Source organism: Tamandua tetradactyla, chromosome X, assembly GCF_023851605.1.
Source record: "Tamandua tetradactyla isolate mTamTet1 chromosome X, mTamTet1.pri, whole genome shotgun sequence".
In the NCBI taxonomy this organism is placed as follows: Eukaryota; Metazoa; Chordata; class Mammalia; order Pilosa; family Myrmecophagidae; genus Tamandua; species Tamandua tetradactyla.
The window spans coordinates 850176-918598 of NC_135353.1; the positions used below are offsets into that span (position 1 = coordinate 850176).

Genomic DNA, 68423 nt, shown 5'->3' on the forward strand with positions numbered 1-68423 from the left:
AGGATAGGAATAGAAGGAAACTTCCTCAACATGATAAAGGGAATATATGAAACACACAGCTACACCATCCTCAATGGGGAAAGACTGAAACCTTCCCCCTAAGATCAGGAACAAGACAAGGATGTTCACACTCACCAGTGTTATTCAACTTGTGTTGGAAGTTCTAGCCAGAGCAATTAGAGAAGAAAAAGAAATTAGAGGTGCAAATTGGAAAGGAAGAAGTAAAACTTTCACTGTTTGCAGATGATATGATACTATATGTCAAAGAACCTAAAAAAAATCCACAGTAAAGCTACTAGAGGTAATAAATGAGTACAGCAAAGTATCAGGTTACAAGACCAACACTCAAAAATCTGTACTGTTTCTATACACTAGTAATGAGCAGGCTGAGGGGGGAATCAAGAAGAAAATTCCATTTACAATTGCAACAAAAAGGATAAAATATTTAAGAATAAATTTAATTAAGGATACAAAAGACCTATACAAAGAAAACTACAAGAAACTGCTAAAAGACATCACAGAAGACCCAAATAAATGGAAGGGCATACCATGTTCATGGATTGGAAGACTAAATATAGCTAAAATGTCTATTCTACCCAAATTGATTTATAGATTCAATGCAATACCAATTAAAATCCCAAAAACTTACTTGCAGAAATAGAAAAACCAATAACCAAATTTATCTGGAAGGGCAGGTGTCCTGAATAGCTAAAAATATCTTGAGAAAGAAAAATGAAGTCAGAGGTCTCACACTATCTGACTTTAAGGTATATTACGAAGCTACAGTGGTCAAAACAGCATGGTACTGGCATAAAAATAGAGATACTGACCAAAGGAATTGAATAGAGTGTTCAGATATAGACCTCTCATCTATGGACAATGGATCTTTCATAAGACAGTAAAGCCAACTCACCTGGGACAGAACAATCTCTTCAATAAATGGTACACTGGATACCAACATGGAAAATAATAAAGAGGATCAGTATCTCACACTCTATACAAAAATTAACTTAAAATGGATCAAAAACCTAAACATTAGAGGTAAGACCATAAAACTTTTAGAAGAAAATATAGGGAAATATCTTATTAAACTTGTAATAGGAGGCAGTTTCCTAGATCTAACACCCGAAGCACAAGCATTGTAGAAATGGATAAATGGGAACTTCTCAAAATTAATCACTTTGCATATCAAAGAAATTTGTCAAGAAAGTAAAAAGGCAGCCTACACAATGTGAGACAATATTTGGAAATGACATATCAGATAAGCATCTAGTACCCAGAATATACAAAAAGATTCTTCAACTCAACAACAAAAAGGCAAAACCCAATCTAAAAATGGGCAAAAGACATGAACAGACACTTCTCAGAAGAGGAAATAGAAATGGCTAAAAGGCTCATGAAAATATTCTCGACTTCCTTGGCTATTAGGGAAATGCAAATCAAAACCCAATGAGATATCATCTCACATTCACCAGAATGTCTATTATCAATAAAACAGAAAATGATAAGTGCTGGAGAGGATGTGGAGAAAGAGTCACACTTATACACTTTTGGTGGGAAGGTAAAATGGTACAACCACTATGTAAGGCAGTTCAGTAGCTCCTCAGGAAGCTGAATATAGAATTGCCATATGATCAAGCAATACCATTGCTAGGTATCGATTCAGAGGACATGAGGGCAAGGACAGAAATGGATGTTTGTACATTAGTGTTTACAGTACCATTACTTGCAGTTGATAAGAGATGGAAACAGCCCAAATGTCCATTAAGAGATGAGTGGCTAAAAAAGCCATAGTGTATACAAACAATATGCAGCTGTAAGACAGAATAAAGCCATGAAGCATGTAAAAATATTTACGGACCTTGCAGACATCTGGGTGAGTGAGATCAGCAGAAACAAAAGGACAAATACTGTATGATCTCACTGATACAAACTAACATTAATGAATGAACTCGGAGAATTTCATTTAAGAACAAAGGTCAGGACTTCCGGGAAGATGGCCCACTAGAGCAGCTTGAGATTAGCCATGCTCCACGGAAAAGTTAAAGGACAGGAAGGTGACTGAGGCAGCAATTCAGGAGTGCAGCTGAACTGGGACAGCATTCTGCATCACATGTGGCAGCCCTGGTTGCAGAAGCCGAGAAACTGAAAGGCAGAAACTGGAGCCAGGTGTGAAGGCATAGAGGCATGGAGCGGCATAGCCCGTGGGAGTGTGCGGACAGTTACATGGGACTGGGAAGTAAGCCAGGAGACATTCCTTGGGCGCACTACCCTCACCGGTGTAGCCCCATGACTGGTGACACACCCCACACCCCAAGCACCAGGTTTGTCTCTTTTATTGGTGTAACTAGTAAAATCCATAAGAACCATCTCACGGAGGGAAGGTTCCAAGATGGTGGCTTACGGAGCTGTGGGATTTAGTTCGTCCTCCAGAGCAGCTAGTAAATAGCCAGGAACAGTACAGAACAACTGCTGGAGACACATCAGGGACTGGACACACAGCGTAAACCAGTCTGAACAAGCTGGACAGGCTGAGACCCCAAACAGAACTTTAAGTGTCTGAAGTTGCAGAGGCCAGATCCCTCCCACATTGGCAAGGCAGGCTAGTTCCCCAAGGGGAGACTTTACTAGCAGCAGGGACTTAGCTCAACCAAGCTCCACTTGCAGAATTAACAAATTCTGACTATTGAAAATAGGGCCCCAGATCAGATAAACCTTGAATAAGTTAAAGGTACTAGGAGTTTTTCCCCCAGCAGAGATGGGGCAGGGCTGATGGGGGTTGTGGGGATAGACAGGCTTTTTTGATCCGACAGCACAAAATACATGAAAAGGGCTGGACCCTAAAAAAAGGGGAGGCAAATAGAGCCTGGAGATACATAGAGTAACGTCCCAACTTAAGCTCTTGATTAACAAACCCGAGGACCTGGGGTCCTGCTCTGGAAAGGATTTTTTTTTTTTGCTTTATTTCTACTACTTAACAGCTCAGTTGACACAACTGCAAGTCTTCTCTGACTCCAACTGCCTCAGGCAAAAGCAGAATTAAGCTTGTATGAAGGAGAAAGGGGCTGGTCAGGTGGAAGGTGTTAATTCCCGGGGGCTGTGCCTTCCCCAGGAGAGGGGTGGAGACTAGCTCAGGTGGAATACCTCCCTCAAGGAATTCAGGCCCCAGGGACAGGAAAACTGAAGTAATTAAAGCCAGCCTACCACCTCTCCTCTGTCTCACCCATGCCACCAGCAGGGAGAGTCTGCTGAAGTTAAAGGTACCACGTCACCTTATACTGGTGGGACCCACAGGCAGACAAGCACCCATACTGGGCAGGATAGGAAAAGCACAGCATCTAGAGGTTCATAGGAAAGCCCTTCAACCTGCTGGGTCTCACACTCAGGGAAAACTGATGCAGGTGATGCTTTCCTCCTGAGAGGAGGACAGTCCAGTCTGGTAAAATATGACTGGGGTCTATAATAGCTAAGTAGACCCTCCTTAAAAAAAAAAGAAAAGAAAAGAAAGCCCCATATAGGCAGGGCAAGAAACAAGAACTGAAAAATTCTGATCTGTTAAATAAAAGCTATGTTACAGGTCTAGAATAAGCTGAACTGAATGTCAAACAACAGATAGAGAACAAAGCCATCCAGCAAGAAAATCCTAGGTAAAAGAGTGAAAACAATCCCCAGAACAAACTAACTCAGGAAGCCAAATGCCTAGAGGCTAAGCAAAAAATAAAGAGTCATACTAGGAAAATCTAAGATATGGCTCAATCAAAGGAACAAAGCAGCAATTCAAATGAGATACAGGAGTTGAAACAACTAATTTGGGATGTTCGAACAGACGTGGAAAATCTCATCAAAAATCAAATCAACGAGTTGAGGGAGGATATAAAGAAGGCAATGGGTGAACAAAAAGAAGAAATTGAAAGTTTGAAAAAAAATAAATCACAGAACTTATGGTAATGAAAGGCACAGTAGAAGAGATAAAAACAAAACAAAACAATAGAAACCTACAATGATAGGTTTGAAAAGGCAGGAGAAAGGATTAGTGAACTGGAGGGCTGGACATCTGAAATCCAACATGCAAAACAAAATATAGGGAAAAGAATGGAAAATTACAAGCAGGTGATTCATGTTGAATGACAACATGAAACGCATGAATATATGTGTTGTGGGTGTCCCAGAAGGAGAAGACAAGATAAAAGGAGGAGGAAAACTAATGGAGGAAATTATCACTGAAAATTTCCCATCTATTATTAAAAATATAAAATTACAGATCAAAGAAATGCAGCATAATCGAAACAGAATAAATCCAAATAGACATACTTTAAGACACTAATCAGACTGTCAGATGTCAATGAGAAAGAGTGAATTTTGAAAGCAGCAAGAGAAAAGCAATCCATCACATACAAGGGATGCCCAATAAGACTATGTGTGGATTTCTCAGCAGAAATCATGGAAGCGAGAGGGCAGTGGTATGATATATTTAAGATTCTAAAAGAGAAAAACTGCCAACCAAGAATTCTATATACAGCAAAACTGTCCTACAAAAATGAGGGGGAAATTAAAACATTTTCAGACAAAAAAATCACAGAGAGAATTTGTGACCAAGAGACCAGCTCTGCAAGAAATACTAAAGGGAGCACCAGAGGCAGATAGGAAAAGGCAGGAGAGAGAGAGGTGTGGGAAAGGGTGTAGAAATGAAGACTATCAGTAAAGCTAAAAAGAGAAAAAAAATAGTTGTGACATATAAATTCCAAAAGGTAAAATGATAGAAGAAATTACTGCTTTTACAGTAATAACAGTAAATATTAATGGGTTAAACTCCCAAATCAAAAGACATAGACTGGCAGAATGGATTAAAAAACAGGACCCATCTATATGCTGTCTACAGGAGACACATTTTAGACCCAATGACAAACACACTGAAAGTGAAAGGTTGGGTAAAGATATTTCATGAGAACAACAATCAGAAAAGAGCAAGAGTAGCTATACTAATATCCAAAAAATGAGACTTCAAATGTAAAACAATTTAAAGAGACAAAGAAGGACATTATGTATTAATAAAAGGAACAATTCAACAAGACGATGTAACAATCATAAATATTTATGCACTGAGCCAGAGTGCTCTAAAATACATGAGGCAAACACTGAAAAGAGAAATAGACACATCTACCACAGTAGTTGGAAACTTCAATTCCCTGCTCTCATCAATAGACAGAACATCTAGACAGAGGATCAATAAAGAAACAGAGAATTTGAATAATACAATAAATGAACTAGACTTAACAGACATTTATAGAACAATTACACCCCAGAACAGCAGGATACACCTTTTTCTCAAGTTTCCATGGATCATTCTCAAGGATAGACGATATGCTGGGTCACAAAGCAAGTCCCAATAAATTTAAAAAGATGGAAATCATGCAAAACACTTTCTCACATCATAAAGGAATGAAGTTGGAAATCAATAACAGGCAGAGGACCAGAAAATTCACAAGTATATGGAGGCAAAACGACACATGCTTAAAGAGAGAAATTTATTGCCTTAAACGCCTATATCAAAAACAAAGAGTAAAAAGTGAAGAATTAACTGTCCACTAGGAAGAAATAGAGAAAGAACAGCAAACTAACCACAAAGTAAGCAAAAGGAAAGAATAAGGAAGATTAGGGTAGAAATAAATGAAATTGAGAACATGAAAACAATTGAGAAAATCAAGAAAACCAGAAGTTGGTTCTTTCATAAAATCAATAAAATTGATGGACCCTTAACAAGGTTGACAAAAAAGAGAGGATGCAAATAAATAAAATCAGAAATGGAAGAGGAAACAAAATCCCTGACCTGTAGATATCCTTTATATATGACAGGATACTATGATCAACCTGATGCCAATAAACAAGACAATATAGATGAAATGGACCTAGAAATGGACCTAGATGAGAGGACCTAGAAAGGCATGAACAACCAACATTGACTTGAGAAGAAACAGATGACCTTAATAAACCAATCACAAGTAAAGACATTCAATCAGTCATCAAGTAGCTCCCAGAAAAGAAAAGTCCAGGACCAGATGGCTTCACATGTGAATTCTACCAAGCATTCAACAAAGAATTAGTACCAATCCTACTTGAAATCTTCAAAAAAATTGAAGAGGCGGGAAGGCTACCTAACTCATTCTACGAAGCCAACATCACCCTCACACCAAAGCCAGACAAAGATATACAAGAAGAGAAAATTACAGACCAATCTCTCTAATTAATATGGTTGCAAAAATCTTCAACAAAATTCTTGCAAATCAAATCCAGCAGCACAATTAAAAGAATTATACACCAGGCGGGTCACGGTGGATCAGCAGGCAGAGTTCTCGACTGCCACGCCAGAGTCCCAGGTCTGATTCTCAGTGCCTGCCCATGGTAAAAAAAAAAAAAAAAAAAAAGGCATCTTATAAAAGAACTATACACCAAGAACACGAGGGATTTATTCCGGGTATGCAAGGATGGTTCACCGTAAGAAAATCAATTAATGTAATACATCATATCAACAAATCAAAGCAGAAAAACCATATGATCATCTCAATTGATGCAAAAAAGGCATTTGACAAGATTCAACATCCTTTCTTGATGAAAACACTTCAAAGGATAGGAATAGAAGGGAATTTCCACAACATGATAAAGGGAATATATGAAAAACACATAGCTAATATCATCTTCAGTGGGAAAAGACTAAAGCTTTCCCCTAAGATCAGGAACAAGAAAAGGATGTCCACTGTCACCATTGTTATTCATGGTGTTGTTCATTGTTATTCATTGTTATTCTAACATTGTGTTGGAAGTTCTAGCCAGAGCAATTAGACAAGAAAGAGAAATAAAAGGCATGAAAATCGGAAAGGAAAAAGTAAAACTCTCACTGTTTGCAGATGATATGATACTTTATGTTGAAAACCCCAAAAAATCCACAGCAAAGCTACTAGAGGTTATAAATGAGTACAGCAAAGTGGCATGGTACAAGATCAACACTCAAAATTAGTATGTTTCTATACATAGTGGTGAGCAATCTATGGAGGAAATCAAGAAAAAATTTCCATTTACAATTGCAAACAATAGAACAAAATATTTAGGAATAAATTTAACTAAGGATACAAAAGACCTATATACAGAAAACTATAAGAAATTGCTAAAAGAAATCACAGAAGACTTAAATAAATTGAAGGGCATACCATGTTCATGCACTGGAAGACTAAATATAGTTAAGATGTCAATTCTACATAAATTGATTTATAGATTCAATGTAATAACAATTAAAATCCCAAAAACTTACTTTGCAGAAATAGAAAAACCAATAACAAATTTATCTGGAAGGGCAGTGTACCCCAAATAGCTAAAAATAACCTGAGAAAGATAAATGAAGTCAGAGGACTCACATTACCTGACTTTAAGGAATATTATGAAGCTACAGTGGTCAAAATAGCATGGTACTGGCAAAAAGTATACTGACCAATGGAATAGAATAGAATAGAATAGAGTGTTCAGATATAGACCCTCTCATCTATGGACAACTGACTTTTCATAAGGCAGTCAAGTCAACTCACCAGGGACAGAGGAATCTCTTCAATAAATGTTGCTTAGAGAATTGGATATCCATATACAAAAGAATGGAAGAGGATCCATATCTCACACCTTACATAAAAAAATAACTCAAAATGGTTCATAGACCTAAATGTTAGGGCTCATAAAACTTTTAGAAGAAAATGTGGGAAAATATTTTTTAAAACTTGTAATAGGAGGCAGTTTCCTAGATCTAACACCCAAAGCATGAGCATTGAAGAAACAGATAAATTGGAGCTCCTCAAAATTAAACACTTTTGTGCATCAAAGAACTATCTCAATGAAGTAAAAAGGCAGCCTATGCAATGGGAGACAATATTTGGAAACCACATATCAGATAAGCGTTTAGTATCCAAAATATATAGAGATTCTTCAACTCAACAACAAAAAGACAAACAACCCAATTTAAAAATGGGCAAAAGATATGAACAGACACTTCTCAAGAAGAGGAAATACAAATGGCTAAAAGGCACATGAAAAGATGTTCAACTTCACTGGCTATTAGGGAAATGCAAGTCAAAACCACAATGAGATATCTCACAGCCACCAGAATGGCCATTATCAAAAAAAAACAGAAAATGATGTACTGGAGAGGATGTGGAGAAAGAGGCACACTTATCCACTGTTGGTGGGAATGTAAAATGGTACAACCGCTATGGAAAGCAGTTTGGTGGTTCCTCAGGAAGCTAAGTATAGAATTGCCATATGATCCAGTAATCTCATTGCTAGGTATATATTCAGAGGACATGAAGGCAAGAACACAAATGGACATTTGCACACGAATGTTTATATGGCAGCATTATTTACATTTGCCAAGAGATGGAAACAGCCCCAAATGCCCATCAATAGAATAGGGGCAAAACAAGCTGTGGTATATAAATACAATGGAATATGATGTAGCTGTAAGACAGAATAAAGTCATGAAGCATGTAACAACATGGATGGATCTTGAAGACATTATACTGAGTGAAATTGCCAGAAACAAAAGGACAAATACTATATGGTCTCACTGATATGAACTAACATTAATGAGAGAATTTGGAGAATTTTGGTTAATACAGGTTATAAAGGTTAAAATATATTCGGTAGATGGAAATACTAGCTGTCAATGAGAGGGAGGAGTAAGGGGTATGGTATGTATGAGTTCTTTCTTTTGATTTCTTTTTCTGGAGTGATTCAAATGTTCTAAGAAATGATCATGGTGATGAATATACAACTATGTGATGATATCGCGAGTCACTGATTATATACCAAGAATAGAATGTTCATATGTTAAGAATGTTTGTGTTTGTATGTTGTTACATTTTTTCAATAAAAATACAGAAAACAACAAAGAACACAGGTTATCCGGGATAGAAACAGTGTAGAGATTGGGTAATTGGTGCTGAAGGGATAGTTTGTGCAACAGGATTGTAAAAATTCAGAAATGGATAGCACACAATACTACCTGATTGTAGCACAATGTAAGTACACTGAGTGGAGCTGAATGTGAGAATGATAGAGGGAAAAGGTCTGGTGGGCACGTATGAAACCAGAAGAAAAGGTAGATGATAAAGACTGAGATGGTATAATTTAAGAATGCTTAACATGTACAATGATAGTAATTAAATGTAAAACTTAAAAAATGTTTTTGCATGAGGTAGAACAAAGGAATGTCAGTAGTGTAGTGTGTTGAAAATAGATGGCCATTCATATTTTAAAACTTCAACTTCTGTGTGAGACTAAAGGGATAAATGTTTATTTGGTGCAAAATTTATATTCTGATTAGTACATTTCCTAATTTAACCTGTATGGTCAGTTTACTTGAACACTGTTAAGTACATGGACCCTTGAATAGGGCATGAAATTTTGTTGGTTCATCCAGATTAATGTGATGCCCCGATAAATCCCAGAGTGTTGTGAACAATGAATAAAGAAGTATTTGCAAAGTCCCCTTAGGGGAATGGTGAGAAATGGGGAAATATTCAACTTCCCCATTTGGAGAATTTCTGATATTCTTGCAAGCAGTGGGGACAACCAAGTATGCCCCTATGAAACATCCCTGCAAAAGATTGGCTTAGCCTACTTAAAATAAGGTCTTAGAGTCACCCCCAGAGAACCTCTTTTGTTGCTCAGATGTAGCCTCTCTCTCTCTAAGCCAACTCAGCAAGTGAAATCACTGGCCTCCCCCTCTACCTTGGACATGACTCCCAGGAGGGTAAACCTCCCTGGCAACTGGGATAGAAATCCTGACATGAGCTGGGTTTTGGCATCAAGGGATTGAGAAAAACCTTCTTGACCATAAGGGGGAAGAGAGAAATAAGACAAAATAAAGTATTAGTGGCTGAGAGATTTCAAACAGATTTAGAGGTTATCTTGGAGGTTATTCTTACATGTTATATAGATAGCCCCTTTTTAGTTTATGGTGTTTTAAAGTGGCTGGAGGGAAGTACCTGAAACTGCAGAGCTGTGTTCGAGTAGCCATGTTTCTTGAAGATGATTGTATGATACAGCTTTTGCAATGTGACTGTGAAAACCTTGTGTCTGATGCCCCTTTCATCTACCATATAGACAGATGAGTAAAAAGCATGGATAAAAAATAAATAACAGGGGAACAAAGGTTAAAATAAATTGAGTAGATCGAAATACAAGTGGTCAGTGAGAGGGAGGGGTAAGGGGTATGGTATGCATGAGTTTTTTCTTTATTTCTTTTGCTGGAGAGATGCAAATGTTAAAAAAAAAAGGATCATGGTGATGAATACACAACCATGCGATGATATTGTAAGCCAATGATTGTACACCATGTATAGAATGTACATCAAGAATGATTCTGTTTGTTGTTTACAATAAAAATACTTAAAAGAAATGAACCGGCTCATGGATTTATTTAGGTATTTAATTGTCTCATTTTTATCATTAATTTTTTCCTCCTGATTTCTTCAGTTATTTTTTCTAACTTTTCAGTTGAACATTTGATTTACTTTTATTCTTTTCTGTTTAGTATCAGTTTGGATTCTCATGTGAATCGTCTATTCTAAACTTATTAGTGTTCTCATTGTATTAATTCTGTTATTCCAGTTTTGATTATCTAAATTATTTAATATATGTGCTTAGTTTTCAAATTTTTATTTTTTTCATTTAAATTGCTATTAAAATCTAATTTATCTGGGTCAGAAAATGTGGCCCAACTGATCTGCGTTTGCAAGTATTTTCTTCATCAGTGTAATAGTGTTCACTTTTTGTAAATGTTGAGAACTGGGTTTGTAGGAGCCAAGGTTTGATACTAAATTAGCATTATTAGCAGGTTTTGCATAACCAGTGACTGAGAATAGTATATGAAAACTCCCCCTAAAAATTAATTTTAAAAAGCGGGTTTGCATTTCTGTCCATTTTTCCTTGCATTTCTGATACTTTATATATTTTTACACATTATCCAGCAGATAAATGTTCACAAAGGTTTTATCTGTCATAAATGGTAGCCTTTATCAACACAACATGACCTTCTTTTAAACCTTTGAAAATAGAAAGGAAAATTAAGAAAATGACAACCTGAACTCCTATAGCAAACTCCCTGATTAACTGGTACTTTTTAATTCATGACACTGACCCAAAATACTTTCTTGGTTGGGGAGGAGGGGCACGGAGGGAGGCAGGTTGTTAACCAAAAGTCATATTAAAGTCTACACATGGACGTGACTAATAAATATTGTAACGAGTTTTCAGTATTTTATTATACCATGCAACTGTTAAGTGCTGAAATATCAGTATGATTTATTTCTAATAATTTATTGCTGGAACCATTCTTACCCAAACATTTTGTTTTTAAGATGCTAATATTTTAATGTCCTTGAGTAATTAGCAATTGGGTAATTTATTCACTTCCACATAGGTTTGTAATAAAAGGTTTACAGACTACATAGGCTACATTCCAAGCATTCTGTATCTTTCCCTAAAAATCATATTTTGAGTCTTAGCATTGGTGCCAAGGCCTGCAAGGAGGAGACCATAGGCTGGAGCCATCATAACTAATCAGCCTCATTTTTAACTCTGCAGAGTTAAAAGCAGTCTGAGCAGAAAAACAAGCACAGGGGATCCGAGATATGTTGAAACAAATTACTAAACCACAAATCCCCCAGGAGAATATCCTCTTCTTGAGTGTCTTCAACTCTTACTTCCCCCCCCACTACTTCCATCTCCTAAGTTCTCTAAAACTTGCTCAAGTACCCCCACGCTTACAATAAAACATTTATTGGCCCTTATTCAGGCTTTAATCCCTTATCTATTCATCCCTTTTAGAGGTAGTTTTCCAAAGATTATGAACAGCAGGGTGCTCCTTTTTTACTTCCTACTCCCTCCCCAACCCATTAAAGTCTGGTTTTAGTAAAGGGTATGGTAAGTATAATCTTTTTTTTTTCTTTTTCTTTCCTGTGTTCGTTTTCTTTTTCTATTGTCTTTTTATTTCTTTTTCTGAATTAATGCAAATGTTCGAAGAAATGATGAATATGCAACTAAGTGATGATATTGTGAATTACTGGTAATGTATGTTGATGTTTTATTTTGTTTCTTAATTTTTTAATTAATAAAAAAAAAAAGTCTGGTTTTAGCCTCTCCCAATGTAAGGCATCAGTTCCCAGGAAGCTCTCCAGAGGTCTGTTAGTCACCAGTCCTCAGTCCTTGTCCTCCTTAACCTCCCATTTGCACAATTATTCTAGTCTGTCACTAAAATAGAACATTCCCCACTTGTCTTCCAGATTTCTGTCTTCTCCTGTTCTTATTCTCCAGTCCACAAATGGAAGTTTCTCCAAAATTCTGATTCCACTTCTTCCTCTTCCTTTATCATTTTATCCATTTCTACGACTTCAACTACAATCTATGTTGATGACTTCGATATTGGTCTCTGGTTTTAACTTCTCCATGGGCTTGCTGGGTATTTTCACATGAATGTCCTTCTGACACCTCCACCTCAATGGGTCTAAAAGTTTTTCAACTTGCCCTTCAAAATCGTTCTTCCACCCTAGCTCAAAACTTGAGTTAACCTCAATTCCTTCCTTTCCCTCAATTTCTATGCTCAATGTTATGCTTGCTTCCTGATTTTTTTCTCAATCCATAAATTTGGAACTTGAGCCACAACTTGTGCTACCTCTCAGGAAGTACTGGGGAGGATGCTTCTACCATTTTATTAAAGTCCCTTATTCACTCCTCTCCTTGGGAGGGGGAATGAATTGTGACAGAGGACATTGGAGAGGGCCTGCTAGGCACTAATGAGCAGAGCTAACATTAGTCTCAACTTATGGTCCTGTCTCTTGCTCACTCATGCTGTGTCTCATGGATTGGATTCAGGTTCTTCTTAGCCTCCTGTCCCCATGTAGGAAGTAACAGGTAGGGTCCCTTCTACCCCCAATGTGAAGAGGCCTGCAGTTCTTCAGCTGTGACTGGGTGGGTACATGGAATTTGGCCCTGAATCTAAGCCACATTCTTCAATCTGGCTTTACCCTCAATAAAGTTGACATTTTAGCTTGACCTCCCATATGATGCTTTACTTTCATTTAACACAAATAAAAATGCTTCCATCTGGTGCTTACTGTAATATCTGTTTTTGCAGAGGTAGTTATTAGTTAAGGGCCCTAATAAAAGAAACTGAAAAAGATAAAACCAAGCCAATGTCAAAAACAGGGCCATGACTGTGAAAGATCAGATAAGCTAAGAATAAAAGAGGTTTAAAATCCTTTCTAGGATTTTCCCCCCACTACTTGGATTTATTTCTAGCTGTATTCTCCTGGAAACCTGATGAAGGTAGACCATTACTGTGTGACCAGGTAAGCCAGCTAGCTTGCAGTCAAATGCCCAGGGTGGAATAGTGTGTCTGGACCTGGAGGGCTGAGAATGAATGTGAATGCCTGATGGAAAGCCACAGCTTGGGGTTTTCTGAGTGCTGGGTTTTCTTGTACCTGGGCCATGTGCCTGGACAGGACCAGAGGATCCTATGTAACAGAGGAATGTCAGAAGAGGGAGTGTTCCTTATTTAGGATAGAGGGCTTTTAAGCCTGGGTAGCTCCTGCATCCATCTGTGTAGTCTGTGGGGACTCCTGTGAAAACTCCCACAGAGGGCCACGGTGGCTCAGCAGGCAAGAATGCTTGCCTGCCATGCCAGAGGACCCGGGTTCGTTTCCCAGTGCCTGCCCATGTTAAAAAAAAAAAAAAAAAACTCCCACAGAACAATTATACTTAATGTCACTCTCCTGGCAAGCCATGTTGCCTTTCCTGTGTCATTCAGAGTAAAGTGGTATCAGACATCTGAGTCTAAATACAGAGATGAACCCAAGACCAGTTTCAAAGGGTGTTTGTTTCACATGCACACAATAGTGTCTTCAGAGGCAACACAACCCCACACCAGCCACTTAACAAGCATAGGTATAGATCTCAAAAAGACACAGGATTAGAACCAACCATACTTTAAAATTCTAAAAAACAGTTTAAGACCCTTAAAGGTACGACTGAGGCTTAGCACAGAGATAATACGCACAGAGAAAGGAGAGTATTCATTCATTAAGGTATTGAACTTAATATTTTTACTGCACTTAGTTATTAAATACTTCTAAATAAAGGAGGGAGATATCATGGTAAAATGGAAAGATTTGCCTGGGATCCAGGAGATATGGGTTCTAGTTTTGGCTATGCCATGCAAATAAGATGCTTCTCCCTACAGGTATCAATTCATTTATATGGAAAAGGAGGGGGAAGGGCAGCATGGAATGATGGAAAGAATAGGCTGAAGCTGTGCACTCTTGGGTAAGTGTCTTAAACCCTCTGAACCTGTTCCCTCCTTTGTAAAATGGGATTGATAACACTTGTTTCTCAGGGTTCCTGTAATGGCAAAATGAGATAATACAAAACCCCTCCACAATGACTAGGACACCCTAAGTCCTCAATAGTTAGGAACTATTATTAAATTATCTCTAAGATCTCTTCTCATTCTACCTTGCTCTGGTTATATGTAATAAAGTTGTGAGTTTTATATATATGCAATTATTATTTTTCAATATACCTGAATACTCACCAGCCTCTGTGTCAAATGGGTTATATGTTATATGTACAAGTAAATAAACTTTACAAATATGTGAAAAGATCTATGTTAACTTTAAGAAGAGTAACAAAAAAAAAGGTGTCATACCACAGTTTTAACTTCATTGTTTTAATATCATGAAATACAAGTACAAAACATTGTACAAGTATATTTTTTACTACCTGGAGATGAAATACTATGTTTCTGTTTTTACCAGAATCTTATCACCCAGTCCTAGCCACTACCAATGGCTTATCACAGGGATTTCTTACCAGTCTTATGAGGTTTTATCATGAATAAAAAAACTCACAACTTTGACCACTGCAGATTTATATTTATCGTATTATTCCTATCAAGCTGCTTTGAAGAACTGTTAAGAAATAGAAAATCGCCTTAGCCACGAGTTTTGAGTGAGTTCATACTGGCCGAGAATTGGCATTGCAAAAACACTGCATTTATTTGGGATAAAAAAAAGTATAGCTTCAATAGCCCTCTTCCTGTTTTGGCAAACTACCACTTCCTGAAAAGTCCAGAATATTACAATAGACAGTTATTGGTTAACCAGTAAATCATGAAATCCCATTTCTGTAAGACAAATTCAATGCAACACAGGACCATAAAACCCCACTTGTACTAAAGAAAATGCAACTATTCAAATGGTCTGTCTTTCCTACCTCTAAACTGACTTAACCACATTGAATGAGAGCAACATCAGCCAATAAAGAAAATGTAAAATGTACTAAAGTGTCCAGCATTCAGCTTTCATACTATACCTCAGTTTTCGGCCATTTCTCAGCTAAGAGTTTTCTTATGAGAGAAAAAAAAAATGACAAAAGCAGCATTAATTTGCTGGGAAATGTGAAAAAAAATTAAATCTGCTTATTTTATAAAATATTTTAAACTAATTTTGTTTTTATAAATAAATAAAATGCTATTCTTGCTGTTAAAAAATCAGTTATGTCAATCTTTAAGGATAAATTTTGGGGTATTTAAAACAACATGTTTGGAAAACTGAACCACATTTTTAATTGCCAACATTATGCTTTGTTCTTGGTAGAATCATCTTTGTTTCTTCTTTTTACATCCCAATTATAAACCCTGGCCATATCTGAAGAAATTGTCAAAGAAAATGCAAGTGTAATTCTAAAGATAACATACACAATGGCTAAGTATTCACTAACACACTGAATCAAAAACACAGAAATTACACCCAACAAAACTCTGGTAACAACTAGTATTATAAACCATCTTGCAATATTACCAATTGCTAAGAAAAATACCGGAACTAAATTCCACCAAAACCAAATCAAGACTCCAAATCAACAATTGTTTAGCCTATCTAGTCAATTATGTATATTTAATAAATGTGCTAGACACTGTCAAGAAGTTTAAAAAAACAGCTTTATCAAAGAAATTTGAAAGATCACTCAACCCATATCCTGCCATGTAATATTTAAATTAATAAAATTATCAATAATTTTATATCTTATCCCTTCTTCAGTTTCACAGGACAATCAATTTATTAAGGGACCACTGTGCTTCAGACTAGGCATTGCACAAAGCACTGAATAAAAGTTGAAGTCCTTTCCCTCCTGGAGCTTAAACTCCAGTACAATCATTTTTAACAGTCAGTATATCAACGACTGAATGCACTATCTCCCTGAGTTATGTACATATTCCTAACTTCTCCAGCACCATCAATAATGGCATTTCTCCAAGTTTGCAGGACTGATCTTAGATGATTTCCCTTTCTTTCCTTCCTATAGCTATGTAGTCAATGGTCCTTTTTTTATTTTTCTCACCTTTAAAACCTTTTCCATTCCACAAGCACCAGCCCTGCCTAGGCCCTAATAATCTCTCACAAATGGATGAAGGCATCTTGGCCCTTCTCTATGCCCATCTCTTCCCATTACCTGTCAGACATATTCCTTCACTATGCCTCAAATAGGCCTGCCCGCCCCCGCCCACAGGTACTAAACACCCACCATGTGTTACATACTGTGGAGAAGACAGAGAAATAAAAATGAGATTCTGGACTTGAGGAGTTCACAATTTAGCGTAGAGAACAAATAAAGGAATATGTGCAAAGTGTTAAGTAAGCACAGAGGAACAATGAAATACCCCGAAGAAGATCAGAAAAATTTCAGAAATGTTCTAATATTTGAGCTGAGATATTAAGGATAAAAAGGAGTACACCAGAAAGTTAGAGGGGAAATCACTCTAGGAAAAAGGTTTAACAAAGCGTAGAAATGCAAAGGACATGGCACATTTAGGGAGTGAGGGGAATGAATAATTGGGGTTATATGGAACAAAGGGTACACTGGGGAAGGGCCAAGGCAGGAAAAGGTAAGTTGTGTGAGATGAGACTGTGCTATGGTAGGAGACTGGATGCTATCACACGCATAAAAAGAACCACTGAAATATTTTGACCAGAGAAAGAGAAATAAGATTTGGGATTGAGTAATTCATGCTAGGGATAGTGTGAAGGACAGATGGGAGGAGGAGAGACTGAAAAACTACCGAGTCCAGGTAACAGAGGGCTGGAATTAGGGTAATGACAATGGGCACAGAGGGCTTGGAAATGAAAGACATTTAGTAGGGAAATTTGACAAAACTCTCCTAACTGACTTGGTGATGAGGAAGACAAATGACTCCTCGGTTTCTGTCTTGGGTTACGGTATAGTACAAATGACTATGCTATGAAACCAGGAAGGAGGTTAGAGAGGAAAGGTAAGAGCTCAGTTTCAACATGGCTGCCCTTTCCCTTGACTAGAATACCCTCCCACCATCTTGAGTCTCTTCTCTCTGCTAATCTAAACCCTATACTGCCTTTAAAAGCAGCTTAAGTGTTATCTACCAAAGACTTCTTTGAACTCTAGCTCACATCCATCTATCTCTAACTTTAAATCACCTTTGTGTTGCACACACTAACTTCTATTTTGCTATGAAAAAACAGTATTTAGCTGTTTAACATGTGCAGTTCTAAGAGAGTAAGAAGTTGCCACTAGTTTTTGTGTACTGATTCCACCACCCACATGCACGATATAGCTTAGAACACCCAAACACAGGACCCTAACAACTGCATGTGGAATTAAACTACTTAACTAGCTAAGAAGGTCTCTTGGAAAATATTTGATAAAAAATGCTCAATCACCAATTTGAATTTGCTGCTTCCACACCCTCACATTTCAAATTCATTATTAATCTCCTTGCAAACTTATTTATGTAGTAGTTCCAAATATGTTATTTACTACCCTTGTAAAATCTGCAACCTCACATTAGTATTAGAAAAAGAATATTCTTCTCATTAACACAGCAAAAGTAATAATGTCTTTCAAAAAAATATTTTTCCTACCCCCTCCCCCACCTTTTTTAAAGAAAGGATATTGACTTCAGTGGTAGTAAATTGATCTCGAAGAAAGTCAAGATCTTCCTCAAGAGACTCAAGATTCTTTGTGGCAGTTGATAAATTCTTTTCCAACAATGCCTGTGCCTCATCAATATCATATTCAAGCATTACATTAGCCTGAAGAGAGAAAGTAATGACAATTACTAAATATTTGTTACTAAATAGAAGTTAGATCAGGCGTAGACAAGCTAAGGTCCTTGGGCCAATCTGTCCTGCTACATATTTTTGTAAATAATGTTTTATTGGCAATGGTGCTAAATACTTACTGTACAAATAACCTAGTGCATAATTAGAAGATTGTACAAAAAATTCAGAAAAGACAAAAAATATTCAATGAAAAGTACATGTCTTTCCCATCTCCGACACCCAATTACTCTTGTGTTTATATTTTCCAGAACTTTCCTATGCTTTTTACAAGTAAAAAATAGAATACATTAAAAAACACTCCATTCATGTCAAAAAAACATTCACTTGGCAAATATCCTGTACAAGAATTTCACCTTAGCTGATTTACTCCTCAAATACTTCTTTGTCAATTTTTTTCAATTAGAGAAGTTGTAGGTTTACAAAAAAGTTTTAAAAACATAGATTCCCATATACCCCATCCCTATTAACATTCTGCATTAGTGTCTTTTCAACCTCTCCATCTGACAGTCTAATAGGCATCTCAAGATTGACATGTCCAAACACAACTCCAAATCACTCCCCCAAACTTGACTCCTCCTCCATTCTTTCCCAGCTCAGTAAACAGTAGCCATCCACTTGGTGACTCAAAACCTAGGAACCACCATCCTTGGTGTGTCTTTCCCTCAACCTCAAATTCCATCAGCACATGGGGACAAGATGATAAATGAGACTATACAATGGGAGTGCTCTGGTAAGTAAGACACCTCACACCTCACACAAGGACAAATTCGAAATGGGTCATATACTTACATGGAAATAAGGATACAATAAAAATTGAGCCAAATCAAAGATAAATTATTGTGTCACCCTAAAATAAGGATGGCTTTTCCAAGACACAAAGTCAAAAGACAAACAATGAACAGAGGAAAATATGTGTAACTCATATCACAGGCAAAAGACTACATTTCCCTAATATACAGAGCTCCACAAATCTTTAAGCAAAAGACCAATAACTCAATTAAAAAAACGGACAAAGAATATGGAAAGAGTTCACAAAAAAGGAAATACAAATAGTTCACGAACATTATGAAGAACCCAACTTCATCCTATGAAACAAGCAATACAAAGTGAACATTTATGAAACATTTCTGAATGTTTGAAAGACAATGTAAAACATTTTTCACCTTCAGTTGAAAGAGAGTAAAAAGTTTAAAACACACCATGGTGCCACAAGTGTGAAATTACAGGCTTTAAAATGTTGTATATAGGATGGAAAAATTGATACAGTACCTAGGGAGGGCAATTCGGCGATAGAAAACTTAGCCCTTTGGCCTGGCAATTCCACTTATTCTGCAGATACGCTCATAAAATCGCACATGTACTAGTTTTAATGTTACACTGTCTATAGCAGCAAAACACAGAACCTAATTATCTATTAATAGGGAACTGGTTAAGTGCATACTGGCATATCCACACAATGTGTTATTACAGAGGTATGATAAACAAAAATCATGAGATGTTCACTGACAGGCAAGTTTATATAGGAAGCTTTTCTGGACATTTGGGGCTCAGTTCACTGTCACCTTCTCCAAGGAGCTTTTCCTTAGCACTCAATCCAAAGTAACAACAGTCATCACTCCCAGTGATCAAACATCATTTTTTCTTCATGATTTCAGACAATATAAGTGATTTTTATTTACTACTTTGTTAAAGATCCTATAAGAACAGGGATGCTGCTTATCTGGTTTACAGCTCAAGCCCCAGGGCAAGGCACAAAAGAGGAATCTATAAATGTTTTGAATATCAGGTGATGTGATATGTTGAATTATATACTGTCTCAAAGGACAGGTTCTTAATCTGAATTCACATTTCTATGGATGTGAACCCATTGTAAATAGTGCCTTTTGAAGATGTTATTTTTAGTTACGGTGTGCCCCAACTGACTCAGGGTAGGTTTTAATCCATATTATTAGAGGTCTTATAAAAAGAAGAAAACCAGAAGCCAGAAGTCATAGAAGGTCACAGGGAGAAGCTGGAAGTCAGCAGAAACCAGAAGCATACACAAGGAGAGAGATATTGCCATGTAGAGGGAAGCAGACATACCAAGCAAAAGAACCCTAAGGACTGTGGCAAACTAGCACCAGAATGCAATCAACTCCAAGAGAAAGCATAGCCTTGCCTACACCTTGATTTTGGACTTCCAGCTTCTGAAATCATGAGACAATAAATGTTTGTGGTTTAAATCGGTCCACTGTATGGTTCCTGTCATTCAGTCTGGCAAACTAAGGCAGATGTTTTTAAGGTAAAACATTTTCACATTTTAATATCTTGGAAAGTCAGGATTCATTTCATGATTGATGCTCTCTTAGCACTTTGGCATCGTTTAACTCAGGGGTTGGCAAACTACAGTCCATGGGCCAAGTTTGGTCCATCACCTGTTTTTGTAAATACAGTTTTATTGGAACACAGCCACATTCATTCATTTACTTCTTTTCTATGGCTGTTTCCATTCTAAACATATTTGAGTATTACAACAGAAACTGTACCATTTGCAAAGCCTAAGATATTTAGCATTTGGCCCTTTACAGAAAACTGTATTTCTTAGATTTGATAAAATACAGTATAAAGTTTTAGGATGGTATGATGGTGGCTCAGTGGCAGAATTTCTGCACCATGCAGGGGACCCGGGTTCGATTCCTGGTGCCTGCCCACCCATGAAAAAAAAAATTGTAGAGAAAATTACAGTATAAAATTTTAGCCATTAAAACATTGTGATATTATTCAGAATTAGATAGAAAAAAGGGAACAGAAAAGAACCCCAAAATAGATACTAGCAGACAGGGAAACTTAACCTGCAGGGGAGGATAGGCAATTCACTAAATGGTGCTGGCACCATTACCATCCATTTTTGGGGAAATGAAAGTAAAAATTCCTCCTTCATATTATTCATTTAAAATATGTCCAGTTTAATCAGGCTCTAAAATAAAATAAAATAAAACAAAACTAGGGGTTGTAGGAAGATGGTGTAACAGTGGCAGTTGTTGAATCTCTTCAAATCTCTCTAAAAAGAGCATACAAAAACAAGTATTACAGGAACTTTCAGGAAAGATGGCAGACAGAGGCTCCAGGACTCACTCCTCCTCCAAAACAGTGAGTAGACAGACAGGAACTGTTTGGAACAACTGTTCAGGGGCTCTGGAAGCCAGAATACTGTACAGTATCCTAAGAAGAGCGAGAGAAAGAGGCTCAAAACCTGTGGTAAAGAACTGTAAGTAGGCTCACTCTGTGCAGCAGCTGCCAGGGCTGATGCCCAACTATTGTGGCAGGTTGCCCTGAGATCCAGTCCTTGGCTAGTGGCTACTGTCAGAAAGAGACATAAAAATCCTCTACCCCAAGAACAGGGGTGGAGAGTAGGGTGGGATCAGCTGAGCACTTTCTTTTTTTTTTTTTACATTTTTTATCGTGAAATATAACATATATACCAAAAAGCAACAACCTCAAAGTATACTGTAACAAGCAGTTACAGAACAGGTTTCAGAGTTGGGTATGGGTTATAGATCCACAATTTTAAGTTTTTCCTTCTAGCTGCTCCAGGACACTGGAGACCAAAGGAAACATCAATATAATGATTCAGCAGTCATGCTCATTTGTTAAATCCTACCTTCTCTGTTATAACTCCTCCCACTCCTTTGATCCTTCTCCCACTCTTTAAGGGTATTTGGGCTATGACTATTCTAATTTTTCATGTTGGAAAGAGCTATCAATAATATGGTGTAAAGAGATGGAACTAGCTGATGTTCTGGAGAGGCTGGACCCTCTAGGTTTCAGGACTTGTCTGGCCTAGGAACCCAACTGGAGGTTGTAGGTCTGATCACAGCTTTTGATTAGTAAAATCTAATCAGTGGACCCCAGCTCTGAGCAACTGTTTCAACCCCACCTGGACAGATGACCATAGCCATAGTTTCAAGCATATCCCCAACAGGGGCACAGATAGTGAAGGTTTAAAGACACAGGGCATTCTCAGGGCAGTGGGGAACAGTTTGTGAAGGTTATCATCTGCTAGGGAAGACCAGGAATGCATAGCAACAGGGAGCCACCAAAAAGGCTTTTGATGTCTTTCCTGACTGTGCTGGTTTGAAAGGATTATGCATCCAGAAAAGCCATACTTTAATCTGATCCAACTGTGTGGGAACAGCAGTTTCTTTTAAGTTCTATCCAGCACTATAGGTTGAAAACTTGATTAGATTATTTCTAGGGAGCTATGGCATGGCCAATTGTGGCTGTGACCTTTGATTAGATGGAGATGTGACTCCACCCATTCCAGATGGATCTTGATTAGTGTACTGGAATCCTTTAAAAGAGGAAACATACTGGAGACAGCCAAAAACAACAAACCAGAAACTTCAGAGCAGAGCTGACAGGCAGAGAACAGATATTTGCAGATGCTTGGAGCCCAGCAGACATCACCATGAGATGTTAAGAAGGCCAGAACCTGGAGTGAGCCAAGGGAAGCCAAGAGATGAAAGCCAGCCCAAAGAAACAACTTTAGGAGCCCACACACAGAGTCTGAAAGCAACAGAGCCCAGAAGCAAGGGACCAGCAGATGCCTGCCACATGACTTACCATCAGTCAGAGGTGTTCCAGACCCATTGGCCTTTCTTGAGTGAAGGTAACCTACTATTGATGCCTTAATTTGGACACGTTCACTTCCTTAGAACTGTAAACTTATAGCTTATTAAATCCCCTTTATAGAGAAAAAAAATGGAACTATTAAACTTTACCATCAGGAAATCCCCTGAACCTGTGTCAAACTTTAGGGACACCTAAATCAATAGGCCAAGCCCTTGATCTTGAGGCTTGCTCTTTATTCTACAAAGGTTCCATGCACTAGAGTAACTTTCCAGAAACCTACAACCTCTAGATGGGTCCCCGGACCAGTTAAGTCCTAAAACCTAGAGGGTCCAGCCTTTCTCTCCAGAACATCAGCTAGTTCCATCTTCCTATCCCATATTATTGAAAGCCCCTTCCAACATGAAAAAGTTAGAATGGCCATAGCCCAAATACTCCTAAAGAGTGGAAGAAAGATCAAAGGCGCTGGTGGAGTTAGAGAAGGTAGGCTTTAACAAACAAATATGTCTGTTGAATTGCTATATTGATATTTCTTTAGCCTCTAGTATCTTAGAGGAGCTAAAAGTAAAAATTTAAAATTACGGAAGTGTAACCCATACCAAACTCTGAAATCTGTTCTAATTAATTGTTGTGCTGCACTGTGAAATTTGTTTTGTATATACACTATTTTTCACAAAAAAGAAAAAAAAAGTCGATTTTGATAATAAAAAAAAATTTACTCCTTCTAGCCTTCAATGCTCTGGAGCAGCTAGAAGGAAAAATTTGAGATGGTGGAATGGTAGCCCATGACAAACTCTGGGACCTGTCCTGTAACTACTTGTTGAAGAGTGCTCTGAAAACTACTACTTTCTTCTTTCTTTACTTTGTATATATGCTTTATTACACAATAAAGTTTTTTAAAAATTCCCCTTTATAAAAGCTGTTACATTTCTGGTATACTGCATTCTAGTAGTTTGCAACTAGGACACTGACCCTCTCTCCCCATAGCATTTTGGAGCCAATCTATACTCCCTTGGCCCTGTTTTGGTTGGGAAATAATGTCTTGGAAAAGTCCTCTACATAGTGACCCTAATCCCAGAAATTGCCACCAAGGCAAAAGGAGTGAGAGACAATGAAAGGAATGTAAGAACATATAGAGGCAAAACAAAAACAATTGGAGGAGATCAAGATTTCTGGAGAAGGAATAGAAGAAAGGAAGAATTTTTCTGAGGGGTGGGGTTTTGAAACAATTGGAGAAAAGTGTAATGTTAAAAATTGTACCACATATCCAGGGCAAGAATCAGATAATGAAGTGCTGAAAAAACCTGACCAGTTCAATGTGGGCTATTCTAAAGGCCTAGAATAAGTTGAACCAAGTGTCAAAGGAGAGCCTTAACACAAAACCAAACAACAAAAAAACCTAGGCAAGAAAGAGAAACTGATCTTCAGAGTAAACTCATCAAGATAATCACATGCTTAGACAGGAAAGTACGGTCCATTCAAAGAATAAATTAAAACTTCAGAGGTGATAGGAAATTTGGAAAACTAATTAAAGATGTTCTAGAAATCTCCTAAATCAATTCAAGGATAAGAAGAAAAATATATCTAAAGAGAGAATTGGGTGAGCACAAAGAAGTATTTGAAAGCATAAAAATAAACTTAAAGTTATGGGAATGAAAGGCACAATTGATGAAATTAAAAATACACTAGAGGCAGACAACAAAAGATTTGAATTGACAGAAGAAAGATTCAGTAAACTAAAACACAATACAATCATAATTGTACAGACAGAAGAACAGAGAGAAAAGAATGAAAAAAATTGAGCATTGTCTAAGGGATTCTGAATGACAGTATGAAGCACACAAACATACACATCATGGGTATCCCAGAGAGAGAAGAGGAGGGAAAAGGGACAGAGAGAACAGTTGAAGAAATACTGGCCCAAAATTTCCCAAAACTTGTAAAAGACTTAAACATACATGTCCAAGGAGCACAACGTACTCCAAACAAATAAATCCTAATAGACCTATTCTGAAATACATAGTAATCAGAATGTCAAATGCCAAAGATAAAGGGAGAATCCTGAAAGCAGCAAGAGAAAAGCGATTCATCACATACAAGGGAACAGTGATAAAACTAAGTTCAGATTTCTCATCAGAAACCATCGAGGCGAGAAGACAGTGGTAAGATATATTTAAGGTGCTAAAAGAGAAAACTGCCAATCAAAGATTCTTCATCCGGCAAAACTGTCCTTCAGAAATGATGGAGAGAAAAAAGTGCTAGAGGAAATGTGGAGAAAGAGATGTACCTATTCACTGTTGGTAGGGAAATGAGAGGTGCAGACCCCCCTGCCCTCGGAGGGCAGTGCAGTGGTTCCATAGGAGGCTAGGGGTGGGGTTGCTATAGGATCCTGCTAGGTATATACCTGGAGGAACTGAGAGTGGGGACATGAATGGACATTTGCACACTGGTGTTTATGGCAGCAGTGTTCTTGATCCACTATGAATGGAGGTGGCCTAAGGGTACAACCACTAAGAAATGGAAAGGGGAACTATGGTGTATACATACAACAGACTACTGAGCACCCCAGCCTCAAGGAGGAATGAAGCTGTAAGGCATGCAACTAGGCGAATGAACCTTAAGGACTGTATGTTGAATGAAATGACAGAAACAAAAAGACAAATATTATCATGCCTCAATCATATGAACTAACTATAACATAAAAACTTGGTGAACTAAAGTCAAAAGCATGGGTTATCAGGTTGGGGCCTATTGTAAAGGGTCCTAGATTGTAAACTCTTACAGCAGTCACATATACTTGGGAGTTGTAACTGATATTTCTAAATTCTGAGATACTGAGCTATTTGTATATAATCTGGTCGTTTCCTGAAACTTCAGGAACTTTGTGACACCTTAGACTCAGAGTTAGAGCTTTGAAGCTATAAAAGCCAGCATTACCCCATTCAGCAACTGTTAAAAAAGCTGAAAAAGTGGTCAGATTTTGTCTAGAGATATGAATGAAGTTGATCTGGATAGGACTGAGGTAAATCAGAAAACTGGGTAAAGGATAATATGGTCCATATTTTCAAACTTCAAACTTTGTGCAAGACCAAAGGGTGAAATGTTTATTTGGTGCAAAATTTTTTTTTTGGTAGCACATTATCCAATTTAACTTGTATGGTCAGTTTATTTGAACATCATAATTACACGGAATCTTAAAAAGGGCATGACATTTCATTGGTTTGTACAAGTTAGTGTGATGCCCTGATACATCCCAGAGTAATCTGGGCAGAGAATAAAAAAGTATTTGCAAAGTCTCCTTGGAGGACTGGGGAGAAAGGAGGAAATATTCAACTTCCCCTTCTGGGGAATTCTTGATATTCTTGCAAGCAGTGGGGACAACCAATCCAATAGATTCAGCCCTAATTTGGGGACTCGACCCTATGAAACCTATTCCTGCAAAGGAGAAGCTAAGTCTACTCATAATTATGCCTAAGTGTCACCCCAAACAACCTCTTTTGTTGCTCAGATGTGGCCTCTCTCTCTAAACCAATTTGGCAGGTGAACTCACTGTCCGCCCCTCTAAGAGAAAGGTTAACTCCCTGGGGTGTAAATCTCCCTGGCAACATGGGACAGAACTCCCAGAACGAGCAGGGACCCGGCATCATGGGATTGAGAAAGCCTTCTTGACCAAAAGGGGGAAGAGAGAAAGGAGACAAAATAAAGTCTCAGTGGATAAGAGATATCAGAGTTGAGAGTTATCCTGGAAGTTATCTTACGCATTATACAGATATTCCTTTTTAGTTTGTTTAATCAGAATGGCTAGAGAGAAGTACCAGAACCTGTTGAGCTGTGTTCCAGTAGCCTTGATTCTTGAAAAAGACTGTATAACTATATAGCTTTTACAATGTGACTGTATGACTGTAAAAACCTTGTTTGTGATGCTCCTTTTATCCTGGGTATGGATAGATGAGTAAAAATAATAATAGGGGTAGATAAAGGGTAAAAATTGGGTAGACTGAAAATACAGTGGGTCAATGAGAGGGAGGGGTAAGGGATATGGGAAGTATGAGTTTTTTTTTCTTTTCTGATGCAAATGTTCTAAAATGATCATGGTGTAGAATATACAACTATGTGATGATATGGTGAGCCACTGATTGTATAATATGGTTGGACTGATACAGATATTTCTTTATAAAGATATTTTTTAAAAATAAGGGAGAGTTTAAAATATTCACAGATAAACAGAAACTAAGAGTTCATCAACAAGAGACTTGCCCTACAAGAATTACTAAATAAAGTTCTCAGGCTAAAAGGAAGAGACAGGACATAAAGGCTTGGAGTAGGGTATAGAAATAAAGCTTATCAGCAAGCCTAACAAAAAAAGGATAAAAACAGGGACAAACAGCAAGTGTAAGAAAAAGGATAAAAAGAGGGACAAAAATGGATATGACATACAAAAACCAAAGGATAAAATAGTTGAAGTAAGTACAGCTGTTACCCATTACAGCAGTAACACTGAATGCTAAAGGATTTTTCCCTAATCAAAAGATATGGATTGGCAGTATGGTTAAAAAAGCATAATACAACTATATGCTGTCTGTAAGAAACTCACACTACACCCAAGGACACAAATATTTTGAAAGCAAAAGGTGGGGAAAAGATATTCCACACAAACAGTAACCATACACTAATACCGGACAAAATAGACGTTAAAAGCAAAAGTGTTATAAGAGACAAAGAAGGAATATACATATTAATGTAAGGGGCAATCCACTGAGAAGAATCAACAATCATAAGTACTTATGCACCTAACCATGGTGCCCCAAAATATATGAGGCCAAAACTGGCCAAAGTGAAGGGAAAAATAGACATCCCTACCAGAAAGCTGCAGCCTTCAATACACCACTCTCATCAATAGATAGAACATTTACACAGAGAATCAAAATGCAAACAGAGAACATGAATAATACAACAATTGAACTAGACCTAAGAGACATGTACAGAACACTGTACTCCAAAATAGCAGGATATACATTCTTCTCAAGTGCTCATGGGTTGTTCTCCAGAATGGACCACAACATGTTAGGTCACAAAACCAGTTTCGATAAATCTAAAAAGATAGAAATTATCTAAGGCACTTTCTCTAACGACAATGGAACAAAGCTGGAAATCATTAAGAGGCAGGAAGTGAAAATTCACAAATACAAGGAAGTTAGATAATACACTCAAACAAATTAGTGGGTGAAAAAAGAAATTGCAAGAAAAATAAGTAAATATCTCAAAACGAATGAAAACAAGAATACAACTTACCAAAACTTATGGGACACAATGAAGGCAGTGCCGAGAGGGAAATTTATAGTCCTAAATGACTACATTGAAAAAGAAGAAAGAATTCAAATCAAAGACCTAACTCCATACTGGGAAGAACTAGAGAAAGAAGAGTGAACTAATCCAAAAGCAAGTAGAAGAAAAGAAATAAAGATCAGAGTAGAAATACATGTAATTTAGAATAAAAAAAACAATAGAGAATATTAACAAGACCAAAAGTTGGTTCTCTGAGAAGATCAATAAAATTGACAAACACTTAGCTAGAGTGACAAAGAGAAAATGCAAAGGAATAAAATCAGAAATGAGGAGGAGGATATTACTACTAACCCTAAGGAATAGGATCATAAGAGGATACTATAAACTGTATGCTAAAAAATTTGAAAACGTAGATGAAATGGACAAACCTCAAAATACATGCACAACCTATACTCACTAGAAAAGAAATTGAAACTTCAACAGACTAAGTCCAAATAAAGGGATTGAGTCAGTCATCAAAAATCTCCCAAAAAAGTAAAGCCCAGGACAAGAGACAGCTTCACAGGGGAATTCTGCCAATCATTTCAAGAAGAATTAATACCAACGCTGCTGGGATTCTGTGAAAAAAGTGAAGAGGAGGAAACACTACCTAACACATTCTATGAGGCCAGTGTCACCATAATACAAAAGCCAGATAAAAACAAAACATGGAAATAAAATTACAGACCAATTTCTCTAATGAATATAGATGCAAAAATCCTCAACATAATACTTGCAAAATCGAATCCCAGAGCATATTAAAAGAATTAAACACCATGATCAAGTGGGGTTTATCCCATGTGTGCAAGGGTGGTTCAACACAAGAAAATCAGTTAATGAAATACACCATATTAACAAATCAAAGGATAAAAACCACACAATCATCTTGACTGACACAGAAAAGTCAATTGACAAATACAGCATATTTTCTTGATAAACACACTTTGAAAGATAGGAATACAAGGAAACTTTCTGAACATGATAAAGGCCATATATGAAAAACACACAGGTAACAACCTGCTGAATGGTGAAAGACTGATATCAGGAACAAAACAATGATGCCCATTATCACTCCTATTATTCAACAGTATGCTAGAAGTTCTACCTAGAGTAATTAGGTAAGAAAAAGAATAAAAGGTATCCAAACTGAAAAGAAGTAAAACTTTCACTGTTTGCAGATATGATCCTATACCTAGAAAGACCCAAAAAGTCTAAACAAAGCTACTAGAACAAACAAGTTAAAGCGAAGTGGTGGGACACAAGATCGACATGCAAAAATCAGTAGTGTTTCTATATACTAGTAATGAGCAATCTGAGGAAGAAAAGAGGGAAGATATTTGATTTACCAAAGCAACTAAAAGAATCAAGCACCTTGGAATAAACCTAACAAAGGATGTAAAGGCAACTACAAAATATTGCCAAAAGAAATCAAAGATAACCTAAATAGGTGAAACAACATTCTGTATTCATGGATAGGAATGCTAAAATTCTTATAAATGCCTTTAAAATATCAATTCTATTCAAACTAATCTAAAGATTCAACACAATGCCAATCAAAATTCCACCAATCTACTTCGCAGAACTGAAAAAGTTAGTTATCAAATTTATTTGAAAGGGAAAGGGGCCTCAGCCAAAAAATATCTTGAAAAAAAAGAAATTTGGAGGACTCACATTTCCTGACTTTAAAGCTTATTATAAATCCACAGTGGTCAAAACAGCATGGTACTGGCATAAATACAGACATACTGATCAATGGAATCTAATTGAGAGTTTAGAAATAGACCCTCAGCTCTACAGCCAATTGATTTTTCAGAAGGTCCCCAAATTCACTCAACAAAACTCAACAACAAAAAAGACAACCCAATTATAAAATTGCCAAAAAGGACACGAAAAGATGCTCATCTTCACTAGCTTTAGGGAAATGCAAATCAAATCCAGAATGAGATACCATCTCACACATATAAATGGCCACTATTAAACAAACAGGAAACAACAAGTGGACAAATTGGAACACTTATTCACTGTTGGTGGGAATGTAGAGTGATAAGGCCACTGTGAAGTACAGTTTGGTGGTTCCTCAGAAAACTAAATACTGAGTTGTCCTACGACCCAGCAATTCTGTTAACTCAGTATATAACCAGAAGATCTGAAACAGGGATACGAACAGATATTTTCACACAGATGCTCATAGTGGCATTATACACAATTGCCAAAAGTTGAGAACAGTCCAAGTGTCCATTAACCAATGAATGGATAAACAAAGTGTGGTATATACATATGATTGAACATTACTCAGCAGTAAGAAGGAATGACGCACAAGGATAACATGGATGAAACATGAGGCCATAATGCTGGGAAAAATAAGATAGACACAAAAGGACAAATATTATACAACTTCACTAACATGAACTAACTAGAATATGTAAACTCATCCATAAAATTTAGAATATACGTTACTAAGAGACAAAATGTGGTTAGAGAATGGGGAGCAGTTGCCTAATATGTACAGAATTTTTAATATGGTTGAACTTTAATGTATGGACGCGTATAGAAGTGACTGTAGCTCGTTATTGGGATTATGATAATAGTGAACTGTAGGTGAATATGGTTGAAAGGGTTTGTTTAGGGCCATGTATGTCACCAGATGGAAACCTAGAGGTTAAAATATGGGATTGAAACTAAAAATTTCACAAAATAAATGAAAGACTGAAACATACATGTTCAAGAAGTACAATATAGTCTGAACTAATAAGTACTAATAGATCTACTCTGAGACACAGACTAATCAGAACGTTAAATATCAAAGACAGAAAATTATATGATTAATACTATAAATATAAATATTTTATACTTTATTTTATATTTTCTATTTATGTAATTATATTATAAATAAATATAAATAATTAAATAAAATATTAAGTCTTGTTCAAAGACTTAATAATAGTGGTATATGGAAAAATAGTAACTACTACAAACTATGGACTATAGTTAACAGTAATATCTTAGCATTCTTTCCATCAACAGCAACAAATGTACCAGACCAATACTAGCAGTTAATAATGGGGGGGGGGGGGAGGGTGGTTAAGGGGTACAGGGTGTTTTATATTTCCTTTTTCTTGTTTATTTGTAATTTTTCTTTTTGGTGTAATGAAAATGTTCTACAATTTAGTGTGATAATTGCATAACTAGGTGCTTATACTTGTGAGGCACTGTATACTTTGAAAAGATTATATGGTATGTAAATACATAACAATAAAATTTGCAGTGAAGAAAGGAAAAAGGAAAGAAATCAAAGACCTTAATAAATGGAAAAATATTCTGTGTTTATGGAATGGAAGACTGAATATCATTAAGATGTTGATTCTAACCAAATCGGTTCACAGATTCAATGTAATCCTAATCAAAATTCCAACAGCCTATTTTGTAGTTTGGAAAAGCCAATTACCAAATGTATTTGGAAGGGTAAGGGGACAAAAACATCTTGAAACAGAAAAATGAAGTTGGAGGACCCACTCACTGACTTTAAAGCATATTACAAAGCTATAGTGGTAAAAACAGCATGGGTATTACATAACAATAGACATACTGATCAATGGAATTGAACTGAGAGCTCAGAAATAGACCCTCACATCTATGGTCAACTGATTTTTGACAAGGCTGCCAAGTCCACCCAAGTGGGATAGAGCAGTCTTTTCAATAAATGGTGCCAGGAGAACTGGATATTCACACAAAGGAACAAAAGAGGACCCCTACCTCACACTTTTATACAAAAATTAACTCAAAATGGATAAGAGATTGAAATATAAAAGGCCAGAACCATAACAAGGAAACATCTTGAACATTGAGTGGTAGGAGGTGGTTTTTCAGACCTTACACCCAAAGCACAAGCAACAAATGAAAAAGTAAATACATGAGATCTCCTCAAAACTGAATACTTCTGTGCTACAAAGAACTCTGTCAAGAGGGTAAAAACACAGCCTACTCAATAGAAGAAAATTTTTGAAAACCACATATCTAATAAGGGTTTAATATCCAGGATATATAAAGAAATCCTACAACTCAACAATAAAAACAAACAATCCAATTAAAAATGGGCAAAAGACTTGAACAGACACTTTCCAAAGAAGAAATACAAATGGCTAAAAAGTACACGAAAAAGTGCTCAACATCACTAGCTATTGGGGAAATACAAATCAAAACCACAATGAGAGACCATTTCACACCTGCAAGAATGGCCATTATATATTAAAAAAAAACAAAAAAAATGAAAACTGTAAGTGCTGGAGAGAATGTGGATAAACAGTCATACTTTAATGTTGGTGGGAATGTAGAACAGTGAAGCCACTTTGGAAGGCAGTCTGGTGGTTCCTCAGGAAGCTAAGTATACAGCTACCATATAATCTGGCAATCCCATTAATGGCTATATATTCAGAATAACTGAAAGCAGGTGCATGAATAGACTGATATTCTTAACAGCATTATTCACAACTGCCAACAGATGGAACCAGTCTTAGTATCCATTAACTGTTGAGTGGATAACAAAGTGTGGTATATACATATGATGTAACATTGTACAGCTTTAAGAAGGAATAAAGTCCTCACATGTGACAACATGGATGAATCTTGAGGACACTGTGTTGAGTGAAATAAGTCAGACATAAAATGACAAATATTGTATGGTTTCACTAATATGAGCTAACTGTAATGAGCAAACTCTGGGAATTGAAGTCTAAAGTATAAGTTACCAGGAGATAGAGGGGTAGAGAATGGGCAGATGATGCTTAAGGTGTACAGCTTTTTTAATAAGGTTAATTGTAAATGTTTGGAAATGGATATACTGAAAGCACAATACTGTAAGTGTAATTAACAGTGCTCAGTGTGAGTGGTTCAAAGGTTAAGACTAGGGCCATGTGTGTCACTAGAAGGAAAGCCGGAGGATAAAACATGGGACTGTATAAGATAGTGAAACCTATTATATTCTTTCAACAGTTGCAACAAAGGTAGTAAACCAAAGCTAAACAACAATAAATAGGAGGGGAAAAAGGAGTATTGTTTTTTTTTTATTCAGAGCAGTGAGAATGCTCTCAAATTGATTCTGGTGGTGAAAGTGTAACTGTGATTATACTGAAAGCCACTGATTATACCCTTTGGATGGACTATCTGGTGTGTGAACAAAACTGTTAAAAAATATATGCCTCCTAAAGAACACCTAGGGCAATTTTTAAGATTCCATAAGGGTTCCAGGCACTAGAGTAACTTGCCAGAAACCTACAACCTCCAGATGGGTCTCTGGTCCAGATAAATCCTAAAACCTAGCCCAGTCTCTCCAGAACATCAGATAGTTCCATCTCCCTACCCCATTATTAGTGACAGACCATTCCAATAGCAAAAATTTACAATTGCCATAGCCCAAACACCCCTAAAGAGAGATATGGAAAGATCAAAAGTGATGGTGGAATTATACATAGAAGACAGGACTTAACAAATGAATATGAATGTTGAATCATTAAATTGATATCTCTATTAGTCTCCAGTACTTTAAAGTGGCTAGAAGTAAAAACCTAATATTGTGAAATTGTAACCCATGTCAAAGTCTGAAATATGTTGTACAACTAATTGTGGTGCTGCACTTGGAAATTTATTGCTGTTTTGTATATATCTTATTTTTCACAAAAACAGAAAGAAAAAAGTTGATTGTGATAATAAAAAAATATTTGAGACTTCTAGCCTCCTATATTCTGGAACAGCTAGAAGGAAAAATATGAGAGAAGCATATCGTAGTCCATGACAAACTCTGGGATCTGTCCTGTAACTACTTGTTGAAGAGTGCTTTGAAAACTATTGCTTTTTTATTTCTTTGCTTTGTATGTATGTTATACTATACAACTAAAAAAGTTTAAAAAAAAGATATGCCTTTGTGCACAAGTTTATATGTAGAAAGTTGTTTTCTGTAGCACTGGTCCTCATACAAGAAATCTGAAAGCAACCTAAATATTCGTCAATTTGGGAATATCATGACATATTCACACAACCAATAATTAAGTCATTAAAAACAATAATCAAACTCTCTTGGTCTGCTCACAAGAAAAAATATCGATGCTATCAAGTAGAAAGTCAGGTGCTAAACAATATGTGTAATACTGCTTTTTATAAAAACAAATAGCAACAACAAAATCCCCACTACATATATACATGTAGATGTGTAGTAAAAACCGAAAATATACCCACCAAACCATCAACAATGGTTACTTTTAGATCACAGAACTAGGATTCACAGAACTAGGGAAGGAAAGGAAAAAGGACTTTAGCTTTTTATTCTATGTTCCTCCACACTGTTTAATTTTTAACAAGCCCATGGTAATAACTTTTCCTATAAAAATAAAGGAATGTAGAGAAGACAGGATTTAACAAATGAATATGATTGCTGAATCATTAAATTGATAACTTTTAGTCTCCAGTATCTGAAAGCAGCTAGAAGTAAAAATCTAAAACTGTGGAAATGTAACCTATGTCAACTAATATGGTGCTATGCTTTGAAATTTATTGCTTTTTTGCATATATGTTATTTTTCACAAAAAAAGAAGGGGAAAAAGTCAATTGTGATGATAAAAAAAATATTTAAGCCCTCCAGCCTCCTATATTCTGGAGCAGCTAGAAGGAAAAATAAGTGAGGAGCATATGATAGCCCATGACAAACTCTGGGATCTGTCCTGTAACTACTTGCTGAAGAGTACTTTGAAAACTATTGTTTTTTTATTTCTTTGCTTTGTAAATATGTTAGACTATACCATAAAAAAAAAGTTAAAAGAAAATAAAGAAATAAAACAGAAACGTCATGAGCTGCTGAAGGAAAATTTCTTGCTGCTAGAGGTGCTTGAGCAAGGCTCAAGGCCCATTTGGTTTGGGTGCTGGAGACAGGACTGATGAGCCAAAGAGAGATAGACTGGATGGCCTACAAACCTTGAGATTCCAAGTCTATAAAGTAGGACTGATCCAATTTTTCCGGTTTACTTCAAATGGTGTATTTAGCCTGGGTTCTAAAGAAGACCTTTGAGAGGTGCCATATTAGTATAACAGGATTAACGTAGTCTGGGAAAACTACCAGTCTAACACTATACTGATAAATTACAAGTTGAATTGGCTCAAGATTAATTTTATTCAGCGCTCTTAAAGTAATAAACAGCAAACAAATAAAATGTTTAAATGATTAAAATTAGCTGCACCTGGGGATGTGGCAAGAGACTGCTACTGGAGGGAAAACAAGATCTGTAGGATGGCAAGAGTGAAGCAGAAAAACCATTCTATTTCAACAAATATTTACTGCAGGATTCCTATGTGCCAGGCATTCATTGATGTCTTAGAAATGAGTAGTAAACAAAAAAACGGCCCTGTTTCCATAGGGCTTATATTATAATGAAGGAAGTGGTGGAAAACAGGCAACATACAAATAAGTAAACGCCCATGATGTCAGGTAATCATTAGTACTGTACTTGTTTGAAGTACAGAAAAGCCATGTTCTTTGAATCCAATCTTGTGGAAGCAGACCTACTGTCAGGTGGGACCTTTTGATTAGGTTGTTTCCATGGAGATGTGACCCACCCATTCAAGGTGGGTCTTAACTAGAGTACTGGAGTCCTTAAAAGAGCTCAGGGAGAAAAAGCTCAGAGCCAATACAGAGAGCAGACAGACACAGATGCTTAGAAGACCACTGGAATTAGAAGCTGAGAGCAATGGAATTCAGGAGCAAAGGACCAGCAGACGTTGGCCATATGCCTTCCCAGCTGAAAGAGGTGTTCCAGGTGTCAGCAGCCTCTCTTCTGTGAAGGTATCCTCTTTTTGGTATCATCATGTTGTTGCCTTAATTTGGACATCTTTGCGGCCTTAGAATTGTAACTTGTAACTTAATAAATCCCCTTTATAAAAGCCAATCCATTCCTGGCATGCTACATTCTGGAAGCATTAGCAAACTGAAACAAGTACTATGGAAGAAAATAAAGAGGATAAGAGGGATAGGAAATGCTGGAGTTGGGAGATATTTTAAAAGGGTGGTTAGGGAAGAACACTGAAAAGTTAACAACCAAACAGAAACCTGGAAAGAATGAGGCAGGGGTATTACCAACATATTCTAGGTTCAGCCAGAAGTCTAGCATAGTCAAGTAAGAAAAAGCAGTTGAAGATTAGGTCAGAGAACTAACAAGTATCTGATTCAGAGCCTTATTGGCCATTAAAAAATCTTGAACTTTTCCTCACAATGAAATGAGAAGCCCCTTGACAGCTTTGAGCAGAAGAGTGGTGTGACCTGACTGAGATTTTTAAAAGATCACACTGCCTGCTCTGCTGGAAAGGTTGTAGAAGGGCAGAGGCAGAAGCAGGAAAATTAGTTAGTCCTAGTGAGAGACAATGGTGGCTTGGACCAGGGTGGTAGTGGCCAAAACAAACAAAGGAGACACAATACATGCATATTTATCAGTCCCAAAGATAATAAAAGAAATAAAACAAAAATATATTCAAAGATACAACAGAAATACTCCTGAAATACTTAAATTTGTAAATTAAAAGGTCATACCACTTCTAAAAAAAAATACCAAAAAAATTGATCAACACTGACACACATTCAGGTACAGCTTCTAAACTTTAGAGGGTTAAAAAAGGGACTAGTGATGAATGCTGAATCCTTTTCAAATATAGAATGAGGACTAAACTAGTGTGGGAATTATGATTGTGGAATAAAATGCAAAAGTTATACAAATTCTGATAACACAACTACCAAAAATCAGGAGAGAGAACTATAGGATATTGAAACAAGTTTCCATGTACTAATCTGCTCATCTTTCCATTTACCCAAAGGCCCCACAAGATGGTCCCTACAATCAGCTGACATAGGAGGGGAAAAAAAGAATCTGGTCCCCGGATAGGTCAACCTGAAATGTTGCTAAGAGACTAAAAGTACTGAAGCTCTACTCAGGGGCAATCCTATAGTAGCAAGGGGAATTCCTATCATTGGGGAGAGCGGTAAGTAGTACATTTGGTTTACTACTTTGTATGGGAAACTTGCCTGAGGAAATAACATACATGGACAACTAGATGAATAGTTTTTGCTCTTCTCAGGAGACTGAGAGGAGCAACATAGAAAAAAAATCACAGACAAGGTCTATGAAAGTCTAAAACTGAAATATATGGTTTTAAATAATGGACTCTAACTTCAAAATTTTTTTACCACTAACTTTACAAGATGCTCTAGAACTAATAAACTCTTAAGGGAAGAAGCATTTATCTGAAGTTTAGCAATATATTCTATTTTGCTTCTCTTGTCCTTCTTGTTACATTCAAGAGATCATAATAATAGTTGGAGGGGCAAGGAGAGTTTTGGACAGTTTTATTTTGACATGTTTTTGTAGTAATCTTCAACACAATCCTAATTCCAGTCAGTTTCCAATATGAACCATTTGAACTTTGCCACTTCACTCCTTCCACAATGAAAGGGAGATGAGTACTTTACATACACTGAACAATACTGTTTTGCTGGGAAAACATACCAGTTTACAAATGTCAGCTAAGGAAGCTATGGCTATTACATTTACTTACCCCCAACCACAGACACACTTTATCAGTAGGAGGAACTGAAGCTTTGCAGTATAGGTTATCGGCCAGTAAGAATCTTGTCTCCAATGAATTGGTGGATTCCTTAAAAAAAAAAATTACAGTACCATAAACAGGCCAGTTGGATATCAAGTTTATCAAGGAAAGATCTCAACGATGAACATAAAATGTTTAAAACATTATCACCGTGCATACTAAATGTAGTGGTAAAAGAAATGAAGGCCAGATGAGCATGGATTCTGGCTTCCCAATTTACTATGTAAATTTGGTACATCCCTTTACCTCTGTGGGGCTCAGGCTCCTCATTTGTAAAACAAGCATAATCACAGCTCCTACACCCCTAAGGGTTATGGTAAGCACCAAATGTCACTCTCTCTTTCTTTCTCTCTTTAAACAGCATCTGGGGAGAATTCCAGGAAGAAGGTGGAGTAGGTTCGGCCTGGGGAAGAAAACAACCAGGACTGCAGTCCCGAGAGGTGAATGATCAAAGACAGTCTTTAATATCTCATAGGGAGGAGAGAGACAGGGAGATTGGAACAGGGAGAGCAGGATAGGTCTGAGAGGCCATGACCCCCATCAGAGGTGGATGGCTGCATACAAGAATGTGCGGATCAGAGGGAACTGACTGTCCCTCCGCTCCAGCCTACCCCAGCTGCTGGCTGGGAAAATCTCCCTATGTGCATCACAGTTAGCAACATCCATGGGGAGCCCAGAGGCAAGCCTAGCCATCCACCACAAAAGGCTACACCCCCAGAAGTTGGAAGCAGTCGCCTAGTGAGGTGCTGCAAATAGCTGTCCCATCAGGCATGGTGAACGGCAGGTTTGCCAGGCGCTGGACATTGCTGTCTCACCACCAGAAGCCAGGGGCAGCCCCCAAGCTATGCACACCATCTTTCCAGCCAGCTGCTGTAGTTGGGGAGAGGCAGAGGTGCCTCAGGAGCACCAGAATCTGGGAAGAAATGGTAAGTGCAGTCAGGCAAACTTCCTATCAGCCTACGTATGTTTTAAATACATATTTCTCCTACATTTTTTGGCAGTGTTATTTTTTAAATTTAATTTTTACATATATATTAACATATTTCTATTTATTTTAATTTTATTATTTCTAAATTTTATCTCCTTTCTCTGGGCACCAATCTGAATTCATTCCCAATATATTTTGGGGTGTCACCTTCTGACTTTGGGGCCTACTATTGCTGAAATATTTTTTAATTTTTAATTTTTACTTTATCTTTTCTTTGGGGGGGAGCACATGAGCTGGGAATCAAGCAGGAGTCTCCTGCATGATGTGTGGGTATTCTGCCACTGGATTATCCATGCACCTGCCTAGCTTTTAATAGACCTACAAGTTGAATCGTACTCCCTATGTGAAAAAGAGGCCTTGGTTAGGCAGGGAATTACTGATAAACCAAGTGCAAAATGGAACCTTCAACACAAAAACAAGCCAATACAGAACTTTAGATGAGTGAAGGAAGCCAACTTATTAAGATAATCAAATGACCCAAACACAACAGAAAATCACAAGCATGTGAAGACCAAGGCAGAAATCCCAGCTAAAGGACCAAATCAAAACACCAGAGGGGACACAGAATACAGAACAACTAACTCAAAGATATTTATAAAGAAATAAAAGATATCAGGGAGACACCAGAACAGCGAAAAGAATTGAAAGATTAAATACAAAAATGTTAGATCTCACAGAGATGAAAGACACACTAGACCAAATTAGAAATACACTAGAGACACACAATAGCAGATTCAAAGAAGCAGAAGGAAGACTGAGTGAGAAAACAGAACAATTGACCTACAGCACAACAAAGAACAAATGGCAAGAAAGACGGGAAAAATGCAACTGGATCTTAGGAAAATGAGAGGCAACAAAAAGCACATAACTATAAGAATCACTGGTGTCCCAGAAGGAGAAGAGAAAAGGTCCGGGAAGGTTAGCTGAAGAAATAATCGGGTAAAAATTCCCAACCCTGATAAAAGACATAAACATAAAAATCAAAGAGGTCTCAAAAAACAAAATAAAATGAAATAAATTTTAAAAAAATCAAAGCAGTTTAATGAATCCCAAATAGAATAAAGGCAAACAGGCCCACTCCAAGACACATACTAATCAGAGTGTCAAACAGTGAAGAGAAGCCAAAAGCAGTATAAGAAAAGTGATCTACTACATACCAGGGAAAACACCTAAGACTGACTTTACAGTACTCAACAGGCACCATGGCAGCAAGAAGGCACTGGTATAATCTATTTAAGGTCCTGAACAAGAAAGACTAACAGCCGAGAATTCTTTAATAAGTTGTCCTTCAAAATTGAAGGAGAGATTGAAGTCTTTAAAGACAAAGACTGAGAAGACTAGTCAACAAGAGACCAGAGCTACAAGAAATACTAAAGGAAGTCATGTCAGGTCCTCCTAGGGGAGGGTAACAGAATTAAAGAATAACAGTAAGAATAACTAAAAAGATAACAAGAGAGAGAGGGAAAAGAATATACAGATCTGACAAATAAAAACTAAAGGATAATGTGCCAGTTCGAATCTGTGGTGGACCCCAGAAAAGCCATGCCCTTTAATCCTCATTCAATACTGCTGGGTGGGAGTATTTTGATTGTTTCCATGAAGATATGACCCACCCAATTGCGGGTGGTAACTTTTGATGAGATGATTTCCATGGAGCTGTGTATCCACCCACTGAAGGTGGAGTTGCTTGCTGGAATCCTTTAAAAGAGGAAACATTTTGGAGAGTGTCCCCTTTTGGTAGAGCCACGAGAAAGCTGGCAGATGCCACCATGTTTGCCATGTGCCCTTCCAGCTGAGAGAGAAACGTTGAACGTCATCGGCCTTCTTGAACCAAGGTATCTTTCCTCGGATGCCTTAAATTGGACATGTCTATGGACTTGTTAATTAATTGGGACATTTTCTCGGCCTTGGAACTGTAAATTAGCAACTCATTAAACTCCCCTTTTAAAAGCCATTCCATTTCTGGTATATTGCATTCCAGCAGCTAGCAAACTAGAACAGATAATATGGTAGATTCAAGAACTACTTTTACAGCAATAACTTCGAATATTAACGGACTAAGCTCACCAATTAAAAGATAAATATTGGTAGAATGGGTTAAAAAATATAATCCATCTATAGCAGTTCACAAGACATGCATCTTAGACCCAAGGATATAAATAGACTGAAAATGAAAGGGTGGAAAAAAGATTTTCTATGCAATCTGTAACCAAAAGATAGCAGGAGTAGCTATACTAATATCAGATACAATAGACTTTAAAGTAAAGACATCATAAGAGACAAAGGAGGACACTAAATATTAATAAAAGGGATTATTCATCAAGGGGAAATAACAATGTAATGTTATTATGAGCCACTGATGGTATACCACATATGGAATGTTAAGAATTATCAATAAAAATATTTAAAAGAAAGAGGAAAATACAATCATAAATGTTTATGCTCCCAATCAAGGAGCTTCAAAGTACTTAAGACAAACATTGGCAAAACTGAACGGAGCGCTCTAGACATTTCAACAATAGTGGGAAATTTCAATACATCACTCTCAAGTACAGAAAGAACAACCAGACAGAGGATTGACAAGGAAACAGAGAACCTAAACAATTTTATACCTGAATGAGACCTAATAGACATATATAGATAGTCACACCCCAAAACACCAGGATATACATTCTTCTCTAGTGCACATAGAACATTCTCCAGGATAGGTCATATGCTGAGACACAAAAGAAGCCTTTGCAAATTTATTAAGATTGCAATTATCCAAAGCTCTTTCTCTGATGTGAAAATGAATGACGGCAGAAATTAATCACCAAAGAACCAGAGCTTTCACAAATACATAGAGATTAAACAAACTCTTAAATAACCACTGGGTCAAAGAAGAAATTGCTAGTGAAACTGGTAAACATCTGAAGATGAATAAAGATTAGAATACAACATATCAGAATTTATGAGATGTGGCAAAGGCAGTGCTCAGAGGGAAATTTATTGCCCTAAATGCCAATACTGAAAAAACAAGAACAAGCAAAAATTGAGGAATTAACTTTTTACCTGGAGAAATTAGAGAAACAACAACAAATTAAACCCAAAGCAAATAAAAAAAGAGTAATAACAAAGATGAAAGCAGAAATAAACAAACTGGAGAATAAAAAACAAAAGAAAGAATCAACAAAGCCAAAAGTCAGTTCTTTGAAAAACATCAATAAAATTGATGAACTCTTAGCTAGACTGATAGAGAATAAAAGAGGGAGGATACAAATAAGCAATATCAGAAGTGAGAGGCTAGTTGTTACCATGGATCCTGAAGAAATTTTAAAAATCATGAGAGAATACTGTGTACAATCATATGCCAACAAACTCGATAACTTGGATGCAATGGAAAAATTCCTAGAAACACACAAACTACCTATTCTGACTCAAGAAGAAATAGACAAAGTCAACAAACCAATCACAAGTAAAGAGATCCAATCAGTCATCAACAATCTTCCCACAAAGAAAAGCCCAGGACCATATGGCTTCACAGGGGAATTTTAGCAAACATTCCAAAAAGAACTACACCAATCCTGCTCAAACTCTTCCAAAAACTTTAGGACAAAGGAACACTACCTAATTCATTTTATGAAGTTGTCATCACTCTAATACCCAAACCGGAAAAAAAAAGCTACTAGAAAGGAAAACTACAGATGAATCTCCCTAATGCATATAGATACAAAAACTCTCAAAATACTAACAAGTCAAATCCAATAACACATCAAAAGAATTCTACATCATGACCAAATAGGTTTTTTAATGCCAGGGTGGTTTAACACAAGAAAAATCTATCAACATAATACAGCACATTAACAAATCAAAAGGGAAAAATCACATGATCATCTTGATTGATGCTGAAAGAACATTCAATAAAATTCAGCATCTTTTTCTGATAAAAGTACTTTAAAAGGTAGGAATCAAAGGAAACTTCCTCAATATCATAAAAGGCATATATGAAAAACCCATAGCCAGTATCATACTTAATGGTGAGAGATTGAAAGCATTCTTCCAACAATCGGGCATGAAACAAGGATTCCCACCATCACAGTTATTATTCAATATTATTTTAGAAGTAAGTTCTAGCCGGAGCAATTAGACAGGAGGAGGAAATAAAGGCATCTAAACAGTAAAGGAAGAAGTAAAACTTTCATTATTTGCAGATGACATGATCCTTACTTGGGAAATCCTTAAAAATCTAGGTAGGACAAAGCTACTTGAGCTAATAAATTCACCAAAGTGGTGGGATACAAGATTAATGTGCAAAACTCAGTAATGTTTCTATACACTAGTAGTGACCTACCTGAGGAAACAATTAAGGAAAAAATTCCATTCAAAATAGCGACCAAAAGACTCAGGTATCTAGGAATAAGCCTAACAGGGATGTGAAGGAAAACTACAGAAAACTACAAAACACTTCTAAAAGAAATAAAAAATGATCTAAATAGATGGAAAGACATTCCATGCTCATGGATAGGAAGGTTGAATGTCATTAAGATGTCAATTCTACCCAAACTGATCTACAGATTCAATGCAATATCAATTAAAATTCCAACAACCTACTTTGTAGACTTGGAAAAGCTAGTTATCAAATTTATTTGGAAGAGAACGAGACCCCGAACAGTTGAAGATATGCTGAAAAAGAAGAGTTAAGTGGGAGGACTAACACTTTCTGACTTTAAAGCTTAACTATAAAGCCAGTGGTCAAAACAGCATGGTACTGACACAAAGATAAAAGAATCAACCGATGGAATCAAACAGAGAGTACAGAGATAGACCACCAAATCTAGGGACAGTTGATCTTCGATAAGAAGATATAAATGTTATAAATATATAACATTTACAATGTAACTGTGTGATTGTGAAAACCTTGTGTCTGATATTCCTTTTATCCAGGGTATGGACAGATGAGTTAAAAAAAATATATCGGGCAGGCCACGGTGGCTCAGCAGGTAAGAATGCTTGCCTGCCATGCCCAAGGACCTGGGTTCGATTCCCAGTGCCTGCCCATGTAAAAAAATAAAAAATAAAAAAAAATTTTTTTAAATGTATCAAAATAAATAAACAATAGGGGGGACAAAGGGTAAAATAAATCGGAAAGATGGAACTACTAATGGTCAATAAGAGAGAGGGGTAAGTTGTATGGTATATATGAGTTTTTTCTTTTTCTTTCTTTTTCTGGAGTGATGCAGATGTTCTAAAAAATGATCATGGTGATGAATATACAACTGATGAGATTGTGAGCCACTGATTGTACACCATATATGGAATGTATGTGTGAAGATTTCTCAATAAAAATATTTTAAAAAGAAAAGATCAAGAGCTTCTGTGCCTCAAAAGACTGTCAAAAAGGTGAAGAGGCAGCCAACTCAATGGGAGAAAATATTTGGAAACCCCATATCGGATAAATGCTTGATATCCTGTGTACATAAATAAATTATACAGCTCAATAACAAAAGAACAAACAACCCAATTATAAAATGTGCAGAGGATATGAACAGACACTTTTCCAAAAAGCAATTATAAATGGCTAAAAACACAAAGAGATGCTCATTTTCATTAGCTATAAGGGATGAGGGTTTAAACTATAAGGGATCATTAACTATAAGAATGGCTGCTATTAAACAAGTAGAAAACTACAAATGTTGGAGAGGATGTAGTGAAATTGAAACACTTATTCACTGTTGGTGAGAATGTATAATAGTGCAGGCAGTGTGGAAGAAAGTTTGGCAATTCCCCAGAAAACTAAATATTGAGCTGCTCTATGACCTGACAATACCAATACTTGGTATATACCCAGAAGAGGTGAGGCCAGGGATAGGAACAGATATTTGCACACTAATGTTCATAGTGGCATGATTCATCACTGCCAAAAGATGGAAACAATCTAAGTGCTCATCAACAGTGGATAAATAAAATGTGGCATGTACCTACGATGGAGTATTATGTAGCAGTAAGACGAAACAAGGTCCCAGAGCACATGACAAGGTGGATGAACCTTGAGGACATAATGCTGAGTGAAATAAATCAACCAGAAAAGGACAGATATGTATGATTTTGCTATTATGATGCTGGTAAAGGTAATCTCAGAGGTTACACTGTAGAATACAGCAGACCTAGAGGTACACAGAAGCTAGAGATGGGGAAAGGCTACCCAATGAGGTTGACCTAAAATGCATGGGAATGGACAGAAGTGATGGCAACTAATCAGTGAGGTTATAAGTAACACTGCGATATTGAAGGTGAATATGATTGAAAGGGGATGTATAGTGCCATGTATCCCACTGAAATTGCACGTGATTGCTAAAAGGACAATATCAATGGACCAAGCACTAAAAGGGGCAACTAACTAAAGAGGAGATTCAAGTGATAAGGAGTGGTTTGTTTTCGTTTTTTTTTTTTTTTTGGTATGCTGTACCACAGGGGTCACATTTCCTTCTTTCTCCATGTGAGTATACCCTTACTGCAGCATCATTTGTTAAATTTTTTATTTGTTTGTTTGGGAAGTGCATGGGCTGGAAATCAAACCCAGGTCCCAGGTGAGAATTCTACCACTGAACTATTCTTGCACCCTCAAAGAGTAGTTTTGATTTCGTATTTGGTAAGGCTGTATTTATCAGTTCTTTGTCTCTATGGACCAGTAAAAATTGTCTAAAATTGAGAGTGCTGCTGACTGTACAACCAAGTGATGATACTGTTAAGACATGGTTTGTTTACTTTGGACATTATCCGTGATGCCCAACAGGTAGAGGGAGCCAAAGGGTACGATAACTGAGAAGCAGAATGGTGAACTATGATACCTCTACATGATGGAATAGGGTATGGTTACAAAAAGGAATGCCATCAAGAGACTTGCAATGAAATGAATAAACCTTGGGGATAATGTGTTGTACAAAATAAACGAGAAACAAAAGAACAAATATTCTAAGGTACCTTTCAGAAAATACTTATAAAAAAATTGCAGCCTTGATTGTAAGCCCTTGTAGCAGCCACACTTAGAAGTTTTAAGTGTATTTCTAGATTCTGAGCACAGAGCTTTATATGTATCAACTGGTATTTCCCTGGAACTCTGAGTAACTCTGTGAGACCTAAGATCTAGAAATGGAGTGCTGCAATCCTGAATGTTAGCATAGTTATATATACAAACAGTAAAGTAACTGAAAAAGAGATCAGGCCACAATTAGAGTTTAAAACAAAACCAGTCTGGCTGGGACTAAGGTAAATTAGAATATAGGATAAAAGATGATATTATATATACTCTAAACCTTCACCTACTCTATGACACAAAAGGCAGAAAGTTTCATTATGTCTAGAACCTAAAGTTTCTATAACATACAATCGAAATCAACCTGTCTGGATAGCTCATTTAAACAATCCAAACTCCTGGGTCCAGAATGGGAAAAAAGCCTTTTAATTCTGTATAGCTTAATGTAATACCGAGATACATCCTCAGATTATGGTGGGCGGATAATTAAAAGGTATTGGTTGAGGCCCCTGAGGGTCCAAAATAAAAAAATAAAAAAAAAAAAAAAATTTAAACTTTCCCATCTGGGAAACCCTAGGTACCCTCTCAACCATTTGGGACATCCAAGACAATAGCACAAGCCCTCGAGTTTCAGGCTTGCCCTTTTGAAACTTATTTTTGTAGTGGAGAAGCTAAGATTACCTATAACGGGGCCTAAAAATTGCTTCCAGGAAACCTCTTTTGTTGTTCACATGTGGCCTCTCTCTCTCAGCCCAACTCTGCAAGTAAAATCATTAACCTCCCCCAAACTGGGACATGACTTTCAGGGATAAATGACTTCCCGACAACAGAGGGTGTGATTCCTGGGAATGAGTTTAGCCCTTGCACCGTGGGACTGAGAACACCTCCATGACCAAAAGAAGGAAAAGAAGTGTAATAAAATAAAATCTCTCTCAGTTGCTGAGAGAGATCAAATAGAGTCAAGGGGCTATTCTGGAGGCTACTCTCATGCGAGCTTTATACTGTGCTAATTGCCATGGTTTGGTAACCCCAAATAACATCAGTCCTGCCAACTCTTAAGAACACCCTGGGCTTGAATGAGACCCTATAAAAAAAGTTTCATGCCCTACATTTGCTTTCCTGGAGCAAATATTTCCAGAGGGTTCCTAGGCCAGATAAATTCTAAAATCCAGAAGGACCAGCCTCTCCAAGAACATCAAATAATTACATTCCCCTGTCCTTCAGTGTTAATACCCTTTCTCAATATGAAGAAGTCAGAAGGGACATTACCTAAAGATCCCTATAGATTAGGAGATGGATCAAAGGAGAAGAAGGAGTTATAACAGAGAAAATAGTACTTAACAAATGATTATGACTGCTGAATCACTATAATTACTATTTCTTCTAGCCTCCAATGTTTTGGAGCAAGTAGAAGGAAAAATCTGAAACAGTGGAATGGTAACCCATACCAAAGTCTGGGATCTGTTCTGTAACTATTTGTTGAAGTATACTTTGAAAATTATTGCTCTCTTTTCTTTGTATATATGTTATATTTCACAATAAAAAATGTTTAAAAAAAAACAGCACCTGGCACTGAGTAAGTGCTATACAAGAGTTATCTATTATTATTACTTTATCAATGCTTCATGCTCAATCAGTTTACTGAAGTTTTTTACGAAGTTCACCACATATAATATACTGGATAGGTACTGAACCAGGCAAGGAATAAATCCAACATAGATATAAGCAATATTTCAATATGATTATGAAATTTAATCTTTACAGACCTCTTTTATTTTATGAGTACTGGATTAACAATCTCAAATTCAGTCTGCCTATAACCAGATAGGTGATACTGGTCAAGTATAATCTCTCTGGAACTGTTTCCTCAAGTATGAAATGAGAACATGAAACAGATGAATTCCAAGATTCTTTCCAGTTCTTATTCTTTGACTTGCTCCTTATTCTTAAGGAGAACAATAACAAGTACAGTAAAAAAACCCTACCTCAAAGTAAGACATTTTATTTTTGTATCTAAAACAATTTCAAGTTGCATTCAATTTTGGTAAACACAAAAATAAGTAATCTATAAAGGATGGGCCCTAGAATTAAACCTGACTTTTGGGGAAAAGTCACGAAACCACATTTATTACTGAAGCACACAATTTGCATAAAGTTAGTATATGTGCTCAAGAAGATAGACTGGATCCTACAGCACAAATCAAACACTATGGCCAAAGAATCAAGGAAGAGGGTTCTCTGCCTAAGTACCCTAAGTTCACTCATATTTACAAACAAAAATTAACTTACTTTTTTCTTCTGCATGTATTTCAGAATTTCTAGAGTCTGCTTAATTTCAGGAATCTGACCTTTTAGCCTGTGAACAAGAAAAAGGTTAACTTATTATTCTGCAACCCCAGGAAGCAGTTTTACTACTACTAGCTTTGCATTTTCTATCGATACATTCTTCAGAATTACTTATAAATATAAATTATTTAAGGTACAATAGCAAACCTTTAAGGAATGTCTATTTTGTACAAAGCCCTGTCCCTTATGTCAAATACCCTGTCATTATTTAACATTTCTAGGACAGCGACCTTCAAACCATATTCCACAAAGGTGATTCACAGATTTCACATCTGCTATAAATTGCATTTTGAATAGATCAATTTTTTTAAATCACATATATTCAAAGATTATATTCTAAACATTAAACTACCAGAAACCACCAAAAACTATCAATGCTGTACATATCTGCTCTTGTTGAGTACACTCAGTATACACATGTGAACAAGCAGCAGATGAATGCTGCGCCAAGTGCAATGACATGTTCCTAGTGCCTGCACTTGTCAAACTGCAATCAATGTACAATCACAACTGAATGTCTAACATACTACATTATTATGTGGTATACTTGATTATTTTAAGCTCTGAGTACTTTTTCCTTAACTTTTATATTGATAAATCATAGTTTCATTTCAAATTAGGTAACAATTATTCTTAAAATTATAAATGGATCACTGGTTTAAGAACAGGAAATTTAAGAAAATGATGCCTGACATGATGAGACTGATCAGACCCAACAGGTAAGTTGTAATTATAGCAAAACTACTAGCAACTGACTCCCAAATGAAATCAACCTCAATGAGGAGACCAAGGGAAATAAAAACAATTAGCTGAAAGCCTTCAAAGTCATTTAAGGAAAGCATAAAACATTTTTTTTGTCACTGGGTTCAACTTTTCTCTATGGTGATTAGAAACTGCCCAAGTCTTGTGTCATGCATGGAGAAATTTGCAAAATAGTTCTCAGGCTCTTGTCAAATTACAGTATAATTTGTAAGGAAAAAAATAGACTAAGGACATAAAAACAAAGTTCTGGGAATGATACCAACAAAAATGGCCAATAAGGAACTTGAGGTGGGGAGTGGGTAGGCTGTCCCTACAAAGAAAAACTGAAAAACTTGAAAAAACAGTCAGAACCAACTTTATCAGAACTTGGCAGACAGTCAAAGATTTACAGCAACTAAGCAAACACCGAATCAAGGAAAAGGTCTGTATTTGTTACCATAGTTCTACACCACTTGGTACAAATCCAAACAACTTTATCAAACAACATCTTTATTCTACCCTTACTGCTCCCACACTCACTAGAGCCTCTCTCGTTAAGACACCATCTCAAATATAAGCCTCTCTCCCGTTTTGTTCACTGATATATTCCCAGAGCCCAGAACAGTGCCTGATAAATGATAGGTACTCAATAAGCACTTGTTAAACCGATAAACTCCAACAGTTCTAACCATAACATCTTCCACCTTTTCAGTTCTCCAATTCCTATAAGCACAGTAGTTTCTATACTTTTTTTCATCTACTCTGATCAAAACTAGTTATTCTCCAGTTTTCCTTTATCTACTGGACTCACAGCCAGACCACATTTCCCAGCCTCCCCTGCTGCTGGAAATGGGCTTATGACTGAGTTCTAGCCAAAAGAATGTGGAAGTAGTAAGGCCACTTCCAGACCTGGTTTTTACAAAACCTAATCTTCCATGCTCTTCTTTCACTTGCAAAGCAGATGCATTACAAAGGCAGTAGATGGAAGAAAACAAGGTCTCTGAATATCTGCATGGAACAGAGTCTTGCTCTACTCAGCTGACATACATTGGGCCATGGCTTGAGGAAGTAATGTACCTTTATTTCTGTGTTTTGGGTTTTTTTAAAGCAACTTAGCTTTATAGCAAACTCCCTTGTTCTACTCTCCCTGGGTTGGTGATATCTTGAAGGTGGCAGCCCCATTCTCACTGTGGGAACCTATCCTTGGTTCCAGAGGGAGCACAGTGGCATTGCTCACAAATTAGCATGTAAATCTGTTCTATTTTGGTTTGGGAAGCTACCTGAGGAATGAATGACATAAGGCACATATCTGTTATATTCTGCCTAACTTGGAATTCTGTCAATTCTATCACAGAAATGCAAATCAAAACAAACCATGGATATTACCTCACACCCACTTGGATACCTATAATAATGGGAAAAAAAATCAAATAACAAGTGTTGGTGAAGATGTAGAGTAATTAGAACCCTTGTTGTGCTAGTCCGAAACCATTATATACCCTAGAAAAGCCAAGTTCTTTTCCTAATCCAGTCTTGTGGGTCAGACCTATTGTTTAGGGTGGAAACTTTGATTGGAGTGTTTCCATGAAGAACTGCGGATGGAGACAGAGATGTGACTCCACCCACTCAAGCTGGGTCTTGATTAGTTTACTGGAGTCCTTTTAAAGGGGAGACATTTTGGAAAAGCACAGTTGCTTAAGAGCAACACAGACAGAGATATTTGGAGATGCAGAAAGAAAATGCCCCTGGGGAAGCTGTCTGAAATCAGAAGCCAAAGGACCAGCAGATGCCAGCCATGGCAACTTCCCAGCTGACAGACGAGTCCCAGACGCCACTTGCCTTTCTTGAGCCAAGTTATCTTTGTCTGGATGCCTTAGTTTAGACATTTTTATGGCCTTAGAACTGTCAACTTTTAATAAATTTCCTTTATAAAAGCCAACCCATTTCTGGTATATTTCATTCTGTCAGCATCAGCAAACTTAAACACTTGTACACTGCTAATGAGAATGTATAATGATGCAGCCTCTATGGAAAAGTTTGGTGTTTCCTCAAAACATTAAAGAATTACCATATGATCTGGCAATTCCACTCCTAGGTATACACCCAAAAGAAACAAAACAGAAGTTCAAATAAAAACCTATACACCAATGTTCATAGGAGGATTATTCACAATAGCCAGAAGTAGAAACAACCCAAATGCCCATTAATCAATGAATGGATAAATAGAATATGGTATATCCATACACTGCAATATCATTAGGCCATAAAAAGGAATGACATATTTATACACTCTGTAATATGGATGAACCTTGAAACATTACACTAAGTGAAAGAAGCTAGACACAAAATTGCAAATATTGTATGATTCCACTTATATGAAAGAACAGGAAAATCTACAGACAGGAAGTAGATTAATGGTGGTTGCCAGGGACTGGGATAAAGGAGGAACAGGAAAGATGGTTTAATATCCAGAATATATAAAGAACTCTTACAACTCAAGAAAAAGACAAATTACCCAATTAAAAAATGGGCAAAGAACTTCAACAGACATATCTTCAAAGATATGAAAATAGACAGCAAGCATATTAAAAGATGCTCAACATCACTGGTCATTAGGCAAATGCAAATTAAAACCACAATGAGATACAACTTCACACCCACTAGAATGGTTATTACTAAAAAACAGAAAGTAAGTACAGATGAAGATGTGGAGAAATCGGAACCTTTATACATTGTTGGTGGGATTGTAAAGTGGTGCAGCAACAGTAGAAATCAGTTTGGCAGTTCTTCAGAAAACCAAACACAGAATTACCTATACCCAAAAAGAATTGAAAGCAGGGATTCAGACAGATATTTGTACACCAAATGTTTACAGCAGCATTATTCACAATTACCTAAAAAGTGGAAGCAATCCAAGTGTCCATCAACAGACAAACAGATAAACAAAATGTGATATGTACACACAATGGGATATTATTCAGTCTTAAGAAGAAATGAAGTTCTGATGTACTCCCATCAGCATTCCAACATGCTATTATTTCTATCATCTTAAAAAAAAAAAACCTCAACTTCACACCCCTTTCTAAATACCATTCTATCCCCCTTCTTTTATAGTAAAACTCCTCAAAACAGTTATCTACACTCAATGTCTTTATGTTCCCTCCCCCATAATCATGTCAATTAGGCTTTTATCCCCACCTCACCACAGAAAATGTTTGTATCACTGTCATCAATGGCCTCTTTATTGCCAAATCCAATGAGCAACTCCAAAAGTTTTCAATTCTCAATTTACTTATCTTCCCAGCAGCATGACACTCTCCTCATCATCAAACTATAAAGCACCTAGGGGGAGGTTATAGAGAAAAGAAAATGGGGAACTTAAGCATAAGAGTTACTGAGACCAAAAGGGTCCAGAACAGGAGACTGAAAAGGTGCCACCAGTGAGAAAAGAAGAAAACCTGGAGAGCGTGGGCTCATGGAAGCAATTCTACTCAAGTATTTACTCAAAAGAAATGAAAACATGAAGACTAAAAGTCAAAAATTGGAAACAACTCAAACCTTCACCCACAGAAAAACAGATAAACAAATTGTGGTAAAATGGAACATGACTCAGCACAAAATAGAACTAACTACTAAGTATACAAAGGATTGAACAGAAAGGGGTATGAAGGAACTTCCTGGGGTAAGGGAAATGTCCTATACATTGGTTAATATACACTGGGCAATGGTTACAGAAGTGGATATATTTGTCAAAATTCATCAAACTGAACAATGAAAATCTGGATATTTCATTGTATGTAAATTATGTCTCAACTAAAATAAAGTTCAAGCCATATAAGATTAAAAAAAAAAAAACCTCGAGAGGCTAACTCTAGAGGTTGTTGAGAGGCTACTGTAGAGGTTGCTCTTACGCTAGCTTTAGGTTGACCTTGTTACGCATCATAACCTGCCAACCCCCAAACAGGACCATTCCAGCCAATCCTAAAGAATACCTAGAGTAATATATAAGATTCCACAAGGGTTCCATGACCTAATGTAACTTTTCAGAAAACTATAACCTCCAGATGGGTCCCTGGTCCAGATAAGTCCTGAAACCTAGCCTAGCCTCTCTAGAACATCAGATAGTTCCATCTCCCTATCTCTCCAATAGCAAAAATTTAGAATTGCCATACCCCAAAAACCCCTAAAGAGAGGGATGGAAAGATCAAAGGTAATGGTAGAGTTATATATAGAAGATAGGACTTAACAAATGAATATGAATGCTGAATCATTAAATCAATATCTCTTCTAGACTCCAGTATTTTAAAGCAGCTAGAAGTAAAAACCTAAAATTGTGAAACTGTAAGTCGTGTCAAAATCTGAAATATGTTGTATAACTAATTGTGGTGCTGTGCTTGGAAATTTATACGTTTTTTGTATATATGTTATTGTTCACAAAAAAAAGGAAAAAAGTCAATTGTGATGATAAAAAATATTTACACTTTCTAGCCTCCTATATTCTGGAGCAGCTAGAAGGAAAATCTAAGAGGATTGCATGGTAACCCATGACAAACTCTGGGATCTGTCCTATAACTACTTGCTGAAGAGTGCTTTGAAAACTATTGCTTTTTTTATTTCTTTGCTTTGTATACATGTTAAACTATACAATAAAAAAAGGTTAAAAATCACACACACAAAAAAGCTATGTAGGAATAGCAACCAATAAAGAAATGTTTTTTAATTTGAAAAAAAAATCAGTACTGGGAGAAAACCAGAATTTTCTTAATAATAACCATTTTTGAATGTTCAAATTGATAACTGGCTGTATTATATTATTAATTATACATAAAAAATAGTCTGGCTATTGGTTCAATTTAGTATGAGAACACTGTAAACAATTCCAGTAAGATATATTGTTTCATTTGGTGATATCTTATTAATGTATAACATAGTTAATGTCATAAAGAAGTAGGTAATTTTCTCTTTTTCTAATCCTTAGAATTTTTAAGACTATACAAACAAAATTATAGACTAATAAAAAAATACCTCAGAAATTTTTAAACTTACCTTCTTTTCTTTTGAGCAAGGTTAAGCTCCATAAATTTATACTTCTGGTACTGTTCATCCAGCTTCTTTAGTACTGTATCTGCAGTCTCATTCCCAGGTTGTTTCATGAAGGAATCTACATCTTCCTTTAGTATCAAAAGTAATATATTACAAATTTTAGAATTCATGCCACTAATTTGATTTTTTGACTGCTTTATTTTGAAAAATTAAAAAATGCCTGTGTTTCTATTTCTCCAAAGGCTTGATTTTAACTAAATATGTAGGTGTCAAAAACGGTAGAGACAATTTCAGAAAATGAACATAAATTATATAGCTAACTTATTCTTCCTTCATCTTCCTCTTTTTAGTTGTATTTACAAATAGGGAGAGAAAGATGACCTTGCTTGCTTTATACATTTCCCCATGTGGCTTTAGTATTAAATATGAGAATTACCAACAATCAAACATCTTGCCTATTGTGCTGAACAGACTGCAAGCCACAAAAGCCTCCTTGCATACTAAGTAATCCAAAAAGACAAAACAATCTTTGTAACAGGAATAATTAAGCAAAAAGAAAAGCAGTAAAACACAACAGTCATGGTTTTAATGTATACTAAATGCTGGTCCTTGAAAAAAACCTAATTAATTAGGTAAGGATCAGGAACTCGATGAAAATACACAGAAACCTGAAAAAGATTCTAAAAAAGTCTTCCAGTACTTTAAAGAACTTCTCTTCCTTATAAGTAAATTTGATTACCTTATGGTTTCTGGGCTCTCCACATCATTATTCTTATCCATGCATATTAGCTACAAGGGAATAATTTAGCTGAAATAAGGAATGATGAAAAAAGGAAGAGAAATATAGCCAAGGAGTAAAAATCAAGCTAGAGACAAAAAGAAACTGAAAAGATGAGGCTAAGAGTGAATGGCTGAGCGTGGCATTTAAATTGAGTTGATACCATCTTAGAAGGGTTACCATATGAAATCGAAAAAAATTAAAGTTTTTAGCACATTGTATATGTGATTAGGATAGGAGCTTAGAAACTAGCAAGGAGAATTAACCATAGCAGCATAAGATTTTGCTTACAATACACGGCTGCTTGGTCTGAATCCCAGCATCACCACCTACTAGCTGTACTGACCAAGGGGAAATTATTTAACTTCATTTATAAAATGAATAAAAGTACCTTTTCTTCAAAGAGGATGAGTTTGTATGTTTAAAATGTTTAGAAGAATACATGACACCTAGTAAGTGTGCAATGTACCATGACAACACTAATGAAAGTGACAAAAATTCTGTCTTGGCATAGGGGTGAGGAAAAACTACAGAGAGTAGCATTTGAAATAGACGTTGAAAGACGAAGAGTTTCTCAGATGAACAATGAGAAAGGGACATTTCAAGCAGAGAGAGAAAGAAAACAAATTCTTACACCAGTAGGAGTGGAGAAAGGGCAAGGTCTGACTTCTAACCACTATGGTATACTGCCTCCTATCTTAGAAACTTAACATCTCTTAAGCACTTACTATATTTCCAATACTGAAAGGACATTCCGTTTCTCATAACTCTATAAGTACTGTTATCCCTATTTCAGTTGAGGCTCAAAGCGGCAAAATAATATGCTCAAGGCTAAACAGCAATTGGAGAGTAAAGATTGAAATCTTGGTCTATTTAGAAGCCAGTGTTCTTTCCACAATACCTTGCTATTCCGGTTAGTCTGGGAACATAAAAATGATTATGTAGACTTTGGATTACTTATTTGTCATGTTGGTAGAAATTTTAAAGTCTAGGGGAAAAAAAACCCATAATTTTAGGGAAAAAAGACCATATATAAAGGCCTCAAAGTTATCCTCCTTAATTAGATTTTTGAAGCCATCTCTGACTACCATGAATGTAGTATTGAAAATTTAATTCAACACTAATTAAATCTATTAAAATTTAATTCAACAATAATTTATGAGCTTATACTGTGACAGGCACTGTGCTAGGATCAAGAGAAATAGCAATGAAAAAGAGAACTATGTTGCTTTCCTGCAAGCAGCAAGTATGCTAAGGCTCAAGAGTCTCAGATTACTCAAATTCAGACTCTAACTACCTAACTTTACACCCTGTCACTGTGACCTGGAGCAAGTTACTCAAATGCTCTGTTACTCAGTTTCACCATCTGCAAAATGAGAATCCTAATTTATATTCTAAAATAAAAAGTGGGTCTAAAGGTGGCTAATAAAAGAAATGGGTCTTCTGAAGGATATGAGGCAAAATTAGCAAAAGGTACAGATATGGCGATATAGATACAAGAGGTTTAGAAAACTCTATTAACGCTTTTATAGTGGCCCAGCCAGAAGCAAATGGGGAAAGACAGGTAAAGCTGGCCGGAATGCCCAGTTAGAGGTTTTGTCTCACTATTCAAGTAGTTTTCAAATACTATTCCTGAAGAAACTTTTTGAAGAGCAGGGTGGCTAGCGCCCACTTGCTTCTCTTTGTTTGGACATGGGTTGGTCTTCCACTTGGGTGAGGCCTCCAAATTGGTTTCCCCTGCCTCCTCTCTCAACTCCACACAGGTCGTGGCTTTAACTGAGAAACCTTTTAATGACAGTCCATCGGCTGCTGGAAAAAGTCTCAATTCCTTAGTCGGACACACAAGGACTTGAGCATCTCACCCTACCTTACCTTCCCTTCAGTGTCTTCCTCCATTCCCCAAGAGGCAACCAACCACTGCTTTCCTTCCACAGACTATTTCCTTACCTTCGTACCTAAACACAGCTGTTCTACCCACTGCTTTCGATCCCTTGTATTCTAATTATCCACTTATGTCTCTCCAACCAGTAAGGGGAGCGATGCGCTCGCCGCCGCCGCCGCCGCTCCTTTTCCAGGTTCCCGAAGGCTGCAGGGAACGGACCCGGGGGCTGCGGGGCTGCGGGGCTGCGGGGCGGCGGTCCCTCGGGTCGCGCGACCCCGGGGCCCCGTCCTCACTTCCCCGCGACGTCGGCCCCCGCTCCCCGGCTCACCCGCCCCGCGCTCCCGCATCCCCTTCTCTTCACGGGCCCGCTTCCTCCCGCTGGGCCCCAGCGGAACCCAGCCCGGCCAGCCGACGGGAAGGAGAGTGGGCCAAGCCCTCCCTACACCATTCCCTCCGCGACCTGGTCCAAGGGCCAAGACCAGGGTGGGGGGGGCCAGGAGCCGTGCAGTAGGTCTTGGTCTCCGGCCTGGGCCAAGGAGTCCGGGCCCAGCGTGCCTCTTACCACGAAAACGGCCTCGGGGATTCCCAGGTGGAGTCGCCGCCCGTTCCCTAAGCTCACTTCCCCAAAGCCACAAGAGTCCTTAGCGGCCGCCATCTTGAGGGAACGAGCCGGCAACCCCGCGTCTCCCCAGCCGCCAGCCAGCGGGGACACGTGATTGGCTCGCAATCACCTGCTGGCCCGCCCCTCACTGGTGAGTCTGTGCATTTATTGGCCAGCAGAAAGGGGCCGCCATTTGCCCTGCGAAGATTCGCCCAACCAGGGGGAGCTGCATGGCCTCCAGCAAGTGCGCGAGAAGCATGGGAAGGGCCAACCGAGAAGAAGGCAGGAGCTGTGGGAAGGACCTGTACGGACTCCTGGGAAAAAGGCCCGGAGATTTCGTGTAGGGCCCTAGGAATCAGGGACCAGGCCGGACCCCACTCCTCCCTGGAACAGGCTGCACTATCACCGTCCCACCATTCAGGAGAGAGCTTCTTACCCCTTAAAGGGGACTTACTTACTTTGTATCTGTTTTAAATGCAGCCACTGGCCAGATTGAAATCAATACTACGTCCGTTGCACCACCTTTCTGGAGAGCCACCTTTAATCAGAATCTTGTCCAGCTCAACGTTTTTACAATTTCATAGGCTACTACCAAACCTCGACTTCTAGGCCCGCAGACATTCCCAACATCATGCTCTATAAAACCCTTTGAAAGCAAGAGCTTCATACAGACCCAAGTAGTTATTCTTTTGAGCTCTTTTCTAACATCTACCTACCGTGCTTGTTCTTGCCTTTGTTTTCGCTGGAGCGCTTCCCGTGGGGCCTTTCACCCACTCACCCAAAGCCTACCATAAGCCAGGTCGTCTATGAATAAGAGATAAATGTCAGTTCTGCCAAAGAAAAAATTGCACGGGACCATGTTAAATGAGGAAGGATGACTTTATCCACAGCTGCCATCATAGGGAAGAGAGAGAAAAACTCAATTCCGAGGAGGGCAGGGGGCTGATTTAAGTTTTATAGTCAGGGCGAGGGCAGTGGACAAACTGGTCATCTGTTTGAAGAACGGATGGGGAGGGGAACGTGGAGGGAGGTAGCCTACTTTGGGTCTGAAGTTGTCAACTGGTCTTTTCCTTCCCCCCCACCCCCAGCAGTTTCAGTTTTTTTCTGCAGCCCCTCAGCTTCAAGATTACTGTCAAGGTATTCAGGGCAGGGGAGGAAGCTAGTAAGAGCTAGTGAGGACCGAATCTGGGAGCTTGGGCAAAAGAAAAACAGTCTTGCTCAGTTCTCTTACTTGATGGGGACACACATATGTAATGATAATAATGGCTAATATTACACCCTAACTTTGTGCCCACAGCCCTGTGTGAGAAGGACTGTTATCATTGCCTATTTACAGATAAGTAAACGGCCTTAAAGTGAACATTTTATAAAATAACAGGGAAATGTTTAACAGTAACATACCAGGTACTAAGGGATCACAGGTGAAAAAGACACTACCTAACTCATAATTTTAAATGAAAACCATATTTGCCAAATGATATATATATATATATATATATATATATATATGAATACCTACTAGTGCCAGCCACACAGTGGGGCAACCAAGTGTTTTTACATCCATTACCTCCATTCCATCCATACCTTGTTACATCCTGCCAGTCTGGACCATATGAACAGATAAGTGACCTTGTTAGGGTAGGGTGGCAACAGAATCAGGTAGGGATCAAAGGGCCTCACAAGGCCAAGAAATGAATCTACATGCAATAAAATACTGTATCAGGGTGCTAAGTAACCAAAGCCACCTGGAAAATGAGTCAAAGTAAGAGGGCAGCCCAGGAAAGCCAGTACATCATGCTTCAGATTCCACGAAGGCAGGCCACAGCAGGAACTCTCAGGCTCCTTACAATACAAAGCAACTGGAGTTATTCCCAATTACTGCAGAAAGTTATGGAACTGGCAAGAATCTATTTGGATCCTCTCATAATATGAATGATGAAGCTGAGGGAACAGCTGTGCCTGAAATCCCACAGCAAATCTTGGGTTTGAGCTGGAAGAAGAACCCAAATAATTCAGCTCTAAGTCCACTGTTCTTTATTACCTAAAATAGTTCTATGCACCACATCTGTCCTCATCATCATCCATTTTAAGCAGAATGGGTCTCATAATTCATGATATAGCAAACATATTTCTGAACTAGTCTTATGCTTATTCTGTTTTTCCTGAGCTAGAAGGCCTTCCAAATGTTGTCTACTCTTCCTCATGTCGAATGAAATAAGGCATACATAAAAGGACAGATATTGTATGATCTCATTTATATGAAGTAAATATAATATACAAATTCATAGAGCCAGAAATTAGAATACAGGTTTCCAGCAGCAGGGATGCGGTGCAGAATGGGGAGTTAATACTTAATTGGTACAGAGTTTCTGCTTAGGGAGATAAAAAAATTTTGGTAATGGGTGGTGGTGATGGTAGTACAACATTGTGACTATAATTAATGCCACTGAATTCTGTACTTAAAAGAGGTTAAAATGGGAATTTACTTTTTAATTTTAATAACCCATAGAACTGTACAATACGAAGAGTGAACCCCAATGTGAACTATTTACTTAAGTTAATAATGTAAGCATAATAGTATGGGTACTGCTGAGGGTGCAGGGCTGGAGGACTGGCCAGAGGGCAGTAATAGGTGGGGGTGTTGGGATAGAGTGACTGTCAGCCACTGAGTCAGACAAGTTGCTGCTGCTGGCACAACCAGGAAGCTGAGTTCAAGGGGGTGTCTGTACCAGTTCTGAGCCAAGTAAACACCCCTAGAAACTTCCTTAAGGCTGGGGCAGGACTGAGAAGCAGGTGGCTGTAGGTCTGAGGAGATGGGGTGGTTCTTGAGGAATGGGGGAGGGGGAAGGACTCACCCTCTGACCATTGGTTGTGTGTTCAAACAGGTGTTGACTCCTGTTCTTAGATCGTTCAGACAAATGTCCAATATTCTGCATGTTTAGATCATCTGGCTAGTCACTACTGTGGATGAAGAGCAGTTACAATGCTGCATACTTAAGTTACACTCCATAAAGCAAATGACACACTAGCACCTTACAAAATATTTTTTCTGCTACCACCAATGACTATGGCTCTGTTGTCAAAAAAGACCCTGCTCCTCAGGACTATAAGCAAAAGCACCCTTGACACCCTGTGGCACAGCCAAGTTGTTAATTCAACCATCGCCATGGAGGAGGCCCCTAACCTTGCTGATACTGCTTTGAGGTTCTCTCTCTAAGTATGAGTAGAATAGAGAGGAACCCCCAGAAGTATAGCCTCATTCCCAAACTTTACTAAATCCTGTTTCTGCTGATACTTGCAAATTAACCCATCTTGAATGGAGCCCCCTATAACAAAAGGCTCTAGAATCTACCCAAATTGTAATACAACAGGCATTTTTGTTAGTAGCATCACTGTAGGAGCTTTAGCAACCTCCTCTCATACTTCCTGTAATCTGTGGACCACTGTGCGGGTTTGAAACTGTCATGTACCCCAGAAAAGCCATGATCTTTAATCCTCATTCAATATTGCTGGGCGGGATCTTTTTTACTGTTCCCATGAAGACGTGACCCACCCAATTGTGGGCGGTAAGTTTTGATTAGATGACTTCCATGGAGATGTGTCTCCACCCATTCAAGGTGGAGTTCTTTACTGGAGCCCTTTAAGAGGGCACCATTTTGGAAAAAGCTTTACAGCCCATGCAGCCAGTGACCTTTAGAGATGAAGAAGGAACACATCCCCAAGGAAGTTCATGAAACAAGAAGCCTGGAGAGAAAGTGAACAGATGTCACCATGTGCCTTTACAGCTGAGAGAGAAAACCGGAATATCATCAGTTTCTTGAACCAAGGTATCTTTCCCTGGCTGCCTTAATTTGGGCATTTTCATGGCCCTAGAATGGTAAAATTGCAACTTAATAAATCCCCCATTTTAAAAACCATTCCATCTCTGGCATATTGCATTCTGGCAACTGTAAAGTAAAACAAACACCTGTGATGGCCATAAGTTTCCCTATGTCTTCCAATGCAAGACACTCTAATACACCATTCAAGTGGCAACAGCTGACCACATAGGTAGTTCTCCTGGAAACAGAGTTTCTTAACCCTGTGACGTGTGTTCCCAAATGCCCATTATGCCCTAGGTCATAGAAGCAACACCCCACAAGCTCAGCACAGCAACTAAGGCCTCATTGCCACAGAATGGAGCCAAACCTGTACTGTTTGGCATATCCACCTGTGGGTTGAGGTGGCCTCCCCTGTCCTCAGTCCCTTTCCAGGGGCCATGCTGCTGAAGAAGGTTATCCCTCTCCCAGACCCTTTGGCTACCTGGGGAAACTCCTGGGATCACCTGAGTGAACAACAATGGGAGTTTTATTTTTAATGTTAAACAGGTTTATTTATTCAAAATTCATAGAGCTCAGTGGAGAGCTGTTGCTACTTCATATTCTTTTATTGTTATAATAAAAGAAAAAACTATGATTTTCTATTTTTTGTCTATGATTTTATCTATGATTTTCTTTTTTCCCCCCATTATTTATTTTTATTCCATATGTTCCTCTCATCTGTTGACAAGGTAGATAAAAGGAGCATCAGACTTTATCTATGATTTTCTATTTTTTTCCAGGTATGCTATGATGTTATCTGAAAAGTATGACAGATTTACTTCTTCTTTACCCATTCTTATGCCTTTTTTGATAAAATTGTTTAATGCAATGCATTTTTTCTGTTCAATGCTTTAAATGGAACCTATATATTCTAATATGTAGTGCTTTCATTGTAAAATTCCATAATTTCAGGGTGTTATTCATTCTTTTAATAGGGAGATTTTTAAATTTCCAAATGGAAAGGAAGAAATAAAACTTGCTTTATTCATAGGCAACATGATTGGGAATACAGAAAATCCTAAGCAATCTACAAAAAAACCTGACCAAAACTAAAGTAAATGAATTTATCAAGAACACAGGAGATAAGATCAATATACAAAAAAATTGCTTTGCTGCATACCAGCAACAAAAAATTAGAAAGTGAATATAAACAATATCATTTAAAATAGCATTGGAAAAAATAGCTTGAAAAACATAAAATACTTGGGAGCAGTTTCATGAAAAATATGCAAGACTTCAACACTGAAAAATATTGTGAGAGATTAAAGAAGACGAATAGATATACCATGTACATGGATTGGAAGGCTTGATATTGTTAAGATATCTAATAGCCCCAATTTTATCTACAGATTCAATTTAACCCCAAAGTTCCCAGAAACTGTTCTTTTTAATAGTTTTATTGACAAATCTTCACACATACAGGTCATACATGGTGTATAATCAATGGCTCACAATATCATCACATAGTTTTGCATTCATCACCATGATCATTTTTTAGAACATTTGCATCACTCCAGGAAAAGAAAAAGAAAAATCTCACTACTATTTCCATCTACCCAATTTATTTTACCCCTATCCCCCCTATTATTTATTTATTTTGTATCCATATTTTTTACTTGTCTGTCCATACCCTGGATAAAAGAATCATCAGCCCCAAGGTTTGTACAGTCACACTGTAAAATTTATATCTTTATACAATCATCTTCAAGAATCAAGGCTACTGGAACACAGCTCTATAATTTCAGGTATTTCCCTCCAGCCACTCCAATACAACCTAAACTAAAAAGGGATATCTATATAATGCATAAGGATAATCTCGAGGATAACATCTTGACTCTGTTTGAAATCTCTCAGCCACTGAAACCTTATTTTGTCTTATTTCTCTTTGTCCCCTTTTGGCCAAGAAGGCTTTCTCAATCCCTTGATGCCAGGTTCCGGCTTATCCCAGGAGTTCTGTCCCATGCTGCCAGGGAGATTTACATCCCTGGGAGTCAAGGTTCCATGTAGGGGGAAGGGCAGTGAGTTCACCTGCCCAGTTGCCTTAGAGAAGGAGGCCACAAAAAGGGAACAAAAGAGGTTCTCTAGGGTAACTCTTAGGCCTAATTAAAAAAAAAATTTTTTTTTTGTTAAGGATAACATATATACAAAGAAAAGAAAAAAAACAATGATTTTCAAAGTACACTTCAATAAGTAGATATAGAACAGATTTCAGAGTTTGTTATGGGTTACTATTCCACTATTTCAGATTTTTCCTTCTAGTTGCTCCAAAACACTGGAGGCTAGAAGAAGAAATACGTTTTTTCTTATTTGTGAAAAATAACATATATACTAAAAAGCAATAAATTTCAAAGCACATCACAGCAATTAGTTGTAGAACATATTTCAGAGTTTGGTATAGGTTACAATTCCACAATTTTACGTTTTTACTTCTAGCTACTCTAAGATATTGGAGACTAAACGAAATATCAATATAATGATTCAGCACTCATACTCTTTGTTAAACCCTACCTTTTCTATAATACCACCATCACCTTTGATCTTTCTTGCACAATTTAGTGGTATTTGGGCTATGCCCACTAACTTTTTCATGTTGGAAGGGGTTGTTGATAATATAGGATGGGGGGTGGAACTCACTGATGTTCTAGAGGGGCTGGCCCCTCTGCATTTCAGGACTTATCTGGTCCAGGGACCCATCTGGAGGTTGCAGGTCCAGAAACTTTGTAATGTCAAAATGGAAGATCTGGCTCTAAAGTTTAAATGGAATTGAAGAGGAACCTGAATAGCTGAAATGGACATGAACAATAAGAAAGTTGTAGGACTTCTTCTACCTGACTTTAAGATATACATTGAACTATAGTAATCAAGACAGTTTGATATTGACCCAAGGATAGAGGTTTGGGTTAACGGAGCAAAACAAAGTCTAGAAATAGATCCATAAATATACATTTAATTTTTTTATGAGAAAGGTACCAAAGAAATCCAAAGGGAAAGGATTTTATTTTCCACAAATGTTGAAGGAAATACCTCACACCAAACACCAAATGTATTTTATATAGATCACAGACCTAAACATACAAACTAAAACTATAGAGCTTCTACTAGAAAATATAAGGAGGATGTTTTTGTGATTTTGGGTAGTCAGATATGTCTGACAATTCAAAAAGCAGCAATAATAAAAGGAACAACTGACAAATTAGATTTAAAAATTAGAAAACATCTACTTATCAAAAGATACCATTAAGAAAATTAAAAGGCAATCACAGTCGAGAACTTATTCACAAAACATATATCATATCCTGTATATATAATTACTATAAATCAAAAATCAAAAGCAAAATTACCCATTAAAATGGACAAAATAGTTGTACATTTCACAAAAAGATATTCAAATGATCAACAAGTATATGAAATCTTGTGTATTAGTCAAGGTTCTCTAGAGAAACAGAACCAACAGGAGACATATGTAAATATGAGATTTTATAAAGTGTCTCACACAGATAGATGTGAAGATGCATGAGTCCAAAATCCATAGAGCAGGCCACTAGCTGGCAACTATGATGAAGGTTCTTGGTGAACTCTCCAGGAGAGGTTGGCTGGCTGAAGAAGAAATGCAAGTTCTCTCTTCTCCCAGCCTTTAACTGACTGGATTAAATCCAGCTGATTGGATTCTCTCATTGAGGAAGACGCACCCTTAGTTGATCATGGATGTAATCAGCCACAGATGCAATCAACTGACTGATGATTTAATCAACCAGACTTCTGGTTTATTAACCAACCATGACATGTCCTTGCAGTAACAGTTGGGCGACTGCTTGCTTGACCAGACAACTTCGCACCATCACCTGGCCAAGGTGACACATGAAGCTAACCATCACAGTCTATCCCTTGTCAACTTGGCAGCTGTACACATCACCTTAAACCATGCTTAATCTCTAAAAAGAAAACAATAACAAACATGTTTCACCTAACAATACTCAACTGTCCTGAGTACCAGAAATGCACTAAATCTTTCCACAATAAGGTGCAAGTCCTTGGATAATATTCAATCTTAAACCTGATATCCTATAACTTAAATATCGTAACATGAACAATACAATTGATGTCATATGAAAAGAAGAAAACAAGTATTTGCTTTATGTACAAATATAAACATATTCATAACAAAACAAGAGGAAATATTCATATCATCATACCTTGTTTAACATCATAAGTTATCAGGGAAATGTAAATTAAACCACAATGTTATATTACTACACACATACCCAAGAATGGCTAAAACTGAAAATATGGATGTGATAGTTGTTAGCCAGGATTTGGGGCACCTGGAATTCTCATACATCACCAATGGAATAGTAAAGTGGTATAGCAATTTTTAAAAAAACGTTTGGCAGTTTTAAGTTTTGACAAACCCCTATTCTATTACCCAGCTTTTCCACTGCTTAGGTATTTACTCAAGATACATATCCACATTTATCCAAAAAAAGACATGTACAAGGATTTTATATAGCAGTTTTATTCATAGTAGCATTTCATTGTATGTGTATATCAATTTAAAGATTAGATTAAAATAATGAATTTAAAGAAAATAGTTCACTAGCAATGAACAATCTGAAGAGGAAATTAAGAAACAATTCCAGCCACAAATAAAAGGGAGAGCCAGGGCTGCAGCGGGAGGAGAGGCGCGGTGAGGGGCAGCAAGCTGGGCCCAAAGAGACACGGCTGGGGAGTGCAGCCTTGGCCTATGTGACCCGAAGGTGCTGATACCGGCGCCGCCTCAGCCAGGAGAGGATTCAAGATGACCTGTGAAGAACCTCTTACCAAGAAGGTTCGACTGAGTGAAACAGACTTCAAAGTTATGGCAAGCGATGTGTCTAAGCATATGTGTAAGCTTTGGAGGGCAGGTACACAGGTCTTAACTCTAATTATGTAACTGGCTTACAGGAACCTGAAGAAAAATTAAAGCAACAACAGCAAGAATCTGCACACAGGGAAAACATCCTTGTAATGAGGCTAGCCACCTAGGAACAAGAGATGCAAGAGTGTACGACTCAAATCCAGTACCTGAAGCAAGTCCAGCAGCCTAGCATTGCCCAACTGAGAGCCACAACGGTAGACCCAGCGATTACCTTGTTTTCCCTAAAAGTGAAAGGTGAACTGGAACAGACTAAAGACAAACTGAAACAAGCCCAAAATGAACTGAGTGCCTGGAAGTTTTCACCTGATAGTCAAACAAGCAAAAAGTTAATGGTGAGGTGTCGAATCAAGAGAATCAAGAGCTTGGAATGTAGCTGTCCCAGGGACATATTGCACAACTTGAAGCAGAGTTGGCTTTACAGAGGAAATACAATGAGGAGCTTAAAAGCAGTCAGGATGAACTCAGTGATTTCATTGTTCAACATGACGAAGAAGTAGAGGGTATAGAGAGTACCATTCTAATTCCTCAGCAACAACTGAAGGGGATGCGCCAGCAGCTGGCTTAGTACCAACAGCAGCAGTCACAAGCCTCAGCCTCAAGTATCAGCAGGGCTACATCTTCTGAACCTGTAGAACAGGCAGAGCCACAAATAAAGATTGCAGTCGCCTGGCTAATGGACCCAGTAATGGCAGCTCCTCACATCAGAGGACGTCTGGGTCTGGATATCACAGGGAGGGGAAAGCAACTGAAGATGACTTTCCTTCTTCTCTAGGAAATGGTAATAAGGTCTCCAACAGCTCTGAAGAGAGAACTGGCAGAGGAGGTAGTAGTTACATAAACCAACTCAGAGTGGGGTATGAAAGTGTTGATGCTCCCACGGGCTGTGAAAACTCTCTCAGACACCACTCAAATGACACAGACTCCATGACCCTCAAGAGGAGAAAGCAGTGAGTGGGAAAGGTAACAGAACTGTGGGTTCCCGCCACATTCAGAATGGCTTGCACTCAAATGTAAATGTACAGCACTCAGTTTTGTAATATTTTTCCAGCAAATTTTTAAGCACCATCATTTAATTTGGGAGAGGATACTGTCTAGAAAATTAACACGTACTTCTTTGTCATAATTTGCCTTTTTTGTGAGTGTGTTTTTTTTCCTTTTCCTATTTTTTTTTTGCTTTGCTTCAATAGGGTCAAGTTGTTTTTATACATGAGTTAATGTGAAGTTGTAAATGGAGATCTTTCCTTAAAGTATAACTCAATGATGTCTCTATAAATCTGTGAATATTTAGAACTTGTGCTGTGTAAGGGCATTCTTACTTATTGTTATTACTCTTACACAACATTCAGATTTGTTATAGTAGAGGTGGGTTTATGAGTACGAAGTTTGTCCAGTACAGTCATTTTATCACTAAAAGTTGGACTTTTGATGGAGTTCTATAGTAATTTCAGTGTTAGACACAGTTTTTTCCTACCATACCCATGTGCATTTTCTCTTTAGGTGACTGAATGTTTAGAAAATTTGTATGCATAGTTACTCAGTTTTTATGAACTGTTGTATCCTGTTAATGCATATTGCTTTGTGACACCAATATATCTTACCTATACTGACAAAACCTAAATATTTTTATTGTTTTTTTATTTATTTATTTTTTAACATGGGCAGGCACCGGGAATCGAACCTGGGTCTCCGGCATGGCAGGCCACCAGGGCCCACCCTAAATATTTTTATTGTAACTCCAAAAAAATAAATAAAAAATTCCATTTATAATAACATCTAAAGAATAAAATATCTAGGAATAACTTTAATTAAGGATTTAAAAGACTTATATATTGAAAACTACAAAATGTTACTGAAAGAAATTAAAGAAGACTTCAATAAATGGCAAGGCATCTCATGTTCATGAATTGGAAGAGTTAACATCATTAATATTATCCAAAGCAATATAAAAATTCAAGCAATCCCTATTAAAATTCCAGCAATTTTTTTCAGAAATGGAAAAACTGTCACATTTATATGGAACTGCAAGGGGTCCTGAATACCAAAACAATCTTGAAAAAGAACAGGGTTGGAGGACTCACATTTCCTGATTTCAAAATGTATTACAAAGTGACAGTAATCAAACAGCATGGAACCAGGCCAAAGATAGACAAATGAGATCAGTGGAACAGAACTAGACCCACGTATCTATGACCAACTGATTTTTTGACAAGGGTGCCAAGAATGTGCAGTGGGATAAAATACACTCTTCAACAAACAGTTATGGGAAAACTGGATATCCACATGCAGAAGAATGTTAGACTCCTACCCCACAAAATATACAAAAATCAATCAAAATGGATCAATGACCTAAATATGAGAACAAAAACTATAAAACTCTTAGAAGATAACAGAGGGACAAATCTACATGACCTGAGATTCTGTGACAGATTCTATGATATAACACTAAAAGCACAAGCAACAAAAACAGTAGAAAAATTCAATTGAATCAAATGAAATTATC

At 37.4% G+C, this 68423-nt stretch overlaps 1 protein-coding gene and 1 pseudogene across 1 annotated transcript; one reads left to right on the forward strand and one right to left on the reverse strand.

The window, feature by feature from the left end:
- Window positions 1-15036: 15036 nt before the first annotated feature.
- Window positions 15037-57241, reverse strand: VBP1 (VHL binding protein 1). The gene is made up of 6 exons (XM_077145762.1): window positions 57110-57241; window positions 53891-54015; window positions 48047-48113; window positions 37707-37805; window positions 18016-18158; window positions 15037-15736 (listed from the first exon to the last, which is right to left on the reverse strand). The coding sequence occupies exons 1-6, from the start codon at window positions 57200-57202 to the stop codon at window positions 15670-15672; spliced, it is 594 nt and encodes a 197-aa protein (XP_077001877.1). The 5' UTR covers window positions 57203-57241; the 3' UTR covers window positions 15037-15669.
- An 8562-nt stretch (window positions 57242-65803) lies between these two features.
- On the forward strand, window positions 65804-66960 carry LOC143671189 (pre-mRNA-splicing regulator WTAP pseudogene; annotated as a pseudogene).
- The last annotated feature ends 1463 nt before the right edge of the window (window positions 66961-68423 follow it).

What these genes read in the sequence shown, in the direction of transcription:
- VBP1 (XM_077145762.1), bottom strand. Translation starts at nt 57,202, where the DNA reads ATGGCGGCCGCTAAGGACTCTTGTGGCTTTGGGGAAGTGAGCTTAGGG. An exon ending in CTTGCTCAAAAGAAAAGAAG is followed by an intron (nt 48,114 to 53,890) that starts GTAAGTTTAAAA and finishes TCTTGTTCACAG; the next exon opens with GCTAAAAGGTCAGATTCCTG. An exon ending in ACTACCACTGAAGTCAATAT is followed by an intron (nt 15,737 to 18,015) that starts CCTTTCTTTAAA and finishes TTCTTCAGATAT; the next exon opens with GGCCAGGGTTTATAATTGGG.